The sequence below is a fragment of the Acanthochromis polyacanthus genome, chromosome 17, assembly GCF_021347895.1.
Source record: "Acanthochromis polyacanthus isolate Apoly-LR-REF ecotype Palm Island chromosome 17, KAUST_Apoly_ChrSc, whole genome shotgun sequence".
NCBI lineage: Eukaryota > Metazoa > Chordata > Actinopteri > Pomacentridae > Acanthochromis > Acanthochromis polyacanthus.
This window is the reverse complement of record NC_067129.1, coordinates 28,030,106-28,095,183: the sequence shown is the minus strand read 5'-3', so window position 1 is coordinate 28,095,183 and position 65,078 is coordinate 28,030,106. Positions and strand designations below refer to the sequence as shown.

Here is a 65,078-nt window from a genome sequence, read left to right as displayed (position 1 = left end):
TCTAGGTGTTCATAGAGGTCTAGATGTTCATAGAGGACTAGGTGTTCATAGAGGTCTAGATGTTCATAGAGGTCTAGGTGTTCATAGAGGTCTAGATGTTCATAGAGGTCTAGGTGTTCATAGAGGTCTAGGTGTTCATAGAGGTCTAGGTGTTCATAGAGGTCTAGGTGTCCATAGAGGTCTAGGTGTTCATAGAGGTCTAGACGTTCATAGAGGACTAGGTGTTCATAGAGGTCTAGGTGTTCATAGAGGTCTAGGTGTTCATAGAGGTCTAGGTGTTCTTAGAGGACTAGGTGTTCATAGAGGTCTAGGTGTTCATAGAGGTCTAGGTGTTCATAGAGGTCTAGACGTTCATAGAGGTCTAGGTGTTCATAGAGGTCTAGATGTTCATAGAGGTCTAGGTGTTCACAGAGATCTAGGGTGCTTTCACACATACGCCTTTTGGTCCGCTTAAAGCGGACTGGAGTCTGCAACACCTGCAAGTACGGTTCGTTTGGGCTGGTGTGAAAGCAGACCAGATTTTTTTGGTGCGGACTAAAGAACCGGACCGAGACCACCTTCGAGAGGTGGTCTCGGTCTGCTTCTATGTGAACTCCAGTTCGGTTCGCTCCTGGTGAGAACACAAACCTGTCTCCATTTGGACCGGCTTGCTGGCGCAGCAGACTTTTTAGTCTACGGGAGCTGCCGTAGCAACCTGCACGGGGAATTTTGGGATAACGATAATGTCTTGCAATGCATCTTCTCCGTGCCAAAAACGACTGTCATGTTCTCGTACCGAATGCGAGCTTCATGCTGGAACAACAGCAGTATTTGAGCTTGCTGCATAAAGCAATGATACGAATATATGGCAACAAGAAGGAACAGGAGAACATAGTTCATTGTTTACGAATAAACCAGCCTGTGGTTTTCTTCTGGGATTTTTCCCTCTTCACATGCTGTGCCAATCAGCGTTCACCTACGTCATTATTTTTGTGAACAGCGCCGCCAAACGACTGGGGGGAGATATAACATTCATTGTAGTTGGTTCAACTGCGAAAACACTGGTGTGAATGCGAACCGAACCAGTTGAAATTAGCAACATTGTAACAACTTTTGGGTCCAAACGAACCACTCTAACGGACTAACAGGTGTGAAAGCACCCTAAAGAACCGGACCGAGACCAGCTCCCGAAGCTTTTAAGTGAACTCCAGTTCGGTTCGCTCCTGGTGAGAACACAAACCTGTCTCCATTCGGACCGGCTTGATGTCGCAGCAGACCATTGGTCTACGAGAGCTTCCGTAGCAACCTGCACAGGGAATTTTGGGAGGCGCAAACTCGCGCTTCATGCTGGAACAACAGCAGTATTTGTGCTTGCTGCATAAAGCAATGATACGAATATATGGCAACAAGAAGGAACAGGAGAACATAGTTCATTGTTTACGAATAAACCAGCCTGTGGTTTTCTTCTGGGATTTTTCCCTCTTCACATGCTGTGCCAATCAGCGTTCACCTACGTCATTATTTTTGTGAACAGCGCCGCCAAACGACTGGGGGGAGATATAACATTCATTGTAGTTGGTTCAACTGCGAAAACACTGGTGTGAATGCGAACCGAACCAGTTGAAATTAGCAACATTGTAACAACTTTTGGGTCCAAACGAACCACTCTAACGGACTAACAGGTGTGAAAGCACCCTAAAGAACCGGACCGAGACCAGCTCCCGAAGCTTTTAAGTGAACTCCAGTTCGGTTCGCTCCTGGTGAGAACACAAACCTGTCTCCATTCGGACCGGCTTGATGTCGCAGCAGACCATTGGTCTACGAGAGCTTCCGTAGCAACCTGCACAGGGAATTTTGGGAGGCGCAAACTCGCGCTTCATGCTGGAACAACAGCAGTATTTGTGCTTGCTGCATAAAGCAATGATACGAATATATGGCAACAAGAATGAACAGGAGAGCATAGTTCATTGTTTACGAATAAACATCGATCCATGGAATAAACACAGCCTGTGGTTTTCTTCCGGGATTTTTCCCTGTTCACATGCTGCGCCAATCAGCGTTCACCTACGTCATCTAAAACACCTTATTTTGTGAACAGCGCCGCCAAACGATTGGGGGGAGATATAACATTCATCGTAGTTGGTTCAACTGTGAAAACACTGGTGTGAATGCGAACCGAACCAGTTGAAAATAGCAACATTGTAACAACTTTTGGGTCCAAACGAACCACTCTAACGGACTAACAGGTGTGAAAGCACCCTTAGACGTTCATGGAGGTCTAGACGTTCATAGAGGTCTAGATGTTGGTGTTCATCATCATAAATCTGAATCCATCCATAAATCTACATTCACAGGAACTTTCTTGGACGGTAACACCACTCTAAGAAAATCCTGATGTTTTCTCCATTTTCAAGGTAAAATTATTTTTCATTTTTGCAATTTTGGATGACTTTCAAGTTATTTAGGACATTTTTTTTTTGTTTCGAGCAGACTTCACATCAAAAAAGCGACAAACTGGAACTTTGTCTTTCCTCATATCAGGTTCTACTAATGTTAGAGCCTCAACAGTTGGAGAAATGTGGACCAAAGACTGGATTTTAGCAGAAACATGGATATATCCATCGATAAACACCGACAGAAATTTTATGGAGACACTAAACCAGACACAGTTGAAAATTCTGCACTTTCCTCCATTTTCAAGAGCCAATAATTAAAACTGTGTCGTCTGTTGGATCCATTCAATCATTTAGGTTCGGTCTGAGCTGCCACCATATTTCATGCCTCTGGGAGTTTTATTTCTGGAGACATTGGACCCTTAAATGGATTTACAGATTTTTTTTATGGGGGAAATTTTAAAAATTCCCAGACCTGAAAACCAAATACTTGACAGAACTCAGTTTGGGCTCCAAGATGACAGAATGTGAGGCGTTGCAGCGATGTATTTCCTGGATTCAAACCTGAGGCCTAAAACCAGGAGAGTCAGCTGAGAGGAGGAGGCTCTGATCGGAGAACCGGAGACGACTTTATCGACTTCTTAAAGTCAGTGGTGGTCCGGCTGGTCTGACTGGAGGAGGTTCATTCAGCAGGTAAACCAACACTCTGATCATTCATCTCAGGCAGAAACAGGACAGAAAGGTCAGAAAATGATGGGATGTTTGGCAGCAAAATATACTTTTAAATGCTCTTAAATGAAGAATAGGAGTTTAATCAGGCAGCTCATTTCTGTTTCCTTTTAATCAGACTGAAAACAAACATTTAAAATGAGTTTTTCTAAACCTGCAGCAGGTTCTGAATGCTTCAAACTCATTAATATAAACAGAAGAAGGGAATAGTCTGTTTTTCTTAAATATTCTGATGATTAAAGGATCAGATTTCTTAGCAGCTGAGGATTTCACATTAATCCTCTGAACTCTCGACAGTTTCTGAGTGGTTTTTTTGTTTGTTTTTGTCTGATTTATCTTCACTGTTGGTTCATTTTTCAATCTAAAGTCCTGGAGCTCTATTTAACAGAACAACATGAAGGAGAGAAAACTCAGAAAGACGCAAACCAGAAAACAAATGGAAGAAAGAGACAAGTTTCTGTTATTTTTGGATTATTTCTGAATCTTCCTGGACAAGTTTTAAATCAAAAATATCAAGTTTCTTTGTCATTTTGAACACATTTTGAATAATTGTGGACACATTTCTACTCATTTTGGACTTGTTTAGTCAATTTAAACTAAATTTCAAGTCATTTATGTTTCTTCCAGTCAATGTCTGGTGATTTTGAACAAGTTTGGATCCGTTCAGACACACTCTGATTCCTTTGGGTCCAGTTTTTGTCCTTTTGTTAGTATTTCGGACCATTTGTGAGTCATTCTGGACAGGTTTGAAGCAACTGTGGATAATTTAATGTCATTTTTGGATAAATGTTTCAGATCTTTTAATTATTTTGGACCATTTGTGAGTCATTCTGGTCAAGCTTCAAGACATTTTTTTAGTCATTATGAGCACGTTTTGAGCAATTTCTGACGAATTTCAAGTCATTTTGGACTGGTTTCAAGGCTTTTTGTGATGATTTCTAATCTTTTGTGGTGGTTTTGTTGTCTCTGTGGGAACTTTGCCTCTTTTTGTGGTGATTTCGAGCATATTATTGAAGATTTCAAGGCTTTCTGTGATGAGTTTGCATCTTTAAAGTTCACGTCTTATTTTAATTCTCTCATCAGCTGTAGGAAGAGGTTTCACCATCCACGTGCTCCTCAGTTTTTGGGCCATGCAGCATTTATTTTATTGATCCATTATGTTGGATTTTCCTTTTTCCCCGTCTTGTTGTGATGATTTTGAGCATATTGTTAGTGATTTCAAGGCTGTTTGTGATGATCTGGCTTCTTTTTGTGGTGATTCTCTGTGGTAACTTCGCCTGTTTCTGTGGTGATTTTCAGCAATTTGTTGGTGATTTCAAGGCTGTTTGCAGTGTTTTTTTCTTTTTTTGTGGTAAATTTGTCCCTTTTTATGGTGATTTCGAGCATATTATTGGTGATTTCAAGACCTATTTGGGTGATTTCACTTGTTTTGTGGTGATTTTATCTCTGTGGTAACTTTGCTTCTTTCTGTGGTGATTTGAAGCATATTGTTGGTGATTTCAAAGTTTTTTTTGTGGTGATTTTGCTTCTTTTTGTGGTAAATTTGTCTCTTTTTGTTGTGATTTCCAGCATATTATTGGTGATTTCAAGACTTTTTGTAGCGATTTCACTTCTTTTTGTGGTGATTTTGTTATCTCTGTGATGATTCCGAGCATACTGTTGGTAATGACTGTAATGATTTTGCTTCTTTTTTGGGGGTGATTTTCAGCATATTATTGGTGATTTCAAGCCCTTTTGTGGTGATCAGCCATTGATCCAGTAGCTTTGATTTTGGAAACACTGCCTGCAGTTCAACCTGTTGGTTGCAGTCTGGTCACTCGTGGCAGAGAAGATCTGCAAATGGTGAATTTTCAATGAGACACATGGAATAAAGAAGTGTTAATGAAATGATTTTAAACTCAGATTTATTTATTTCCCTGAAGAAGTCATGAAGCAGAAAGTCTGAACATCCAATCATTACCTGTGTTTTTACGCTTTCTGGCTGATTAGTGGTACCATTTTGTTTTGTTTTTTAAAGATAACATGATGTTTAAATTTACTGGCTGATTTTAATGTTTTGAAAGTAAAAGCTTTCATAATTTCTCCAGAAAAGCAGGACTTCTTTCATGTTGTATCTGGATGTACACTTGAAAAGAGGAAAAATACTGAAGGAGCTGACCATGTTTGTGCAGATTCTCAGTCATCCAGGTCGTGGTGATCGTAGGAGCTTCAGTAGACCGTTTCAGATTTAGTCATGATACTCTGTTTGATGTAAATATTCCATTCAGTCTATTTCTTTCTGCAGTTTTCAGACTGTTTCTGTGATCATCCGCCAGATTATGAAGAACAAAACCGTGGATCTTGATCTTCTGCTGCTGGAGGGGTTAAAGGTCCGCCCCGAGTCCTCCATCATTGCCTTTGTCCTCCTCCTCCTCATCTACGTCTTCATCATGGTGTCCAACGTGGGCCTGGTGGTTCTGATCTCCATGGAGAGGAGCCTCCATGAGCCCATGTACCTGCTCTTCTGCAACATGAGCGTCAACGACGTGTTCGGTTCGTCAGTTGTCATCCCCCGCCTGCTGGCCGATGTTTTCCTTCCCAGCTCTCAGCGCTACATCCGTTACACCAACTGTGCCGTCCAGGCCTTCTGCACCCACTTCCACGGAGCAACGTCGCACACAGTGCTCATGATCATGGCCTTCGACCGCTACAACGCCATCTGCAGGCCGCTGCGGTACGCCGCCATCATGACCAGGAGGACGGTGGTGCTGCTGTCGACGCTGGCGTGGATGGTCTCCTTCGTGATGATTTTGGTCATGGTGAGCCTCAGCATCCGGCTGTCACGCTGCAGACGCGTCGTCAACCACCCGTTCTGCGACAACCCTTCGCTCTTCAAACTGTCCTGTGAGAACATCTTCATCAACCACGTCTACGGACTCATTACCGCCATGGGGATGATGGCGTTGTCGCTGTGCGTCGTGGTGCTTAACTACCTGAGGATCGCTGTGGTCTGTCTGAGCAGGAAGAACCAGGTGTTGAACCGCCGGGCGCTGCAGACCTGCGCCTCCCACCTGGCCGTCTACGTCATCCTGCTGCTGTCGGGCTTCATCATCATCATCCTCCATCGTTTCCCACAGCTGTCAGAAGAAAGAAAGCTGGCGTCCATCTTGTTCCACGTGGTGCCTCCTGCTTTGAACGGCGTGATCTACGGACTGCAGATCAAAGCAGTCAGGGAAAAAATTCTGATCATATTCAACAGGAAGTAATGACAGTTTTACAGATGAAACGACCCTTTCACCAAGAAGGACCACACCACAGATCTGAGGCCTGACGGTTTATTGGCTGAAAAGGATCATCCTGTTGGTGATGACTGAGATGATGTGGTGTGAGGGTCAGAGATCAGCACCTTGGAAAAGGAGGCAGAAGCATCAGGAGGGTGGATGGGACACAAGAAGCAAGAACGAACAAGTGAGAAGGGAAGAGTAGTACGTATAGACGTACGACAGGAAGTGGGGTGATTGAGGTGTGATGCCGCGCCTGAACCTCAGCTAAAAAAATTACCTGTATTTAATGAACCTAAATCATGGTTAAATCTGCTGGACATCGTCTGGGCTGCAAAACAAGAAGAAACGAACAAGAAAAGAAATGCAAAAATGTAATTATGACTCTTAATATCACAATAATTATGATAATAAAATCCTTTGGATTGCTATTTATGTTTGTTTTTTGTTATATTTATTTAATTTCCAAAAAAAGAAATTCACAACATTTATTTATGCCACAAGTATTACACAGTATGGATGATTCACTTTTGAAAAATACATTTTATTTAAAAATGAAGAATCAATGTAATGCTCCCTAGAAATAGTCATGTATATTTATTTATATTTATATGTATTCTTGAAATAAAAATTTACATTAATAAAGGAATTCATAAAATTTAGTTGTTTTCTTTGACTGTGAATTGTCAAGTGGGGCCTAGTTATTTGAGATCCCAGGAGCAACCACCACCTAAATACAAGCTTTAAGCAGACCAATGAAAAGTTAAAATGAGAATCTATATAAGTTAACCACATGATTATGCTTATGCTTGATGCAAGAATGATTTTAATAGGCTGATATATATTCTGGAAATGATGATTGCTATAGAAGAGAATGATTTAAAATAAGTTATTTGATCATGCTAAGAAAAATGATTTAAAGAAGTGATTCAGTGTAACTAAGTGAGTTTTGACTTGAAGTAATCTGTGCTGTTCTGAGCTGTGTGCAGGGCAAAAAGCAGAAGTCACCATGACACTGCAGAAAGGAGGACATTGAGGAAGTTCTGTGGCCAAATATGGTCTTGGCAACATGTCTCAAGCAATGTGTGTGTGTGTTAACAACGGAAGGTGGATGCTGTGTACTTGTTGGAAAAACATGATTTCTGTATTACTGATGTATGTGATAACAAGTTGATTGCATGAGTTAGACGGTGTCAGGGGCGTACCTAGCCAGAGATGTGTGTATTAGAGGATGACACTATAAAAGAGAGAGTCAGAGACACTGAATTCGGAGTTCTCCCCCGGAGGGGAGAGATGCTGCTCGCCGGAGCTGCCGGGGAGCATCGCCAAAGTTCTGAAGAGTCGACACCGGACCCTTTTGCCCAAGAGACGTGAAGACAACGCAGGACTTAGGCTCCAGAGTTCGCTGAGAACATCGTTGGAGGCAAAGTCTTTTTCTGACTTTGTTCAACAAGCGAGGACCACACTCTGCTGAAAGGAGAGTCCTGAGAGGTCTGCAGTTTTCCAAAGAGATGAAGAGAAGACAGCACCCATGGCATCCAGAGAGGCACAGGAGGCAGCAGCAGAGGGCTGCTCCACTCCAGGGGCTGGAGGACCCAGTGACCCACCACAGCCTGATGAGACGGGGGCTTTCCACCACCACCATCCGACTGAGAAGACAGCTGAGACGCCCGCACTTGTGTTCCAGCTGCTACTAAAGATAACTGCCAGACCAACGATTGGCTATCGGGACCTCTCCACTCCCCCTGCCTAGGAAGAACACCCTCTGCCCACAAAGAAGACTTCGTACCGAGTCTGCTGGTCCACGGAGGAGTTCAACTAGACGCAGGTCAAGACCGGGCGTGGCAGCTAAGGCCTGGCTGTCCGCTCTCTCTCCTAAATTTACTAATTAGAGAAGATTCTCAGGTACGCTCAGCTTAGTTTAGTTTAGTTTGAAATAATCAGAAATAATTAAATTGTTTAATCATGAATTAATGCTGTGCCCCTGCTAATAATTGCTTAATAAAACGCTATATTGCATTTAAAGAGAAGTCTAATGAAATGATTATGATTCACCTATTCTGCATAGTGGTAAAAAGTTAAGTTGATTGTGTGCATTAAATCTAATGGTTCTTAAAGGTTACTTTAATCCAACTAGTTATTTAAACATTACCCCTGAGGTTAGTTATCCAAACCTCTAAAACGAACCTAGGAATATCAACAAGTGCCACAATTTTAAGAGGAAAGCTGTCGTTAACAAACGTGTTCAATAAATCAATTCTACTACTTAGGTGGGCTGCTTAGTAAGAGAGTATTTATTGGAGTAAGAGGGGTAAGACGTTTGGAAGAAGACAGTTAGGACCTAGGCGAGTATTCCTCGACACCAGCTTAATTATTCTGCTGAAACCTGTTAGGTGGAATACTAATAGGCAGATAGAATCTAACCCTTTAAACGGAGAGCTGGTCCTGATTTAACCTGAGGCAAGGGTTAAAGAAGGCTATACTGAACGACAGAATGTAGCTGCTGTTGTCTCCTGAAAGTCTTTGGGTTTTTATCATTTTAGCAGCGTTATTGTTGTAATTTTAGCTAACACACGACTCTGTGACGCTAACTGTCATCATGATTTTAGCTAATACACAATGCTGCAATGTTTGCTAACATCTTAATTTGAGGTAATATACAACACTGTGATGTGATCCTCAGGAGTAAGAGCTGGAAAGTGTTGCTGGGAGGAGGAACGTCTGGAACGACCTGCTTCATCTGCTGCCTCCATGACCCAACAAGATAATGGATGGATGAATGAGTTTCTATCCATTATTACCCCCTGAGCAGGTCAGCTCATATACAGTAAGTGTCTTTTAGTTCACTTAGACAGCTCTTTTAGTTGGAACGTCCATGTGGAAAGCCTGTGTTCCCGTTTACAGCAGAGACTGTACTTCCTGTGCAGTCTGAGACCGTAGGGTGTGGACAAAAGCATCATGGTCTTATTTTATCAGGTGGTACTGGAGAGCTTGGTCCGTTATGGGATGTCAGCCCGGTATGGAAACCTCACTGTAAAGATGAAAACCAAACTGGCTCGTTTGGTGAAAGTGATGGGAAAAAGTGACGGCCATTTCCTGCAGTCCATTTATGAACGAACTGTTCTCAGGCCAGCCCAGAGGATAGACTGATCCGTCACATATCCTTTACTCAGAACACCAGCTGCTACCCTCAGGCAGATGATGCAGAGTTCCCAAATGCAAATTCAGCCATTTTAAGAATTCATTTGTTCCAACCTCCGTCAAACTCCTGAACACTGCTGCTTGAAGCCAAAGACTGCAGTAATTTTTATAGTGCTTTTACTGTGGTGATTTTTTCTTTTCATCAGTGTTTGTTTGTGTTATGTGTAATGTCATGGGATATGTGCAAAACTGTTATGTAACTGTTGTTGAGATGGAAATGTTTGTTGTCATTGTGACTGTCGAGGCATTTACGGAACAGTTGCTGAGTCCAACACAAATCTCCCTGAGTGGAACAATAAAGTACACTGTGTTTTACTGCTGACAAAAGCAGTTGTTTTTACAGTTAGCCATGCACTGTTTCTGAGGCAACCAGTTGTTTTTTGGGTTTCTTGTGTATTCTTGCTGGGTCCATCCATTGTTTTTATGGTTACTTCTGCCTCTTTGCAGCGGTTTCCTGTGTTTTCTCAAAGGCAACCACTACTTGTGTGGTTTCATGTCCATTTTTGCAGAGCCAGCCTCTTGGTCTGGGGTTTACTCTGCTGTTTGTCTGGGCCTGAACCGATGCGTCAAATCTCAACTATTTCCAACATTTTATTTTCACACGACTAAAGAAAATGATCTGAGGTATCGGTAACTTCTAGTCTTTAGATTAACTTTCTCATTGCCTGATAAGTGGCTTCAACTGCAGCAATTAGTGGCTGGAGTCATTAATTCAAACTAGATCCCTGCAGCAAAGTGAATGTGTTACTAATCAGAAGCCCCTATTGTTACTGTATCGTGGATAAGAATCTAAATATCGATCGCTTTGCACCGTTATTTATGATCTCCTTAAATACGCATTCGGCAACTTCTCACTTTAGCAACTGAATAATCTTAATTTGTAAAGACTTTAATTGCTCAGGTGTGTTTCAGAAAAAAAACTAAAATTCTTAAAGTGAAAAAGGCACTACATTTATTAGCCTGATGTTTTTGGTAATTTAATTGAATTGTTCTTGAATATTTTATAGACTTTTTTTAAGGTATTCTGGATGAAAACTGTTCTTCTTGTCACTGTGGTAAGCATTTTATTTTGGTGGAGAAAGAACACACATTAAGTTTGTAGTCTGTAAACAAGCTCCAGAATCTTTAGTAAATTTCTATCACATCATATGAGCTGGAAAAGTCCACACAAATGCCATCAGTGAAGCCACAACCATGAAAATGTCCAAAAAGTCTTGTAAGATGTCACATTAAACAACATAGTACATTAAATAAAGGTTAACATTTCCTTAAAACTAGATTTAAACAGCCTTTAACGCAACATGATGCAGTCGGGTAAGAAAAACATCTTTATTGTTTTAAGACATATTTATTAGTTACAAAACCACACAGCTTTTACAAGCACCTAATTTTACATATTAGTATATTGTAACTTGCAGCCTGTGTTATAAATATAAGTACTGTCTTGTTCATAAACCTCAGAATGTAAAAACAGTGAGTTTAAAATGGCTCCACATGAGGCTGGTAAATCAGATGAAGGTGATCAAAACCAACAAACAACAAACAGACTCAAGCAAATCATTAAAATACACATTTAAACTGATCAAACCTATTCTTTAAAAACAGATCGACTGTTTAATTTACAGACTTTGCTGCTTTTTCCATCCAGATCTCATCAGACCATCAGAAACCACCAAACCCAGACTTGTCAACATGAAGCAGGAGAGTTTAAAGTCTGTTAAAAACACTGTTTCTGATTTTTTGTTGTTTTTGTGACCAGGTTTTGGATTTAGATCTGGTTTGTCTGGGTGATAAAATGCAGCACTGAGGCTTTAACAAACATTGTTCCATCTTCAGTGTTTCAGGACTTCACACTCAATTTAAATACAACTTGTGCAGAAATCGGACATCAAAATGAGGCTTTTCAGTGTTTTCCAGGACTGAAGCTGAAGCAGGTCTCAACATTCTAGTTTTATGAATGAACATCACAGTGTACAGGTCAGAATGAAGCCAAAACTTGTTTAGATCTTAATAATTTTGACAAAGACTTGCATATTTCTGCAGACTGAACTCCGTAGATGATGGGGTTCAGGCTGCAGGGGACGATGTGGAACAGAATGGCAGAAAGCTTCCTGTAGTCCGAGTACTGAGGGAACCGGTGCAGAATAATGACAATAAAGCCGCTGATGATCAGAATCAGGTACAGCACCAGGTGAGTGCTGCAGGTCTTCAGGGCTTTGCTGTTCAGAGACTTGTTCCTGCTGGTCAGACAGACCACGGTGATCCTGGTGTAGGTCAGAACCATGGTGCCGATGGAGGCGCTGAACAGAACCACGGTGAACGTCAGCCCGTACACGTTGTTGATGAACACACTCTCACAGGACAGTTTGAACAGCGAGGCGTTGTCGCAGTACGGGTTGGTGATCAGAGACCGGCAGCGGTTCAGCCGGACGGTCAGACCGAGCAGAACCCCGACCAGGACGAAGGCGACCCCCCAGGCCGACGCCGTCAGCTTCAGCACCATCCTGTTGGTCATGACGGCGGCGTAGCGCAGCGGGTTGCAGATGGCCACGTACCTGTCGAACGCCATGATCATGAGCACGGTGTGGGAGGTGGTGCCGAACATGTGGGTGGTGAACGCCTGGACCACACACTCATAGTAGCTGATTAGGCGTTTGGACGGAGGCAGCAGGATGTCAACCATCAGCCGAGGAACCATGATGGAGTGACCGAGGACGTCGTTGAAGGGCAGGTTGCAGAACAGCAGGTACATCGGCTGGTGGAGGTTCTTGTCCAGGAAGACCAGAACCACGATGCCAACGTTGACGACCATGATGAACAGGTAGGAGAAGAAGAAGAAGAAGAAGGTCGGATACACGTAGACTTTAGGTATGTCCAACCCTTCCACCTGCAGCGTGAAGCTGTTGTAGGTGAAGTTTTCCATCAACCTGCAATAACAATGATGAAAAATGAGATTCATTGTCAATGCAACGGGTTTAGCGAACAACGGACACTATGACAGAGACTTAGTTGCTTTTTTTTCAAGCTTTAAGCACTCAGGCAACGGCGTACATTTGGGATCTTTTAAGTCTTTTCAGAAGAGTTTTCCTAAATCTTGCCGTGTGAAAAGAGCCCATCGGCCTTTTGCGGCCCCTAAAATGGAAAATTTGATTCCAGAAATACTAAGTCAGTGTCTTCATGAACTCTGTACTGATATACAGAGAGTGACCTCGACTTGACCTAAAATCAAATAACATGTCAACCTTAATGTTGTTTTGTGTCCATGAACCAATTTCATGTCACACCGTGAGAAAGTGTTGGAAAGTTAAAATGCCTTGGACCAGTGGAGCGCTAATGAAGATGGTCTTCAACAGCAGAGTTTGTTTGTTAATGGTTTTTTTGCAAGAAAGGTCAAACAGTTGAACAGAGCTTCAAAGTCTGCATAAGGCAAGTGACAAAAATAAGACAGTCCACAGAACCTGTAAAGAAGGAAGGGAGGTTGAGGACTAGCAGGTGCTCATTAGTGCATACTTTTGTGAACTGGGGTTGATAGATATCCTCCAGATCTCCTCAAAACTATCACTGCTTTAAACTAAGTAGGATGTAATAACTATGGTTATGTGATCACGTAAGCAGTGTAGACAGAAGATTAAAGCTGTTTCAGTTACATCTGTAAACTCTTCTACTGGATGAACCATACTGCTAGTACAACACAACTAATGTAGTTCGGCATCCAACCAGAAGTAAGCAGTAAAGTGCATTAATTACAGAATGAACCAGGGGAGTCAAACTCAGTTCAGGTTCCACATTCAGCCCAATCTGATCTGAAGTGACCAGTAAAACCACAGCATGATAACTTATAAGTAAGCACAACTCCTAATGGTTCCTGAAAATGTTCACATTTAAGGAATTATCTTTTTACTAAACATCATGAATAACCTGAAATTTCTGAAGAAAAATGAATGCAAATTGAACAACATTCATCCTCAGTTTATCATTTCCACATTACAACTTCCAGATCACAGAGTGTCTACAAAGGAACACAACATTTAGTCACCTGGACCTGAACCATGGAGGATTTACTTTTATGATCAAAACGACAAAAGTCAGACAAAAAAAGACAAAGACAAAATATTACAAAAATGAGACACACGACACTAAACAAAACAAAAAACTACACAAAAAGTCACAAAGTGACAAAAAATGACAAAAAAGGAACAGAACACAAAAAACAGACAATGACAGCATAAGACACGAAATGAAGCAAAAAAGAAAAAAAATTAGACGAAAAATTTACAAAACGGCAAAAAAAATCTACAAACAACACAAAAAAGACACAAATGGACAAAAAAGTCAGGATATTACAAAAATGAGAAACAAAACAACTAAAAATAGGCAAACAACACAAGCGAGACAAAAAGGAAACAAAACAACAAAAGCATGAGACAAACGATGAAAGTCAGACAAAAAAAGATAAAAAACAACAAAAACAAGACAAAATATTACAAAAATGAGACACAAAATGACAAAAGAACAAAGAACAATCTAGTATTTTACTTTATGATCCAAACAACATGTCATGGTCTGGAAATTATTTTAAATTTATAGTTTTACTAATTTACAGTCTGCAGTTAATGTCTTCTCTGTAATTTATACACTGTGAGGGCCAGTTTAGGCCCGCGGGCCGCATGTTGGACACCCCAGGTACAACCTGAATAAACAGGGCACTAATGTATGAACATATAGATATATGGACACAATATAAAATAGAAAACCTAAGTCTGTGATAGGAGCTGTATGAACAGAATAAAATATATGAATAAAATAAACAGTATGAATGATTTAAACAGTATTTTTCCTATGAGATATATGCAGGACATATACAGGATTAACAGTACACTAAAACAGACAGAAATGACTTTCAAACTAAACTAATTCAATAGAAATGTCTTGCAGTTATGAGATAAAGCAGCAGAAATGAGAAGTGACGGTTTGGATTCTTTCATGATACCGACCTGCTGTGAGTCTCGTGGTTCATCAGACTTCAGTCTCGGTGGTGAACATCCAGCGCGGACGACGTCTTCCTCCTTTTATGATCACTCTGCTCTGAAGGAACTCTTTCATGGTTAACGCTGACATTTGTGATGCAACGATGATGAAACAGGTTAATGGTGGTGACTTTAAGTCCAGAGAAGATCTTTAAAAGTTCTTTGGCCACAACGAGGTCAACAATAAGCTAATTTTAGCAACATTAACCTTCGAAGGTCTGCGATAAACATACATGAAGTGATATTTTATATCTTAGGTGTAAGCAGGTTCTTGTCTATTTAATTTTTATTATTCTTATGGTTGTCTTTGTGCTTTAATTCATTGTGTTTTCCATGCACAACTTTGTTGGTTTAAACTCTAATTTATGTTTTAATTAGGGCAAAAATTAGTCATGAATGTAAAATACATAACTTTGTACGATCTCAACTGTAATATTTAAATTAGTCACAGTCATAGTAGGGCTTTGATCTTAATGTTTTAATTCTATGAGGTAGTGTTTCAGCGTATTAAAATTGATATTGACTTTTAAATTAGTCTGGCACATTTGCATAATTTTGGAAGGTTTTAACTATAAATCTATTTATGTGATTTCAACACTTTTCAAATGACAAAAGACTGGAGTTCCATCCTCTATCCACCGCTTTATCCTCACTAGGGTCATGGGGGGTGCTGGAGTCTATCCCAGCTGACTCGGGTGAAGGCAGGGGACACCCTGGACAGGTCACCAGTCTGTCACAGGGCTACATATACAGACACACAATCACACTCACATTCACACCTACAGGCAATTTAGAGTAACCAATTAACCTCAGCATGTTTTTGGACTGTGGGAGGAAGCCGGACGGAGTGCCCGGAGAAAACCCACGCATGCACAGGGAGAACATGGGCAGCTGTGGCTCAGGTGGTAGAGCAGGTCGTCCAATGATCCAGTGAGAGGGCTGCAGTGATAGTCAACTTTGTGGAACTTTCTCCTATCTCCTGACTGCATCTCTGGAGCTCAGCCACAGTGATCTTTGGGTTCTTCTTTACCTCTCTCACCAAGGCTCTTCTCCCACCATTGCTCAGTTTGGCTGGACGGCCAGGTCTAGGAAGAGTTGTGGTCGTCCCAAACGTCTACCATTTGAGGATTATGGAGGCCACTGTGCTCTTAGGAACCTTGAGTGCTGCAGAAATTCTTTTGTAACCTTGTCCAGATCTGTGCCTTGCCACAATTCTGTCTCTGAGCTCCTTGGGCAGTTCCTTCCACCTCATGATTCTCATTTGCTCTGACATGCACTGTGAGCTGTAAGGTCTTATATAGACAGGTGTGTGCCTTTCCTAATCAAGTCCAATCAGTTTAATTAAACACAGCTGGACCCCAATAAAGAAGCAGAACCATCAGGAGGAGGATCAGAAGAAATGGACAGCATGTGAGTTAAATATGAATGTCGCTGCAAAGGGTCTGAATACTTCTGACCATGTGATATTTCAGTTTTTCTTTTTTATTGCATTTGCAAAAATTTCTACATTTCTGTTTTTTTCTGTCAAGATGGGGTGCTGAGTGTACATTAATGAGAAATAACATGAACTTTTTGATTTTAGCAAATGGCTGGAATGACACAGAGAGTGAAAAATTTCAAGGGGTCTGAAGACTTTCCGTACCCACTGTATATCTACAGTAACTGAATTAATTTTTCTATTTTGTGGTATTTAAGTGATGAAGAATAAAGTATTGTTGACTAGTACACGGTAAGTTTTGGATGCTAATATATTTGTGCTAGCTTAACTGGCAATGACTCAGATAATTCCAGCTATCTAACAAACAGCTTGTTCAAATAACCTGTTAGATAAATGAGCAAGTAACCAAATATGTTTGTTTTAAATTTAAAATGTTTTTCTCCATTTAGCTAAAATTTGCCCATACTTTATAGCTAACATTTACATTAACCCATTTAGCAATCAAACTCCTGAAATGACAAATGATATCTCCAGTAACTAACTGAAGAAATGCCTGAGTTTACAAGAACACGGTAAGTTTTGAATGCTAATATTCCTGCTAGCTTAATTGACTTTGCTAATTACAGCGAGCTAAAGAACAGTTTGTTTAATGAACCTGTTACTAGCCTCACCAATATGTTTGTTAAATCGTTTCTTCCCCCATTTTGTTAAAATTTGCTAATTGTTAGCTAACATTAGCATTAGCACATTAGCAAATTAGCTCCTGAGCTAACTGTATAAAGTTTTTCATGGAAAGATAAGAAATAAAAAATAAAGCTAAATGTTTAAAAAATACTTTGTAGCGGCATTTTACTATGGAGGCTTATCAAGTGTGCATATATCGACTGAAACGGCTTTAGTTTTAGTCATATCTGATATTTAACTTGTGAAGAGTGAAAAACTGAGATGAAAAAAGACAACTACGTGAGCTGAACATTTTTCAACTGAAGAAGAACAGAAGTACATGGTACGTTTTAAATGCTAATATCCTTGCTAGCTTATCCAACAATATCCTGGATGATTACAGCTAGCTGTGAAACAGCATGTGAAATTACATGTTAGATAAATTAAACCATACATTTAGCTACCTCCTGCAGTAGAACATGCTAAGACGACAGATTAGTATTTTCACTGAGTATGTGTATCTACTGTGTATCCATTTATTTTTGTAATATCTGGTATTTAACTTGTGAGGAATAAAGAACTGGGGCGACATAAAGAGAGAAGAGTGACTGACAATTTTCAACTGAAGGAATACTGAAGCTAACAACTACATGGTAAGGTATGGATACTTGTGTTCTTGCTAGCTTTACCGGCTCTGCAGATTAAAGCTAGCTGGTTCAGTTAACTTGTTAGCTAAATTAGACTATAAGCCAAGTGTCGGAACCAAATATACACATTTTATAATATCTGCGAGGCGGTTAACAGTTAACTCAAGATACTTAAATAAATCAACTACAAATGATTTTTCCCATTTTGGTAAAAATTTGCTGATAACTTAACATTAGCATTAGTCCAGTTAGCAATCTAACTGATGCAGTGGAAAATTATATTGATAGATTCCAGTATTTTCACTACATGTGTGTGGGATGGTATCATCAGGGGGATAATTAATGAAAAATAAAATAAAAAGTATAAAGAAAGAAAAATATAGCATCAACACAGCAATATAGAATTTGATCAGGTGTATATACTATATATACTGTAACCTTTGTTTTTGTAATATCTGATGTTTAACTTGTGAAGACTCTAAAACTGGGGTGAAATAAAGAGAGTGGACAGACTTCAACACTTAGGAAATAAAGAAATACCAGAACTAACAAGTACAGGTTAAGTTCTTCCTTGATTATTACAAGCTTTTCTGATGATAACTCTTACAGCTAGCTGAGATGTAGCTTGGTTCAGTGGCTTGTTAGCTTTATTAGAGCATGAGCCAAATGAAGGAACCAAATATACACATTTGATGGCAGATGCCTACAAATTGAAAATGTTGTTGTCCTATTTTGTTTATATTTGCCAGTAACTGTTAGCTAACATTAGCATTAGCTAGGTTAGTCATCTAATTGCTGCAGTGGCAAATGATGACTCCAGTATTTTTACTAAATGTGTGTGGAATGCTCTGCTATACCCTGTCACCCTGAAAATATGAAAAATAGTAATTATAACCCAAATGTTCTGCAGGAAGGATGTGTTCATCCACTCTTTGGAAGTATAATGGTTACAACTCAACAAAGAAAACACTGAACAATTTACTAAGTAAGTAACTCCTTGGAGCTCTCAGTTTGTATTTGGTGTATCTGATAAAAACTGGAAAATCGGTATTATCTTCAGGGAAATTTTTCCTCTAATAATAATGCCCTTAATATGTGTCTCGTACTTAACATTAAAGAACATTAAAGAACGGGTAACTCTTGGGACACATATTTTATTTGTATTTATACATTTACAAATGACCTTTGGCAGCTAACTGGATGATGATGGTAACACCTTTTTGGACTCAAAGAGCTTTGAAAAGAACTTTTTGATTTCTGCAGACTGCATGCCGTAGATGATGGGGTTCAGGCTGCCAGGAAGGATGTGGAACAGAACGGTGCAGAGTTTCCTGTGATCTGAGTACTGAAGGAAGCGGTGCAGGGTGATGATGGACATCCCATTGAACACCATGATCAGATACACCACCAGGTGAGTGCTGCAGGTCTTCAGGGCTTTGCTGTTCAAAGACTTGTTCCTGCTGGTCAGACAGACCACGGTGATCCTGGTGTAGGTCAGAACCATGGTGCCGATGGAGGCGCTGAACAGAACCCTGGTGAACGTCAGCCCGTACACGTTGTTGATGAACACACTCTCACAGGACAGTTTGAACAGCGAGGCGTTGTCGCAGTACGGGTTGGTGATCAGAGACCAGCAGCGGTTCAGCTGGACGGTCAGACCGAGCAGAACCCCTACCAGTACAAACGCAACCCCCCAGGCCGACGCCGTCAGCTTCAGCACCATCCTGTTGGTCACGACGGCGGCGTAGCGCAGCGGGTTGCAGATGGCCACGTACCTGTCGAACGCCATGATCATGAGCACGGTGTGGGAGGTGGTGCCGAACATGTGGGTGGTGAACGCCTGGAACACACACTCATAGTAGCTGATGAGGCGTTTGGACGGAGGCAGCAGGATGTCAACCATCAGCCAAGGAACCATGATGGAGTTACCGAGGATGTCGCTGAGAGTCAGGTTGCAGAACAGCAGGTACATCGGCTGGTGGAGGTTTTTCTCCAGGAAGACCAGAACCACGATGCCGACGTTGACGACCATGATGAACAGGTAGGAGAAGAAGAAGAGGAAGAAGACGGGGTAGGTGGAATCCTCAGGGACGTTTAGTCCTTCCAGCTGCAACATGAAGCTGTTGTAACTGTAGTTTTCCATCAGCCTGAAACAAAACATCATACAAAGGTCACAGGCCTGCAAATGACAGATTTACACCATTAAACAGTTTGTCTAGTTATGTCGGCAGTAATATGGAGGTCGATTCCATCATAAAAACATCAACTAAAACAGCTCTTAAGAAAAAAAAAACAGCTCTTAAGGCAAACCATTGTGTGTGATTTAAAAAAAGAACAGCATTAACAGATGAGCAGAACTTCGAGCTTCATGAGGTCTACGATGCTCTGATGTGTTTGCATTAAGACCACTGACTTTCTGCTCAACTGAAAAAGGAAAAATCTCAGATTATCGATTCATAATTCATTTTTCTGTAGGTTGTGGTTAATTTCCTTCCTTGGCTGTAAAAACTTTGTGTTACTTACAATTAATACAAACAGTTCCAGGTTGTCTTCAGTTCTAATCCTCCTTTTTACACTGTTGAAGGAAGATTTATACTGAAGATTTCTACTGTAAGCCACAACAAGAGCAGGTTAGGAAACAAACATGTAGTCGCTGTCCTGTAGTCTTACAGTAATTATGCTCATAGAGTCCAGTTTCAGCCATAAACTTTTGTCAGATTTTGCAGACAAAACAAAGCAAAATTGTCAGTATTCCTCCAAAACCTCTTCAAAACATAGGAAAAGAAGATGTTTTTCAGCCTGGTTGAAGTCAGGAACAGTCTGAACGTTCATTTGGAAAAAATCTGTGCTTTCAGGATTCGGCTCAAGTCCTTGAAATGAAGCTGGATCTTCAGTTTCATGTCACAGAAAAGTTTGTTCTGTTAGTTACAGTCAAGTCAGTTGTGAGTTGTTTCCCATAAAAAAGGTATCAAACTTCACTGTAAATGACTGTTTAGACAAACATTTATCAAAGCGACCATACCTCTGGTGATAAATACTCTAATAAATAAAGCAAAAAGCTTTGGTCTGTTGTTCGAGCTGCAGTCAGGAGTTTTCAGAGCAGGTTTAATAATGTTAGTATCAGAGGCATCTACTCTGTAATTCACTGTTTATGTTCACTGGTAGTTCAACGTCCATGTGGCATCATTCCATAATCTGCTGTCCTTAGCTTATGATGTTTCCCCTATTACCCTGAGGTTTTTCTGTCTGAATGAACCTTTCCAGTAGCCTAGCCGCGCTAGACAACCCACGGCAATGAATTTAATTCTCTGCCAGGGTGGGTCGAGTTACCCTCCATAAGGCTCGAGGCTGGATTCTCCTAAAACTGGCCGGACCAATCACCATGAAGTGTAGAGTCAGAAGGCGGGCATAACTCAGTGACGACAGAGGCGCGACGATTCTGACAGAAACAACCGGCGCACAATAAACAGTTATTTTTCGACTCGGCTTTGGCCACAGCCCTTAAAGATTTGAAGCTAAAATTCAACTTGAAAGATAAACACAGGACGGCACTGAAGTGTTTCATTGAGAAGAAAGACGTATTTGGACTTATGCCGACGGGATATGGCAAATCCTTAATATACCAGTTGGCTCCGCTGGTTGGGAAGCTAATGGGACTTAGCCACAATCCGCCGGCGCTCTAGGAACTCCGTCAGCCTATTCGTTGCGCTGATTGGTTGTATACCTACCCAATTGCTGCAGAGTGATTTGAAAGACAACCTTTTAGCCCGCCTCCCTCCCTGTCAAGCGACCCTAGACCCTTGTGCCTTCAGAATTCAGAACATGGGTCTAGCGCGGCTAGGCTACCTTTCCATAGGAGTTTATAGGAGTGCATGTACAGTATGGTTTTATCTTGTTTGACATACAATAAAATAAGTCTTTATGAATTCCACATTGGGGAAATTTGCAGCCCTAACCCTACAAACATTTAAGGAATTTAGTACAAAGATAAAACAAATTAACCAAAATAATCAGTACATCGATAGTAGTTCTAGAAATAACATATCAGTGGTACTGCACAGATTCTTTCACGAACAGAAGTCCTGAGAGAAGTATTGATATTGCACAGAATTGTACATAAGTAAGAAAATCTGCATTTTCCTGTTATTTCTGCCCATTAAATAAGCAGAAACGTCCTACATTTGAGTAAATGAAAGCTCAGTCAACTAAACTGGGTGAAAATGTGAATTGCCGGAGAATGGAATCTCTTCTAATTCACCATACAGGAAAAAGCATTTATAAACCACACAGTCCAGCTTCAGAAATAACCGACTTCTACCAACTAATCTGTACGATCAAGTGGAGCTGTTAAGAATTCAGCATTTTAAATGTCAGTTCCAAATTGCTTTTGAGCAGCCACCTTCACACCTTTTCTTCATTACAAAAATGCATTTCCTGGCAAACAAATAATCAACAAACTGTAAAAATATCCATCACAAATTCCCAGAGCAAAAACTAACTGCTGTATTTCAGGACAATACCCAAAGATATTCAGGTTAGTCCCACAGAAAATAAAGAAAAGGCAGCAAACCCTGAACTGTAACCATAACCTCAAACAACTACAGCTGCAGAAAAACCCTGATTTCAATAAAGATGTTGGTAAAACGGATTACGAGACCCTGAAGCACGACCCAACCAGCAGCTACAAAAAGAAGGTTGTGGATTGCCTACAGAAGCTACAGAAGGAGGAAACAATAAACCGCTTGCAATACCATCGCCTGTACCCTGGGGATGCCATTCCATGCATATATGGCCTCCCCAAAATTCATAAAGAATGAGCCCCCCTCAGACCTATTGTCAGCAGCATTAACTCTGTCACCTATAACGTCACCAAACATGTAGACACCATCTTGGCCCCGCTGGTAGGGAAGAATCCTCACCATGTACAAAACTCCATGGACTTTGTGAAAAAGGTGAGAGGACTGAGACTGGATACAGATGAGACCATGGTATCCTACGATGTCACCTCCCTATTCACATGTGTTGCCACAATGGAGGTGGTGGAAACAGTGAGGCAACAGCTTCTACAAGACAACACCCTCAGCGACAGAACAATCCTCAACCCAGACCAGATTTGCCAACTTTTGGACCTCTGCCTGAACACCACCTATTTCCAGTACAGAGGGAGTTTCTATGTATAGGCAGAAACATGGATGTGCCACGGGCTCGCCAGTGTCTCCTATTGTGGCCAATCTATACATGGAAGAAGTGGAACACAGGGCCCTGACCTCGTTCAACGGAGAAACACCGAGCCACTGGTTCCGATACGTGGCCGACACATGGGTCAAGATCAGAATTCATGAGGTGCAAACTTTCACTGAACACATCAACTCTGTGGACAGCAACATCAAGTTCACCAGAGAGGATGTACAGGACAACATTTTGCCCTTTTTGAATTGTGAGGTCCGCATAGAAGAGGACAGAAGTCTGAGTGTTGGGGTTGCTCCAGGAAACCAACACACACAGAGCAGTACCTGCTTTTTGACTCTCACCATCCACTGGAGCACATTTTCCCATTTTTAAAAGTGGGGATAAACATAAATTAAACAATTACAGACCAGTGTCACTGCTTTCTCAGTTTTCAAAAATCCTTGAGAAATGGTTCACTCAAAAACTAACATTATTTTTAGAGAAACATAAACTAATTAGTGAAAATCAATATGGCTTTAGAGCACAAAGATCCACAAGTTTAGCTCTCATTGAACTAATTGAAAATATTACGGCTGCAACTGACAGATATGAGTATACACAGAGCCGGCCCACGGCATAGGCGGCCTAGACCGTTGCCTAGGGCGCCATCTGGTGAGGGGGCGCCAAATGGCAGTCTCCCTCTCAGTCTTTCTTTCCTTTTTTTTTAAATTTTTTTTTATTCACTTTCTTAATGCACCATTATGTTTACTCTCAGTCTCTCAACCTATAAATAACTACAAATTTTGTGAAACTTAAAATAAAACTCGTTTTCACTAATCATGACTCACAACTCTCGCGAGTTGTGAGTCACGCATGCATCCTTTTCCATCTGATCTGCGGCGCCGCCGCCGGGGCGGCGCCCCGCGCTACTACAGCATGCTGTTGAGTTTACAAGGTGAGTGAGTGGGGGATGGGCAGCGCATCCCATCAGTTTATTGATGAGATGGTCGTCGTCGTAGCGCTGTCATTTTTGTAAACATAAAACTTTTATCATGAAAAGGCTGTCCAAGCCTTCGGGTGCTGCTTTCAGAAAGCGAAGAAGAGAAGAGGAGGAGAAACGGGCTCAAAGTCGAGGTATATATTCTTTGGATAATGACATAATTCGACCTTTCATCTGGATGTCAATTTACGATTGTGCTAACGCTAGCTAAGTCAAATGCTACTTATTATGTGCTATAACCTACCTCTATTTGTTGAAACATCATACATTCTTGCCTGTGCCAGTTTATTTAATAGAGCAGACGTTTTACCTCGTTGGTTTAGTCACTTTTGTGCATAATCCACAAATTCATGTAATGTGCAAGCATGTTTCTTTTGATCAGATGCTCTGAGAAAATATCTACAGCCACGACAGGGGCCAACTGTAGAAGCTGCTGCAGAAGAGGCAGCAAGCTCGGTCTCACAGTTACCTTCTCCTGTGGCTGTTAGTGACAGTGACAGTGAACATTGTAAGTTGAAAGGATTACTAATGTTTATGTAATAGTTTTGTTGGAGTGGTATGAGATACTCCACTGTCTATGACTTATATATGTTATTATGTTGGCTCACCAAAAAGTCAATAATCTATTATTTGGTGTTTTACACAGCATCTCAAGCATTAAGCAGAAGCACAGCAGTGATTGAGACACAACTTCAAAATGTTGATGCTGGTGAGCATTACAATAGCAAAGTAGTAGCAATGTAATTATACGTCTTATATAAGATTTGAATCAAATCCATCCACTTTATGTTTTGTATTATATAATTTTCACAAAAACAATTGAGGAAAAAAAGTAATTCTTAAAGATCTATATGTTTTTGCTTTGTACAGGAGCAGTCAGTGAAGCACCAAGCAGCAGCACTGTAATTCTTCAGACACCACCTCAAACGGTTGAACCAGGTGAGTATTATACATTTTGTATTATATATAGGAATATACATTCATTCTATTTTATATATATATATATATATATATATATATATATATATAAACTCGTGAGAAAAGCATACACAATTACTTAAACAATCAATACATCATGTTATGGTCATTTGTTGGCAAATAAAAGAAAGAGTAAAAAAAAAAATCTTGGTGTTCTTCAAAAATATGGTACAATTTAGTGTTTTAGTTTGTTGCTCACTGTGTGCATTATCTTTATTTAATGCCAGAATGCAAATTATGCATACTTATCATACTTTGAAAAACAAATATATTTTCTGCATTTTATAGAAATATTTGAATCACAGTAAAAAAATAAATAAATAAAATTTATTTGTCCTGTCATTGACATCTTGTGTATTTTAATCTCTTACAGAAGGACCCAGCACCAGCAGTCTCAATACAATCCGCCAGCCTACAGATTGTGAAGAAGTATCATGTTTTTTTTTTTAAACATTTAAAACTCAACAGTAAGTATATTGTTTTTACCCCTACCTCGATTTTGATTCCTTGAAGACTCATTTTGTCGGAAATATGAGGCTTTTTCGTAACTTCCTAAAACCTCCTTGGTTTAAAAGATTGGTAACTGTACTTACCCTCTGTCGCCACACGATGGCAGCCAAGGACAGGCAATTTCCAGAGATAAGCTCACAAACAAACAGGCGACCTTTCACCCAGTAACGAGGCATAAGCTGCTGCGGCAATTAAGAGAAAAAAAAACACGGAGGAAGGCAATCTTTTAGGAGAACAGTGAACAGGGAGAAGAGGCTCTGCTGTTTGTGACGTAGAAGCAACAGACAGCTCGTTTTTCTCAGGTCTGGGAGGGGCTGCTAGTTGAGCAGCAGAAACAGGAAAAGCACAAACAAACGGGGACAAAAAAAAAACACTTTGGGGGTGTTTTTGAAGAGGAAATAACAGTATGACATGGTTAAAACCTACAAAAAGTGGATTTTGCATGATATAGCTCCTATTGTTATGATTATGTTAACAAATTAAAGCAGGTCTTTAGTGTAGACACCTCTGCTGAATCTCTGCGCAGAGATTTATGGGAAAGTGTATTGGATTCGAAGGGGGGGGGGGGGGGCGCCGTATTACTATTTTGCCTAGGGTGCCTGTGAACCTAGGGCCGGCCCTGAGTATACAATAGGAGTGTTTATAGACTTAGGCAAAGCATTTGATGCAATAAATCATAAATTACTTTTAACCAAACTATTCAACTATGGCATTAGAGGCATTGCATATCATTGGCTTGAGAGTTACATCACAAATCGTCAACAGTATGTACATTTTAAAGGAGAAAATTCAGTTCATAGGAAGGTATTATATGGAGTTCCACAAGGGTCGGTTCTTGGGCCTTTGCTTTTTATTTTGTATATCAATGATATTTGTGAGACCTCCAAAATGTTAAATTTTCTGTTATTTGCAGATGATACTAGTTTGTTTTGCACAGGAAATGATTTGCAGAAGTTAATAGGAAGAATAGAAAAGAAATGTCAACAGTAAGCAAATGGCTTTATGAAAATAAGCTAGCGTTAAACTGGGACAAAACAAATTATATGATTTTTGGAAATTTATGTAAAGATGACTCTGGAAAATTATTGATGATGCTGCTGTAAAAAGAGTTAATGAAACAAAATTTTTAGGTGTTATTTTAGATGAAAAACTCAATTGGAAAGCTCACGTAGACGACATAAAAAAGAAAATTAGCCAGAGTATCGGTATTTTAAACAAAGTCAAAGACATTTTGGATTGTAACTCTCTGCAAATGCTGTACTGCTCAATGATTCTTCCATACTTCAGTTATTGTGCTGAGGTTTTTGGAAATACATGCAATGTCACTATTGAGCCCTTGGTTCGTCGGCAAAAAAGAGCAATTCGGATAATCAATAAAAAGAGCTACAGAGAGCACACTAACAATTTGTTTATTGCCTCGAGACAACTTAAATTTAAAGATTTAGTTGACCTAAAAATTTTACTTGTGATGTGGAAAGCAAAACAAAAAATGTTGCCTGCTTCCATCCAAAATTTATTTAATTTTGTTTCTCAGGATGGATATCACAGAAGAAAATACAATTTTCGGACTGCGTCTTGGAGGACAGTACAGAAAAGAATGTGTGTGTCCATTTATGGAGTTGGAGTTTGGAACTCTTTGAGAAATGAACTTAAAAGCTGTTCAAGTGTCTACAAATTCAAAAAAATGTTTAAAGATAAAATAATGTCGGAACATAAAGAAAATGATAATTTTAGAATGTGAAACTCCCAATAAGTAAGACACATAAATATATTTATTTGGTTTGTGATTATGTTTGCCTAACTTGTGTTGACCTGGTGAGGAGTGGGGTTCGAAAAGTTGCTTATTGTTATTATTGTTATTATTATTATTATTATTATTATTATTATTGTTTGTTGTTGTTATTTTATTTTATTTTTTTTATGAAACACAGGGGACAGCGTTTATAAGATTTATTTTCCTGCTGTTCCTTGTTTGTGTTATTTGTATGTGTATTTTAAGAAGTTAATAATTCAATAAATTAGTTAGTTAGTTAGCAAAAGCTAGGAGTCATCAGGACCCTGCAACACAGATCTGACAAGTTACCCACAAGTACCCAAGGCCAGGAGAAATAACACAAACACCTGAAAGGGGCACTGAAAACTTGTGGATACCCTGACTGGACCTTTGTGAAGGCTCACACAAGATCCAGAAAGGAGAACAACCCAGTGAAGACGGAAGAGAAGGAGAGCAGGTGCAACAATATAGGGTCATTCCAGGTGAAATGACCAGATATTCCTTGGGGGTGTTGCTGCACCATTTTCAAATTAGTCCTAAATTTGTATGCCATTAGACAGTCACAAAAGTACTTTCTATGCAAAATTGTAGGCCTGTAGCTCAAATAGTTTCTGAGTTGTGGGGGTCTGAATTTTTCAGAATTTGGGCTATAAAATGCCTCGCCATGGTTTTTTTCATCTTTAAGTGGTTATTTCTCAGCCTGTAGACATACCAGAGAGCTGTGAGTTGGTAAACAAGGCCTCTGCATGTAGCTAGTGCCCCACAAACATCCCCAGGTGTTTCCCTACACTCTGCAGGCCATGGGGGCTTGCTAAAAATGCTAAAAATTAAGAGATACCTACTCACGAGTGGGGTTTGGGACCTTAAAAGCTAGAAATACTGCACAGAAGTGTTCTAACACCCCTGGGTTCCGTTCTACACAAACTTGTGTGATAACTTAGCAAACTGGAGCTTTCTAGGTACCTCAGTTTGGAAAATATGAGCTCCCAAAGTTGGACGAGATTTTAAATTGGCTATTTTTGGTGGCAAAAATCTCAGTGTGGGACAGGTACCAGAGACCCCAAATTTTCTACAAGACAGTTCCATCTGTCTTCTATCACTGTACAAAAAAGCAGCAGGGTTATATTTGTAGTTACTGAGATATTCTTACTCAAAATGGCATGGGTAATGTCAAAATCGTTTTTTGCTTTTCAGTACTTTAAATTGGGATATAAGTATTAGTAGTCATTCCAATGGTAGTATTGTGTATGTTTTGTTCTTTTTGAAATGTTAGTTGTTAAAGGTGACTACCTTCAAAAAGTGTAATGGTATAACTTAGGTATACCTAAGTTATAACTTAGGTAGAGGTTCTTTTGCTTGTAACATGACATTGCACAATTAAATTTAACATGTTTAATCCCACTGCACTGATACTGTAAAATTCAACATTATTGTTGTATTTTTAAATTAATCAACCATGAACTACTACAGTGCTCCCTGAATTCAAGTTAGCACATGTAATTTGTATGTGTATGTTATAATTACATGTATACATTGTAAATGGGTGTCAACATGTCATGATATCTACAGGTATGGCTCTAAACGAGACCTTGTGACACAAAGAGGGCATTACAATTGTACAACTAGCTTGTGAAATGTTTAAGGATGAGATACTCTCAGTGCCTTATATGGAAATGGCAGTGGTGGGATTCGAACCCACACCTCCATAGAGACTGGAGCCTAAATCCAGCGCCTTCGACCACTCGGCCACACTACCTCTCCTGCAAAGAGCTGGCTTGCTTCAATTGGAGGTACCTGTGGGGGGAGAACGCAAAAAAGAAGATTGGTTAGTATCCATGGAAGGGTCAGCAAGGACCACTGATGGCATTCAGGTTTATCAAGTACCAAGGAACATCAGCACATGTTTGACAGTTTTGTCTGCTTTCCTGATCAGTATTTTTAAGAAGCACTGAGCAGTCTTAAGCCACCTTTGAGACTACTTTAGCACCTACAATACTTCTCTGAAACCTAATAGAGTAAGGCCTTCAGTTTTGTCTGCCGTAGCTTAGCAGAGGATGGTTTTGATCCATCGACCTCTGGGTTATGGGCCCAGCACGCTTCCGCTGCGCCACTCTGCTCTTACAACAAGTACATCTGAGTTTGTGTGACTGATACTATCAAAACCAATCATGGTTTCATTATGGTCAATGCAAATGCAAACTATTTTGAACACAAAACAGAAGAGCAGATTAGCTAAACAGCTGTGAAGAAGAAGAAGCAGATCTGAAAGCCTACTTTGACAAAGAACTTTCAAACTTTACTGCTGAAGTTCCCAAAACCAGACTCAGTTGTGTCTGCTGTTTTAAGGACAAGATACTCTCAGTGCCTTACATGGGAATGGCAGTGGTGGGATTTGAACCCACGCCTCCATAGAGATTGGAGCCTAAATCCAGCGCCTTCGACCACTCGGCCACACTACCTCTCCTGCAAAGAGCTGGCTTGCTTCAATTGGAGGTATTTGTGGGGGGAGAACGCAAAAAAGAAGATTGGTTAGTATCCATGGAAGGATCAGCAAGGACCACTGATGGCATTCAGGTTTATCAAGTACCAAGTAACATCAGCACACGTTTGACAGTTTTGTCTGCTTTCCTGATCAGTATTTTTAAGAAGCATCGAGCAGTCTTAAACCACTTTTAAGACTACATTAGCACCTACAATACTTCTCTGAAACCTAATAGAGTAAGACTTTCAGTTTGTCTGCCGTAGCTTAGCAGAGGATGGTTTCGATCCATCGACCTCTGGGTTATGGGCCCAGCACGCTTCCGCTGCGCCACTCTGCTCTTACAACAAGTGCGTCTGAGTTTGTGTGACTGATACTATCAGAACCAATCATGGTTTCATTATGGTCAATGCAAATTTAATCTATTTTGAACACAAAACAGAAGAGCAGATTAGCTAAACAGCTGTGAAGAAGAAGAAGCAGATCTGAAAGCCTACTTTGACAAAGAACTTTCAAACTTTACCGCTGATCTTTGGTACACCGTGAAGTTCCCAAAACCAAATTCAGTTGTGTCTGCTCAGTTGTTGTTGTTTTTTTAACAAATTTTATTGATTTTCAACATATGCATATAACATATAAATTACAATCTGCCATCATCTGAGTTACAGAAAGTGATCAAAGACAGACAGAAATAAACATGACAGAGCAGGTTATTGCCATCCATTTGACCCTAAAAGGTGAATCTTCAAGCCATCAGTCCCACATACATCCCCCACATCGTACACAGGGCCCCCACCGTATACACTGCTCCATGTACAGTATGCACACAAAATTCAATTACAGTCGCATCAGCTTCCCACACAGTGTGCAAAGATACTTCAGGCAAACAAAACAAAACAAAACAGACAGACATACAAAAAAAACAACAACAACAAGGCTTTGCAGTGTGCAGGTTTCAAATTGAGGGAACTTGTGCATTTCTCTCAGGTGAATTTGACCACTGTAATGAGAACTGACCTCTCATCACTAACTGAGTCAATGCATCAGCTCGGTAGTTAAGCAGAGGAGCCCACATCTCATCAAAGGACCTTTAATTACCCCTCACAACTGCACTGAGTCTTTCATGGGGGAGGACCCGGATTATCTCCCTATACCACTGGGTGGCAGTCGGTGGTTTATCATTGATCCAGTTAATTAAAATGCATTTTCTGACCAGTAATAATAATTTGTTGCATAATTTAAACTTCAAGTGGGTCATGGTCAATTCCCTTGAAGGTAGGCCGAGGATGAAAAAGCCAGGGACCTTCCCCACCTTTACTTGAAAGATGCCACTCAGTTCCTGCGAGATTGTACCCCAGAATCTTCTGATCAATTTGCATTGCCAGAAATAATGATAATACATTCCAGACTCCCTGTGACACTTAATACATAGAGGAGAAATCTGATGGTCCATCTTATTTAATCTGTATGGAGTTAGGTGTAGACGGTGCAGTATCTTGTACTGTGTTTCTCTCAATCTGTTGCATGTAAAGGTGGATTTAAAAACTTTAACGGCCTCCTGCCACTCATCCTCAATATATTCTGTGTCAAGGTCTCTCTCCCACTTCCACGCATCGCTTGTGATATTGCCTGAATTGAGAGTAAAGCAGTGCATAGAAGCAAAAAATAAAACCAGTGACTTCTTTTCGTGAAATAAGGAACCTCTCAACCTCATTGTACATGACGAGACCAGGAGGGGATAGGGTCCTAGATCCAACAAAGTGTTTGATCTGAAGAAAGCCAAAGTGATGTTCTTTAGGGATGCTGAATTTGGACTGCAGTTGTTGGAAAGTCATTAACATCAAATTGTCATATAAGTCTCCAATCACACGTGCCCCATTATCGTGCCACCTGTCAAAAATACTAATATGGAGACCCGGGGGAAAATCCTGATTTCTTGTAAGATGGGTCAGAAATGAGGCATAACCCCCTCTGCCTAGGTGTTTACAGATCTTCTCCCACACTCTAATTGTGTTGTACACAATTGGATTACTCTTGACGTCCCAGTGTAGCTTTTTCTAATCACCCGTGACCAAGCTCCATAGCGAGGAGGGCAGAGAGGACCATGAGTCTAGACAGGGCTTGGAGTCCAGATGAGCACGCAGCCACTCCCACAAGAAGTGAGCGTGGCATGCCCAGTTATAATAAGTTATGTTTGGTAGGCCAAGGTCACCTTCATCTGAGGGTAACTGTAATATTTTAATTTTCTGTCTAGGTCTTTTGCCATGCCATATGAATTTATAGAATGCCCTCTCTATATCAAAAGCAACCCTTTTGGAGATCCATAAGGGTAACATTTGTAGGGGGTATAATAACCTAGGCAATATATTCATGTTAATTAAACTAATGCGTCCCATAAAAGATAACGGGAGTTCATGCCATCTGTCCAAGTCCCTCTTTATTTTAGCAACTATAGGAGAGAAATTAAGCTTCCACAGCTCAGTCAGATCTGGTGAGACTTTTATCCCAAGGTAGGTGAAGCCTGTAGGGGACAATTTAAAGGGGGAGTTGGTGAGTGAAGCCAGATCGGTTGAGCCTAATGGCATAGCCTCAGATTTTCCATAGTTAATCTTGTAGCCTGAGAATGAACTGAAGTCCTGAATAATAGAGAGAATAGCTGGTATAGATAAATCTGGTTTAGTCAAAAATAGCAGAATGTCGTCAGCATATAGGGCCATTTTCTGGGTTTTCCCTCCCATCGTCACCCCATGTACGTCCTTATGTTGTCTTATAGCCTCTGCTAGGGGTTCGACTGCTAGTGTGAAGAGTAGCGGGGACAGGGGGCAGCCCTGTCTCGTCCCTGTACGCAGTGGAAAAGGTGGTGATGGCATGCCACCAGTGACAACACAGGCCTATGGGGAGCTGTAAAGCACCTTAATCCATTTAAGAAAATCGCCCCCCATAGGCGATGGGCCGAGTACGTCTATCTGCTTTCGTTTACGAAACAATTGATCCCCTGCCGGTAATTTTCAGATTTTTTAGTATTGTGTAGATAAATTATCATATAACATATAAGTTAATGTTTCCAACCTCAAAAGTTGCACATTTTCATAAATAACATTGATATATTCGTCACACGAGCTAATGGATATGCTGTTAGCTCCAGCAACCACAAACCAATGAGAGCTCTTGTTACTTCTTCGTGGACTTCAGTTGGCCAATCAGATTCCTCGTACTTCTGGTAAAGCCATAACACGACGTTAACAACTGGTTAAGGGATGAGAGCAAACGAAGGAAAAGGTAAGATATTATATTATTACTCTATTGTCATGTGGAAACTTTTGATTATTATGAGAAATTGATGCAATGGGTGCAAACGAAGCATATTGACAGCACATTGTAATGCCGAAATTAATGTTAATGTTTAATGAAACGTAACGTCGCTGCAGGTAGCATGTCACCAGTCACAACAGCTGCAGTTGTTTAAGCTAACAAGCGGCAGTAACTAGATGCCCAACACGTTTAAACGAGAAAAAGGTCAGATATTATTAATTACTCGATTATCATGTAATATTTTTAATATGAAAAGTTTATGCAATGGGTGCAAACGAAGCTTATGTTTATTGAAACGTAACGTCGCTGCAGGTAGCATGTCAAGATCCACCAGGAACAACAGCTGCAGGTGTTTAAGATAACAAATGGCAGTAATTAGATGTCCAACACGTTAGATTTCCCGATCTGATCAGCTTTGCTATTGATACATATTTAATTAATTTCTATTTTTTTAGATGAAGTTTGTAGTTTTGTTAGAGCTTCAGTTGTTGTGCATCAGTGACTAGGATATACAAGCGTAGGTTATCATACGGACATTAAATGAACTGACACCAGAAAAAAATTAACTTGAACAAGATGAACTTTATACAAAAAAGTGCTATGAAAGCCACAAATTTGGCATAAGTATGCCCATGAAGCTTGCTCTCTTTTTTTCCCTCTTATGTTTCATGTCCTGCAGAATTGGAGCAGTAAATACATGCACATGTCTGTGCATGGTAGCTGGTGCTGTTTGCATGTGCATCTCCCCTGCACACATTTTAGTGCTTTGCACCGGCAACACTGGAGGCAGTGTCCATGTTAAGGTCTTGTGATGTTGGTGGCCAGGGCATTTTTGGAGTCACTTTACACTTGGTCTCTATGATCTCTTTCAGTAGCATGGCTGAATGGTACAGGTGTCTGTCTGTGGAGAGGTCAGAGACTGTCACTACACAACCAGGTAGAATGGTGAAATGCAGGTAAGCAAGGTGTGTAACATCAACTTAACTATAATTACAAGGACAATATAGATTAAAAAATGTCAAACCAACCTATGCTTGTTGATGGCCTAAATGAGTGGGTTCCATGCCATCCTCCTCTCAGTCACTGCTGTCTGATGAAGGCTGTGCAGGTTCATCCTGGATGACCTCTTCAGCAGTTAGCTCCTCTACATAGACAAAGTCATTTCTGGCTGCTTTAAGGAATTTAAGGCATGGATGGGACTTAGGATGCCTTGATTTTAAGCTAAATGCTTTATAAGTCGAAATGTCCAGTCCTTCCTTATCTCTAACAATTTCCTTAAAGAGGTCATTTAGCCGTGAAAGCCTCAACGCTTCACCAGTAGGTGCTCTTCCACCACTGTCAGACAGAAATGTCTGTAGCCTGCCTGATACGGATTGGCCTCTTCAGAAACCTCTCTTTGTTCCTCTCAGGTATCGTGTGTAATTTGCAAAGCAACTGTGGTGATACATGGCCTCTGACGCAACAAGATCTCTTCCATGGATTTGAAGCAACAGGTGTTCATACTTCTTCCCCTCAGCAGCACGAAGGAGTTGATCTGCTGTGGTAAACAAAGTTTATACTCAGGTAAATATATATTTTTTATTTACATTTTTGATTAAAACAACACAACACACATACACAAATAACAAGAAAAAAAAAACAAATTAAAATCAATTCACACAAATAAATCAGCCAAGCAACAGCAAAAACAACAAAAAAAAGAAAAAAAGGGGGGGGTTGAAACAAAAATACACAAACAGATCAGTACAAATACTACGTACAACAAAAAATGACAAAGATAAAACAAAAAAGATGTCAGGGAGCAGTAAATTAGCTGTCAAATCACACATTCATGAGATGGTGTGCATTAAATCATAATTTCTTTCTTCTATCTATGTAAATAGGAGAAAAAAAGATAAAAAAAAGAAATTAAAAACAAAGCAAGAAGGTAAGAGATGCTAATTGTAATGTCTTTCTTAAATATATTTGTGAACATATGACCACAAATTTCCAAGTTTCCCATCCCTGCAGGATGGAGCTGCTTGCTCCATCATTAACAGATCAGCAAAATCATTAAGCCATGAATCTAGACAAAAACATCCTGGCTTTCTTACTTTCCAGTTCATCAACATTTTTCTTTTAACAGCAAGAAATGCCAGTGACAAAAGGTGTTTATACTCAATACTATTAGTAAATATTAGTACTTAGTCTTTTGTCTTTCTGAATACTTTAGTATTTACCCGAGTATATAGTAAAGTATTCAGAAAGACAAAAGACTAATTCATAAAATAAAAAAAAGAAATTGTCATAAATAGGGGATGTAGCTGATATTTTTATCAGGCATATTGCTTGACATAAAAAAGGTCACATAAAGATCTTACAAGGCAACTGTCCACCCCTGTTTACCTGCTGTAAATGTTAGACACTGAGAGAGTTTTTCCCTCTTTCTGTTGTGCCAGATGTTGATATATCTGTTCTCCTTGCATAGCAGGCATGCAACAGGCAGGAGGTGTGGAGCCCTTTTGGGTTGTTCTGGGCCACTTGAAGAGCGCAAAACCCGAACCTTGGATGCAGCACCATCACTGGTATCTGGCAGCAGTTCTTCTGAACATTGTAATGGCACTAAAATGTAAGTTACAAGTGATCAATAAATGGAAATGATCTAAATTCACATTGTTTCTAACAATTGTAAATAAATAAAAAAGCATACTTCTGATGTTGTGGAGAGTTTCATTTTGCTGTGGTGGTGCATTACAATCAAGTTGTCAAAACTGTATTGGCTTGCAATGAGTTAGTATGTCACATCTTTAACATATTTGGTCATCATACTTGCAGTATTGCAATATAGATAATGGATTTGATACAAACCTTCATTTTCTTGGGCTGACTTGGCTTGCTTACAGTTTGCTCTTCGGATGTGGTCTTTGTTTGTGAAGGCACTGTAGCATTCTCTGTGGTAACCCACATTGCTCGGCATGTCAGGGACATCTTGCTGATATTAAATGCTGAAAATGCTGTCCCTGTGTAAGATGCTCTTCTGGGGGTACAGTATGTGTGTAAGTGTGTGTGCGGAACTACAGTGCAGAGGTCAAGTGAGAGGACAGACCAAGGGACGGACCACAGCAGTAGAGACCATGGTAAGAGACTTATCCATCATTGAAAATAGCCAAAACAATCTAGTACATAGTTTTATTCTTGTAATTCAATTATGCCCATAGTTACACCTCAAAGTTGTGGGATATAAATAACACAGAGACAATTTAACAGACAATGTATGTTTTATTTGGACATTCTGGTATTTAAATAAAAACTGCTTTAAATATTGTTCATTTGACACTGTAATAGTGGCAGCTGTGTTGAATTGGAAAGATAATGTAGTATGAAATATGACAAAGAACGTCAAAGAACGTTGGATATTTAACGCCAGGAGAAAACATTAGCGTTGATTTTTGCCGTGCAAGTGTACCATAACACTGTTAGGAATTAATGATTAGGACCATGTAGTCTAGCTTGTAAGCTCATTCGGAGGAAAAACGTATTCTGTTTATTTTAAGTCTTTCCGAAGCCGGCGTTAGCATATTTTGCCGCGGCTTCTTCCTGGTTGTCATGGAGATGACGTAAGTAGCCCCCTTCGTTTGCCTGCTCAAAATTAAAAGTTATTGCTTGCTCTCTTTCATTAATGTGCACGAACTGAAGTTGGAAACAACTACTGATATACTTAGAATAATTTTATCTGTCTGCTGTGAAAAATATTCCTACTGACGCGGCGGGGATCAATGAATAACACGTTTTTTAGCTTCGGCCCATGGCCTACCAGCCCAAATCTCTTGAGAGCATCGAATAAATACTCCCATTCCACCCTATCGAAAGCCTTTTCAGCGTCTAAAGATACGGCGAGTCCTCCATGGTTTGCCTTTTTTGAGTACTGTATGACATTCAACAGTCTTCGCACATTTGTAACAGATAACCTGCCCTGTATGAATCCGGTTTGGTCAGTATTTATTAAAAAAGGCAGGAGCTTTTCTAATCTTGCTGCAAGCAATTTTGATAGTAGCTTATTATCCACGTTGATAAGGCTAATAGGCCTGAATGAGCCACAGACATCAGGTGGCTTATCTTTCTTCAAGATAAGAGTGATGTTTGCTATATTAAGTGTTGGGGGGAGGCGACCTGTCTCAAAGGAGTCCAGGTACATGTCCGTAAGTGGTCTAGCGAGCAGGTGTTTCAATTTCTTATAGAACTTCAGACAGAACCCATCAGACCCCGGTGCCTTTCCACTGCTCAGGGACGCTATAGCCGCGTGGACCTCCCTCTCAGTCACTGGTGCAGTCAGGTTTTCTCTTTGTTCTTCTGACAGGGATGGGAAGGAGACTCTATCAAGGAACTCTTTTCTCCTCCCCTCAGAGAACTCGCATTCAGATGAATAAAGTTTCTGATAAAATTGCATCATTATTTTATTGATGTCACTGGTTTTGTGGTGTCTAGTCTGTTTGTCATCCAGCAGTGAGGATATTGTGTTTGACTCTGTTCTACCTTTCGCCAACCTTGCTAAGAGGCGGCCAGGTTTGTTTCCTGATTCATAAAGCCTATGCTTTGCAAAGAAAATGGCTGACTCACCCTTTTTAGTTAAAAGCTGATTAAGGGCTGATTTAGAGAGTGCATTTTTGAATTGTGCCTCCATCTGTTGTATTGTATTTTCCAAGCTAAGTTGTTCCTTCAAAGCAGCTTTTTTCTGAGCTGTGGTATTTGATATGATACATCCCCTAAGATAGGCTTTAGCTGTTTCCCACAGGAAAGATGGGCTGACATCAGGAGTCTTATTAGCGGCAATAAAAATATTCCTCTGTTCAGTAATATAGTCAATAAATGATGGACTGCTCAGTAGAGAAGGGTTCATCCTCCAGTGGCGAGAGGCTGGATCAGCGTAAGGAGGGTTTATGCTTAAACTCACATGAGAGTGGTCAGACAATGAGCATATGCCAATTGAGCACCCTTCCACCCTATCTAAGACCATCCTGGATGTCAGGAAAAATCAATTCTCGAGAACGTCTGATGGGGACTGGAGAAGAAGGTGTAATCTCTCCCCCTGGGATTGGTCACTCTCCATGTGTCATACAGCTCTAAATCATGGCAGAACTCTTTCAGTCTGAGACTCTTTCAAGGGATTGGGCCAGGTTTTGGTGGGGACTGGTTGAGGCCTGGGTCAGGGACACAGTTAAAGTCGCCCCCCAACACGATGTAAGGTGTGGACAGTGATGTGACTTCAGATAGGAGCTTAGGGAAAAAGGCAGAGTCATATGAATTTGGGCCATATATGCAACCAGTAAGGATCCATCCATCCATTCTCTCACACTCACATTCATACCTACAGGCAATTTAGAGTTATCAACAGCATATTTTTGGACTGTGGGAGGAAGCCGGAGTACCCGGAGAAAACCCACGCATGCACAGGGAGAAAGATCCCAGGCCCACCCCAGGATTTGAACCAGGGATCTTCTTGCTGCAAGGCAAAGTGCTAACCACTTACGCCACTGTGCAGCCCCCCCAATGATGATCTGTTCCCCATAAAGATAACCTGAGATTAGGATGTAGCGACCATTATTATCCTTTATAGTTTTCTCTAAAGTAAATGGGAGACAGCGATGAATTAGTATAGCTACACCTCTGCTGTTAGTGTTATAGGATGAATAAAACACCTGGCCCACCCAGAATCTCCTCAGTTTGAGATGTTCCAAATCATTTAAGTGAGTCTCAGACAGTAGGGCTATTTGTGTTTTTTCCTCTTTCAGGAATGTAAGGATCTTTTGTCTTTTAACAGCGTTTTAAATCCCTTAACATTAAGGGAGACTATTTTAAGATTACTCATAGCAAAACAGACGTAGTGAATAGAATGTGTAATCAGGCAGAGGGCCCTGCAGCAGGGCAGAGGAGCTCAGCGCCCCTGCAGGTGGAGATGTGGGCAACTTCGTGGGAAATTTCCCGGATGGCATCAAATATATGTTGGCGAGAGTAAATAAAGACGGCAGAACATCATGAACAAAATATTCATTCCCAAACGATGAAACCACAGCACACACACAACAACAAAATCCCCAGAACACCCCCATCCCCATCCCTCCCCCCACCCTCTCTCCCAAAACCACTGGATGGGGCCCACAAAGCTGAGCAAAACCATCACTGAGAGAGAGAAAAAAGAAAAACTTCTCCACTCCCCCGCTTCCCATGACCTTACAGTCATAGAACAACCATATAATATATTTCTGTTTTAGCAACCAGCTTAACACCAGCTATTCAACACCATTAGGTATAAAAACTTGTACAGTAAAGGAAAAACACCTGCAACTAATTTAACTTACTATAACAAACTTATTGAAGATACATATCTATAACTAGCAGGATACATGTATTTTTACATCACCTCCAGTTCAGCTCAGATCATCCATGTAGGCAAGTGCGTCCTTCGGTGAGTGGAAAGAGAGATTTTTCCCTCCATGAGTGAAGCACAGGGTAGCGGGGAAGAGCATGGAGAAACGTATGTTCATCTCAATAAGTCGCTGGCACACTCCGTTAAATGCGCGTCTCATCTCCTTAACTCCGCTCGCTAGCTCCTGCCGGATGAAGATGGTCTGTCCATCATGCGTCAGCGGTGCTTTCTCCCTCGCAGCAGCCAGGATCCTCATCTTGTCCCTCAGGTTGTGCAGCTTGATGATCACTGTGCAGGGTCGGTTGGGCTGCGACTGGCCAAGGGATCTGTGTGCACGGTCAATTTTAATGATGCCGCGCTTGGTCTCCAAGCTCAGCAGTGTAGGCAGCCACTTCTCAAAAAATGTAATCGGCTGTCGGCCCTCCGTATTTTCTTTGAGGTTGAAGATTACAATATTTTCCCGGCGACTGCGTCCCTCTATATCAAGGCTCTTCTCCGCCAGAGTGCGGACTTTAGTCTCCAGACTCTTCAACTTGGACTCCATGGTTGCCATGTTATCTTCTCCCTCCGAAACGCGGCTCTCAGCTTCGGTGATGCGTTTAGTATTGGACTCCAAGCGTGTAGTAATATTGTCCAAAGTGGCTGAGAGATCCTCTTCTCCATCAACGCAGATATTTTCTCAGCGACCTGTTGTGAAATCTCCATAGTGAGGGCTTCGTTGTCCGCAGAACGCATAGCATCCTTACTAGATGCTGCGGTCTTCTTCGGATCCGGGTTTGCCGTGGCTTTGGAGGGTTTTGTAATTAGGCATGATGTCTGAGAGCTCATATGCAAGTTTCTGTGCGGTTATTATTTTTTAAGGTAGTGTTAAAAGTCAAATGTAGCTCATTAGCGGCGGGAGCTCAGCAGCAGTCGACTGCTCAAGGTGACAGCATCACGTGACCCTCGTGTCTGCTCAGTTTTAAATAATGATTTCATTTAGGCTCAGTACATTGATGGGCAAAGAAAGTACTGGAGAAAAAATAATTCTATTAGTTAAAATCCACAAAAAACGTATTGTCAGTGAGCCTTTTAGTGATATGTCGAGTATCAATTCAACCTTTTGCACATTTTAACAGCAAACAGTCATAAACCAAAGCCGTCATAGTTAAGTTTGCAAACAGAACACACAAAGCTGGCCTTACACTGTAAGAATGTAAGGATGACAGGAAATATCAGCAAAATAAAGATGCTTTCAGATGATTTCAACACACTAAAATAAACACAGAATTATCTACTTGTCCATATTTGTTAATTATCAAAGAACAATTTTAAATCAAAGCCGTCAATCCTTAAAGTAGCAGGTACAACAACAAACTGTGGAAGACGATCAGTTTACCTACTTCTGGTTTCAGTTTGTCGTCTCTTTCTTACATCTCTGTGCTCGCTGCCGACGTCCAGCAGCTTTTAAAGACGTCGCTTTATCTTCTGGGAAACAGCAGGGGGCGCTAACAGAGCAAATAACTCTACAAGACTGAACTTTTTCTGTCCTTACAACAGATGTTATTTACTCACACTCAAAGCCAATAAAACAATCCACAATAAATCCATAAAATAAGACGTTTATTGTTTTTTATGGTAGTTATATTCCAGTAGTGTTGTAGTTGTTGTCATAACTTTGGATGATCCTTTTAATTCGTCTTAAAACATTCAGTTTTTACACTCAAACATCAGAGTCTTTAATAGCTGGACAACTGGTCTGATTGGTACATTTTCACAAGTAAACCTTTTTATTTTTGAGATGTTAAACAAGTGAAGTTTTGTTTGGTTCTGTAGTTTTTCAGGTTTATGGGTTCAAAGTTTTGTGTTTTCCAGAATGGTCTAGCATTTGAAGGGCCGTTATAATGTTACATTTGTTTAGTGAGTTACACCCCTCTGCCAATAAAATCTAGACCATAAAATATTATAGAAATTATATAAACTAAGTTTGGATATTGGTGGGTTAGACCATTCTGCTTTCAGCCTCCTTAAATGACAGAAATAGATACACTATAAAAAATCTAATTTGTCAGTGGTTTTTAATGTGATTTTAATGAGTGACAGATTTTCCCTGTTTTGTTAAAATACAGATAAAATTGAGTAAAATCATTGAAAAAAAAACTAATTTACATGTTGACTGTAAATAACAAAAAACTCAGGCCAAACTGGAAAATGTCCCCATTAAATTAACTTAATTTTTTAATTTTAATTTATTTTTTTATATTTTAATATGTTTTTATAAATGGTAGTCTGTTCGTTTGCATTGTGCGAATGGTGACTTACAAACTATGTACATAAAAACATAGAATGAAAGATTTTTCGTCATTTTATTGTTTTGTTGGATTACCAGAGTAAAATCACGGAAAAAATATGACTAGTTGTGAATTAACGTTTAACTTAGGGATTCTGGTGACTGGCCTACGGATGATAGTCGATATGTTTGAGATGCTACCTTCAGGATGACAAGTAAGGTTTATAACTAGTTTAGGAATGTTAGTAGCCTAGCCTAGAAATGCTATTGGTTAGTTCAGAGATATGAGGGAATAGCTAAGGACCGCTAGTGACTAGCTTATGGATGCTGTTCACTCACCAAGGCCCAGAGATATTAATGACTAGCCTAGCTGGGAAATATTATTGGCCAGTTTTGTCTGAGGTAGCTTCAGACTATTAGCATTATTCTTAATGTTTTGATAAGCTCATTGGTGTCACCTCCAGCTGAGAACGTCCAGCGATGTCCCTGAATGTCGGGCTCAGCTGTTGGAGGTTCTTATTAGTGAACATCTGAACAAAAACACTCACATTCATAACCACAATCACATAATGGGAAAGAAGCTACAAGAAAAAGACTGGACATGTAGATTTTTGGGGACCTTTAACTCTTCCATCTGCAGTGAGAAACAGTTGTTGGTGTAGTTTTCCATCAACAGAAAACATACGATGATAATATAACAAAACAACAACACAAACCATCAGATAAAAATGAAGCTGCAAAGTTAAACATCTACTGGTTTTTTTGAACAATTAGAAACTATGAGAATGAATTTTTCCAAGCAGCTTTAGGTTTCAGTTTGGTCAGCACAGAACATCTTTTTTTTAGACGTTATTTTACCATCAGGGTTATCAGCTTTACAAATTGTGTGCTGGAACATCAAGGAGTCGATCGGATGGCCTCGAAACTGTCAACAAGCAGCAACATTCAGCAACAATCCTGCTTTTACTGGTGAAAACAGCCAAACTTTCTGTGTTCTACATGCATAGAGTCGTGTTAAACGGTAAAACGTCTTTTCTAGGGATATAATCATGTAAAGACGCTGCCAGCTGCTGTGACGGTTAAATGCTTAATGATGCTGCTGCGTAGCTCCTTACTGACCAATCCGTAGATGATGGGGTTGATGATCGGGGGAACGATGAAAAACATAATGCTGAAGAACTTCTTTAGGTTTGGGGAAACCGACGGGAACCTGTAGCTCAAGATTATGATCACTGAGGCGATTTCATAGAGCAGGTAGATGACGAGGTGAGAGCCACACGTCTGGAAGACTTTACTGCGAACGTTGCTGTCAGTTTGGCCTTGTTTCAAAGAAGCTTGTAGGATTCGGATGTAGGAGAACGCGATGATGAGGAAGATCCCTGTGCTCACAGTCCAGGTCATGGACAGACCTATAAAACCATAAAAACACAACTATCAGTCAACGTACTTCACCTAAAGACACCGATTATCAGAACCAGACAGTGGAAATGTCAGATTTTCAGCTTTTGTGAGGTTCTGTCAGGAAAAATGGCCAAATTTCAGGTCCAAAAAAAAAGATTTTCATCAAAATTACTGATGCAACTTGTCTTGTTCAAGAGTTTGCACCAAATAAGCAAACAGAAAAGACGACCTATCCCTCATCAGCATGGCTCAGAATCAGTGAACAGAAGAGCAGGTTGTTGGAGATCCATCCATCAGGAGAAACATCTTTCTACTGATGATGAACAGAGCAGAGAGGAAAAGTCTGGAAACATGGAGATATTCACACTGAAATGTTTGTGAAGGTTCTCAGTCGTCCAGGTCATCTTTACACATGAAGATGACCTGGACGACAGAGAACCTTCACAGACATGTTACCGTACACTTTGGGAGGAACGTCCTTCAACTGGTACGAGAGCATGAGGAAACTTCAAGGAAGCTAGAAATACCTGGGACTCTCCATACTAGTTTTTAGAACTGAAGAAGCCGCTCGGATGAGTGGCGAAACGTCTTCAAGATCACAAGAATAAGTCCAGTTGCCGAACTAAACCCTTCACCATTCACACTGAGAGTGACCAAAATATCTCCAAAATTATTTAAATTTTGTCCAAAATGACTGAAAAAAATGGCTAAAATTTCTCCAAAATAATTAACTTCTAAAGTGATGTCAACTTGTCTGAATGCCTGAAAAAAATGTCAGAAAGACTAAAACCCAAAAGGACTGTCCAAAATGATTAAAATAGTCTAAAATGGCTTCATAATTTGTCCAAAAGTGACTTAAAATTATAAAAATGAATTTTTTTCCCCAAAATGTATCAAACACGACTGAAACCTGGAAATTTGCACAAAATGTTGGAGACAGTTGGTCAAGAATGGCTCAAATTTCTCCAAAATTACTGAAGAAATGTTCAAAATGACTTAAAATTCTCTGAATGTGAGAAAAATGTACAAAATGACTAAAGTGACTTTGAAAAAGTGAATTTGTTGAAAGAAATGTCCAAACAGACTCAAAATTTGTCAGAGTGACTAAAGCCTGTCCAAAATTATTGAGAATTTTGTCTAAAATGGCTCCAATTTCTCCAAACTAAATGAAAAATTTAACAAATTGTATGATTTCCTGGGAAAAAAAATCTCCAAAATCAGCTCAAAATTTGTCCAAAATGATGATGGAAGTAAAATCTCTCTGCTCGGTGCAAACGCTGCCTGCAGCTCAGCTGAATTTACCAACCGTCCTCCAGTTAAAATACAAACTGAGCAACGTTCCTTCAGTGAATGCTTCCTCACTGCAGCACATCACTGTGTGGACAGTATGTAGGGAAGGAAAACAGTTAAATATGATTTGATGCAAACAAATGGTGAGGGAACAAAAGCACATACATCTTCAGATCTATGATCAGAACACAAACTCGTGGTGTTGTGAACTTCTGCAGCTTTTGTCCTTCTGCTGGTGCAAAGACAAAGCAGAGTAAATGTAAAGGAAAACAAGGATTGCGGCTGAAAGAACGGCGCTCACCGTAGATGTTGCTGGCGGTGGTGGGGGTGCAGGCCAGGCTCAGGATGGAGCGGTTGCTGCAGTAGACGTGGCGGATGGTCCGGCCACACAGCGGGACGTTGACGTGGAAGGCGAAGAGCACGGCGATGAGCAGCAGCGCCACCAGCCAGGCCAGAGCGCAGCAGCAGTGCAGCCGAGCCGAGGTCATGATGGCGTGATACCTGAGCGGCTCGCACACCGCGATGTACCTGCATGACGACAAAAACCTCCGCTCAAAGATAGGCTCACATCTGAGCTTCTCAAAGTGCTGCTCCGGTCGCTCACATTTAGGATTTACTCACAAAAATATAAACCCAAGTCTGAACAGTTTAACCACGGCTATTTGATCTGATAAAACGTGTTTAATTTGTGCACAAAGGTAAAGAATTCTTTACAAATAAAACCCCAAATTATAAAAAATATACAGACAAGAAACAAGAGAGAAGAACACCCAGACTGGAAATGTGGACAACATGCAGTAAAGTTCTTTCAAAGACCAATGAATAAACAGTCTGACAGTAAAACACACGACTTTAGTTCAAAATTAACCAGAATAATGCTCATTAAAACTGTTAATGCTGTTGGATCTTAGCCTTAAACTTAACATAATTATGTTAACATACCATAATTAATAACACCAAATGGTCTTAGCTACAGTAATAAATCAGTTCTTTCCATCTTCATAACAAACTAAATGTACTCATAAAGCAGATTTAAAACGACCAAAGAGCTGCACAGGCAATCAGACCGACAGCAACACAATCACATGCCAACAAAGCAGTGTAAAATACTAAAACAGGCAGAAAAAGACCTGTTTCTAAAATAAGATAAATATAAAATGCTAAATTATTAAGACAATTAAGAGCAACTAAAAACAACTGGAAGATTTTTCCTAAAAATATCAGTGGCAGCAGAACATTTGAAAGAGAAACCTTTGGATGATGAGACTATTAAGAGGCAGGTAACATTTTAGTGATCTAAAAACTGAAAGTGTCATTTTTTTAATGTTTATTGTTATTTCTGATTTTCTCTGTTATGTTAAAAAAAAGCGTTAATTCAGATGTTAACTGAACAAAACATCAAAAATCTGTATCAGTAATTTGTTCTTTTACAGCATTTGACTGTAAAATTACACTTTAACTGTATTTTAATGAGCTAAACTATCATTATTGAATGCCAGAGTGTGTCACATTTTCAGTTTTTCACATTAGCTGCTATATTTTAAGTTGTCAGATTAATGCGTAGTGGCAGCCACAATCTTTTCTTGCTGGTGCAGCAGCTGATTTAAAAGCTCTCATTAAAATCTTTAAAACAAAAACACGACTCTCCAGATGTCACCTGTCGTAGGCCATCACGCCCAGGATCGTCTGCGCCGCGACGCCGTACGTGTGCACGGAGAACGCCTGGGCGATGGCGGGGTAGTAGGCGATCCTCTTCTGCCCCGTCAGGAAGTGCACCATGACCCGGGGCAGCACCGCCGTGGCCCCCAGCAGGTCGCACAGCACCAGGTTGCACACCATCACGAACATGGGTCTGTGCAGGCTCTTGTCCAGGACGATGATGCTCACCACCAGGCCGTTGCCCAGCAGAACCGCCACGTAGCTGAGCAGCGCCAGGACGAAGAGCAGCGAGTCATAACCCGGCGGCACGTAGAAGCCCTCCAGCTCGAACACGACGGGATGCTGGAGAGGAGCCGCCGCCGTCAGGTTCTCCATCCACAGCAGCTCTGCACAAGACAAGAACATCAAACCGTCCACAAGGCGTCAGGAACAGGGATGAGAACCCTAACCCAGAGCTCAGATCATACCTGCAGGACAAATAGTAAACAGGAGGTTCTACTGTGAGCTGCTGTTTCTCCTTCCTTCACCCCAGAGCAATGCTGCTGCTCTGACCTGTCCAAGAAAGAGTGTCGCTCTTTAAATCATTTCACTTTGTTGACTGGAAAGTCTCAGACGCCTTCATCCCTTCCCACAGTCGACTTTACCATCACAACATGAACCCTGTGTGATGCCAGCTACACACTCACTGGGAATACGTCACACAAAACTGAATCAGGCTTCAGATACAAAGCTTTCAATCTGATTTTTAAAAGATTCTTTACTGTAATGACCTGAGTTTATTCATGTCAGCACTAGTGGAGCAACAAAAGCCTTAATTTTACACTTTTGTGGTGGTTTGTATTGTTGTGGTTGATGTGTGTCTCTTTTGTCATTTTGCATCTCTTTGTGGTTGGTTTGTGCCTCTTTGTAGCTAGAATAAGTTGAGTTTCCTCGGACGCCCGCAACAGTTTTCCACCACAATTCAAGGTTGTTCATTGTAACAGTGAGATCCTCCGCAGTAAATCCAGTATCATCAGTTCGTTGGTCTACGTAGGGACGTGAGTTTGACTGATGAGCTATTTGTCTCCAGCAGTGACCTGTGAACCTGTATCTTTGTTGTCTAACAACAACTGAAATTGGAAGAATTTTTGCACAGAGTCATTCTGTAATAGAGTAGAATTAAAAGGAATTATTTTAATTGTGGACTGCACAGTGGATGGCGGTTAGCACTGTCACCTCACAGCTAGAAGATCCTGGGTTTGTGTCCTGGTCTTCCTGGCATCTTTCTGCATGGAGTTTGCATGTTCTCCCTGTACATGTGTGGGTTTTCTCTGGGTTCTTCAGCTTCCTCCCACAGTCCGAAAGCATGTTGAGGTCAACTGGTGATCCTAAATTGTCCGTAGGTGTAAATGTGAATGTGATTGTTTGTCTCTATAGACTCTTGTCCATTAGCACCTACTCGGCTCGACTCGGTTTAGGTCGTTTTCCATTTCAGTTGAGCACCACCTCATCGCGGGTGGAGTCATAGCACGACAGCCCTGCCACAGAGTTAGCATTCATGGCTAACTATCTGGCTTATTGTCTGCATACTGAAAACAAAGACTTTACTTTCAAAATACACTTGTTTATTTAAAGTGAGCTTGCCACCAATGGGATAACTAATGTAAAGCTTTATTGAAGCCACATAACGCTCCCCAAACATCACATTATCAGCTTGACTCAGCTCGCTTGGAACACCGGCCGAGTAGGGACTAAAATAGTACCTGGTACCAGGTACTATTTTAGGACCAGGTACCAGGTATTACACCCTAATGGAAAACCTCACAACCCGAGTAGTGTTGAGTGGAAAAGTGCCGTATATGTAGCCCTGTGATAGACTGTGACCTGTCCAGGGTTCCTTGTCTTTGCACTAAAGCATGGATTATGCTTTCTGCATGAATGTGATGCTTGGAATCAGCATCATCAGAGAATGCGTGTAGCTTTTTTACACGACGTGGCGTCTGCTTCCAAACTGAAGGGGGCAGTGTATTGCAAACACACTTCTACCACAGTACTAATGGCGCTGTCACACTGTAGCGTATAGAGCCAGCGTATGAGGAACGTATCGAATATTTCAAAAAAATGTTTATACACAGAACTTTTCAGCGTATGAGGTCGATTTTTGGTTAATGACCGTTAGAGTAACGTAAGCCTAGCGTACCATCAGCGTATGAGTAGCGTATGAGTAGCGTATGCATAGCGTACGCATAGTGTATGTCAGCGTATGTGAGCGTATGTGATGTGATGTGTATTTGAGTAGGACGTATACCGACGTATGAGTAACGTATATCAGCGTACCTCCGACGTATGAGAAGCGTATGCAGAACGTCAGCCACATGTATGATGAGCGTACACAGCTGGTGATGTTGGGACCAACCCTGTCCAGCAGTTCATCATACATTTCTGGAGGCATGCGTAGGAAGTTCCTGAAGGCTCTCTGATCTTCATTTCTCAATTCAACCATAAGCTGGTCATAAAGGCCAAATTGAAGCCGCCTTCCAATCCAAGGTTTCACCCAGATTGCACGTCTCATTCTAGGCCTTCTTCTTCTGTGTCTAGGATACTCAACTGCCAACTGTAACAAATCTTGGTGATGTTGCAGCACAGCAACCTCCATCTCTGAACTGCTGGTACAAACTGATACAGATTTGGAAATTTGAGACTTTATACAGTGCCTTGAGAAAGTATTCGGCCCCCTTGAACTTTTCAACCTTTCGCCACATTTCAGGCTTCAAACATAAAGATATAAAATTTTAATTTTTTGTCAAGAATCAACAAGTGGGACACAATCGTGAAGTGGAACGAAATTTATTGGATATTTTAACCTTTTTTAACAAATAAAAACCTGAAAAGTGGGGCGTGCAATATTATTCGGCCCCCTTGCATTAATACTTTGTAGCGCCACCTTTTGCTGCAATTACAGCTGCAAGTCGCTTGGGGTATGTCTCTATCAGTTTTGCACATCCAGAGACTGAAATTCTTGCCCATTCTTCCTGCAAAACAGCTGGAGCTCAGTGAGGTTGGATGGAGAGCGTTTGTGAACAGCAGTCTTCAGCTCTGCCCACAGATTCTGGATTGGATTCAGGTCTGGACTTTGACTTGGCCATTCTAACACCTGGATACGTTTATTTGTGAACCATTCCATTGTAGATTTGGCTTTATGTTTTGGATCATTGTCCTGTTGGAAGATAAATCTCCGTCCCAGTCTCAGGTCTTTTGCAGACTCCAACAGGTTTTCTTCCAGAATGCTCCTGTATTTGGCTCCATTCATCTTCCCATCAATTTTAACCATCTTCCCTGTCCCTGCTGAAGAAAAGCAGGCCCAAACCATGAGGCTGCCACCACCATGTTTGACAGTGGGGATGGTGTGTTCAGGGTGATGAGCTGTGTTGCTTTTACGCCAAACATATCGTTTTGCATTGTGGCCAAAAAGTTGGATTTTGGTTTCATCTGACCAGAGCACCTTCTTCCACATGTTTGGTGTGTCTCCCAGGTGGCTTGTGGCAAACTTCAAACGAGACTTTTTATGGATATCTTTGAGAAACGGCTTTCTTCTTGCCACTCTTCCATAAAGGCCAGATTTGTGCAGTGTACGACTGATTGTTGTCCTATGGACAGACTCTCCCACCTCAGCTGTAGATCTCTGCAGTTCATCCAGAGTGATCATGGGCCTCTTGGCTGCATCTCTGATCAGTCTTCTCCTTGTTGGAGGTGAAAGTTTAGAGGGACGGCCGGGTCTTGGTAGATTTGCAGTGGTCTGATACTCCCTCCATTTCAACATGATTGCTTGCACAGTGCTCCTTGAGATGTTTAAAGCTTGGGAAATCTTTTTGTATCCAAATCCGGCTTTAAACTTCTCCACAACAGTATCTGGGACCTGCCTGGTGTGTTCCTTGGTCTTCATGATGCTCTCTGCACTTTAAACAGAACCCTGAGACTATCACAGAGCAGGTGCATTTATACGGAGACTTGATTACACACAGGTGGATTCTATTTATCATCATCAGTCATTTAGGACAACATTGGATCATTCAGAGATCCTCACTGAACTTCTGGAGTGAGTTTGCTGCACTGAAAGTAAAGGGGACGAATAATATTGCACACCCCACTTTTCAGTTTTTTATTTGTTAAAAAAGTTTAAAATATCCAATAAATTTCATTCCACTGCACGATTGTGTCCCACTTGTTGTTGATTCTTGACAAAAAATTTAAATTTTATATCTTTATGTTTGAAGCCTGAAATGTGGCGAAAGGTTGAAAAGTTCAAGGGGGCCGAATACTTTCACAAGGCACTGTATACCCCCCCATACGCTGGAAATACGCATGTAATACGCATGGGATAAGTTGGCTGTATGCTCAGAACACGTTAGGCATAAGTTGAGTACATTAGACTGTCGTTAGAACTTCCATCATAACATTAGCCATTTGTTAGACACACGTCAGACACACGTTCATTATACGCTCCTCTAACGCTAGGTTTCCTGCCCCACTTAATTTCAACGTATGAGAACCGTACTCGCCGTATGAGTAACGTACCTTCAGCGTACCTCTAGTGTGTTCAGCGTATGAGGAACGTATGAGGAGCGTAAAATTCATACGTCGGCATACGCTGAAAATTTTTGTGCATGTTCAAAAAATTTTTGGCCGTCAGCATACATGAGCGTACACCGACGTACCACGGCGTACTTGAAACGTATTCTAGCGTACCCCTAGTGTGTTTCAGCATATGTCAGCGTATGCCCAAAAAGTCCATACGTTCCTCATACGCTGGCTCTATACGCTACAGTGTGACAGCGCCATAAACTAGAAAAGCACTCAGAGAGCACAGTCCTCCACCACGGCTGCTCAGTCGTAGTATCAGCTGATGTAGTGTTCACTTGTTGTCATGGTTACCGTGACGACATGCCGCTATCTTGCAATGATACAGAAAGCTTTAACAAATCCGTGGATCCAGACTATAAGCTGCATCACTGCCAAAATGTAATCACTTGGTCCTTGTGTCATTTCTGACCTTGCCTAAAAATTTCATACAAATCTGTTAGTCTGTTTTTGAGTAATGTTGCTGACAGACAGACTGACAAATGTAAGTGCATTGTCACATAACTCCACCACATTTCTTGGTGGAGTTATAAATACACGATTCATTGGGTAGTAGCTACGTTGCTAGCAGGTGCTCTGGTCCAGACAGTGTGAGTGTTCACAGGGTTCAGTTCTCTCGTGTGTTCTAGGTAGAAGCTGTTTATGAGTCTGTTTGTGATTTAAAGGAAGTGAAGCATCTACCTGAGAGTCGAACAGATGGTGTCCAGGATATGATCTGTCCTGAAGACTGTTTATATGTACGCCAGCAAGCTTTCATTGTAGCAGCAGTGAAAGGACACCAACAGCTTTTCCTTTTCAGGCTGTTTATTCTAAGGATCCTCAGAAAGTGGAGTTGCTGCTGAACCTTCTTTACTGCTGCAGTGGGTTTGGTAGTCCAGGAGAGATCTTCATCAGGAACCTGAAGGCAGGGAGCCTTTCTACACTGTCCCCGTTGACTGTTTAGATCAGAATTTGGAAATTTATCAGGGTTTGCTCATTTTTTTTGAAAGTCTATGATTAGTTCTTCTGGTTTTGTGGTGTTCAGGGTGAGATTCTTCTCTGAACACCACATGGTCAGTCTTTGGACTTTATCTCTGTAGGTGGACTCATCTCCTCCTGAGATAAGGTCAACCACGGCCGTGTCATCAGTGAACTTATCAAGGGTTTTAGAGTTATGGATGGTATAGTCATATGTATACAGTAAATAGAGGATGTGATGGTGAAGGAGAGCTGGTTTCCTTCTCTGACTGTCAGGGGGTTAGGGTTAGAAAGTCCTCAGTCACTCAGTTTAGAGACCATCCATCCATCCATTTTCTATACACCGCTTTATCCTCACTAGGGTCATGGGGGGTGCTGGAGTCTATCCCAGCTGACTCGGGTGAAGGCAGGGGACACCCTGGACAGGTCACCAGTCTGTCACAGGGCTACATATACAGACACACAATCACACTCACATTCACACCTACGGACAATTTAGAGTAACCAATTAACCTCAGCATGTTTTTGGACTGTGGGAGGAAGCCGGAGTACCCGGAGAAAACCCACGCATGCACAGGGAGAACATGCAAACTCCATGCAGAAAGATCCCAGGCCCAGGCCGGGATTCGAACCGGGGATCTTCTTGCTGCAAGGTGGAAGTGCTAACCACTTACGCCACTGTGCAGCCCCAGTTTAGAGATCAGTCTACTGGAAATGAAATTTGGCGGCAGAGCTAAAGTCTATGAAAAGCTTCATCATATAGCTCCCCTGGTATTCAAGGTGGGTCAGTGCAGTGTGAAGAGCAGCGGTGATGGCATCCTCTGCAGACCTGTTGGCTCCATACGCCATCTGGTGTGGGCTGATGGCTGGATTTGAGGTGCTATCAGACTAGAACATCAGAGCATTTCATGATCGGCGTGACAGCAGTAGATCAGTCCACTGATCAGGGATAAAACATGGAGACTTCAGGCAGGGTGGGATGATGGATGAGAACAAAGACAGATTTTAGAGTAGACCATAAAGATTTAACTTCCTGTGTTATCCAGGGCTTCTGATTGGGTAACATCCAGACCTCTTTGTTCACAGTGACATTGTTAACGCAGTTCTGTATCTAGTAGAGTACAATTGATGTGGATTCCACAAAGTTCTGATTCTCAAAGATGTCATTCTGTGTCTCTTTGGGGACATTTTGCATCTTTGCTGTCAATTTGTAACTCTTTGTGGTTGTTCTGTGCATATTTGTGGCCATTTTGTGCCTCTTTCTGGTCACATTGTGTGGTTGTTTTGTGTGTATTTCTGGTTGCTTTGTGCATGTTTATGGTTTTGTGGCTGTTCTGGGTTTCTTTGTGGTAGTTTTGTGCTACTTTATGTCATTTTCTGTCATTTTGCAGTTATTTTCTGCCTCTCTTTGGTTATTTTGTGTGTCTTAGTGGTCTTTTTGTGTCTCTTTGTATTGGTTTTGTGTGTCTTTGTGGTATTTTATGGCAGTTTTGTGTCTTTTGGGGTCATTTTGTGTCTCTGTGGTTGTTTTGTGTCTCTTCCTGTGATAAACTATTGTTTTTTCTCCTGATGGTAGCTGCAGCCCCTCCTCTGGTGACTTTAATGGTTCTCTAAAGGTTCAACCATCCAGCTACTGACTGACACTGAGTCGGATGTTTGTTGTCTGACAGTTCTTTTTCAGTTGCTGCTCTTTCTGTGCTTCCATGTGTTTATTTTAAATGGATAAGGTGTGTTGTGGTTGTTGTACTGTTGTGTTGTGTTACTGTGGGGCTGTAATGAGGCCTCTGAGCTCTCAGGTGAATCACTGACCAGCAGGTTAATAGAATTAAAGTTGCAGCGAGGCGTTCAGGGAGCATCGGACAGGGAGCCGCTCTCTCTGGAGAGACTCCAGCTATTAGACCGACCTTCTCTCTGAGCTTTCAAGACACAGAAGACTAATCCTGGAGTTGATGCAGAATTCTTCTCCTGATGAAAGAATATCAAGATTCTACATCAATAGTCTTATATAGGATGGATCTATTATTTTTGAACAAACTATCTGTGAATACCAACATGTTTTCAGAACTTTGACGTCGTCCAACCTGATAAGGTTGTGGTCAGTCTTATTTAACCGAACATTTACCGCACGATTACTGGGTGTCGACTCCAAACTAACTGACACCACGTGAAACTGATAAAAAAAAAACAGAAAGGCACAGAAAACTACTCAAAATCAATATCGAATGGCACACAGTGCCAGTAAAGAGACAGAAAACAACAATAGAGACACAAAACAACCACAGAGAGACATAAAAGAACTACGAACAGACAGAAAGGCCACAAAAATGCATAAAACAACTACAAAGAGACACAACACTACCGCAAACAGACACTTAACAGCCACAAAGAGATGGAAAACAACAACAGAGACTCAAAACAACCACAAATACACATAAAACTACCACAAAGAGACAAAAAGCAACCACAAAAAGACAGAAAACAACAGTAAAGATACAAAATGGGTACTAAGAGACATAAAATTACCTCAAATAGACACAAGATGATCTCAAAAAGACAAATAATGTGACGGATGCATAAAACAATCACCAAGAGACAGAGAACAACCACAAAAAGTACACAACAACAAAAAAAGAGACAAAATTACCAGAAATAGGCAGAAAATGTCCATTAAGAGACAGAAAACCAGCACACAGAAACAAACGTCTGAAAGTTTGTGGGTTTCTAAAGGGACTGAGATCAAACTGGTGAGCTCAACTTTGGACCAGAATGTGTTGGACAGAAGAACCAACGTGTGTTTTATCACAGCATTTTGGTGCTAGCTGAAGTTTCATGTCAGTCAGTTTTTATTTTTCTGTTGTGGGTGTTTAGTAGAAACACTGTTAAAACAAAGTCAGAGGTTCATCTGCATTATTTAGAACCATGAAAATCTGTAGTTTTCTTGCTGTCGACCAAGTTTGTCATAAAGTTTGTGATCAACAGCCAGAGCTTCGTCTTGTGTTGATCAGAGCAGCGAGTCTCTGCAGGTTTTCATCATCAGCTGCTGTAATCGCTGTTTTCCTCTGATAAACTCCCTCAGGAATAATTACCATCAGAAACTGTTGAAAGTGTTAACGAGTGTTTGTCACAGTGGACCTCATTAATGACTGTTTCACTCATTAATAGCTGTTGTTGTCTGAGTGTTGGTCCAGCAGGGGGCAGTGTGGTCCCCTGAGCTCCAACATGCAACAGTTGATGTTTCTTGCAACAGTTTGGACTTTCTGTTTACGGCAAAGTTTACCAAGTGATCTTCAAGAGTCCACAGTTAGCTTATTTCCTGTTTATGTTTGTTTAGTTTGAATCAGGTTTAGTGGCTGTTTACGGTCATATAAACATAAACTCTTTCAGTGTTTGGTTGCACCACCTACAAGGTTAAAATTACTTTTATCAGAGATGTAGAGTTTAATGATAGTTGTGACACTCAGAAGTTCTGAATGGTGGGAGTTTAGTGTCCAAGTTCTAACCCGTTGTTGTATCATTTAAAGCCCAAAACTGACCACGAATGCAACCAGATTAACCCAAAGTTTATTAGTTTGTGGCCATTTATGTTAGTCACTTGCATCCGACGGAATCGGTGACATGAATAAAGTTCTTCCTCCAGCTCCCTCTGTCCAACATTGCAATCAACAGTTCTTTGCCTTCCAGACCCATGTCTTCTTCTAGAACCTTCCTTAATGCTGTGTTAGGCCTTCCAGCTCTTCAGATAGTATCAGGTTTCCATGACAACGACCAGCTGCTTCATTGTGTCTCACCACATGTCCATCCAGGGCTGGCCTACGTTGTCTAGTGATGGTTGACAAGCGTGGATGTGAGTCATATAGTGGCTTGTTTCTGAGGTGTTATTTCCAGGAGATGTTTTGTACCACCCATAGCATTCTGGTAGAAGTTTGATCAGTTCTTTTTGAGAGTATCTCCATTAGTGACCAGGAGTCAGATCCATGAATCAAGATAGATTCCACTGACGCATTGAATACTCTCATTTTGGTTGCCGTTTTAATTAGAGATACCCATATTATTGACAGAGTGCAATGGTGCCCAATCTTTACCCATTTTTGTTTCTATATAATGTACTAACGTTATCAGTCAGTTCTATATCCAGGTAGAATCAGACCTCCAGGTTTTTATTTGTAACAACTATAAAGAGCTAATGAAGTACTTGGTATATCAAACTAAAATGTCACAGATGTTCTACAATTCTACAACTTCATTTAGCAGATGCTTTTATCCAGAGCAACGCACATCTGAGAGTAGATACAACACAAGCAAGGATGTAGTCAGGAGAAAACAACTTGGATAGGAGCCATAAAACAAGGGTTTATCAATTCAAATATCCATCTATCCATTATCTGCACACTGCCCAATCCTCATTGGGGTCACAGAGGGGCTGCAGCCCATCCCAGTCGACACTGGACAGGTCACCAGTCTGTCACAGGGCTACATATACAGACAATCAATCACACTGTCATTCACACCTACAGGCAAATTTGAATAATTAATTAATCTCAGCATGTTTTTGGACTGTGGGAGGAAGCCGGAGTACCCGGAGAAAACCCACACATGTACAAGGAGAACATGCAAACTCCATGCAGAAAGATCCCAGGAAGACCGGGACACGAACTGGCGATCTTCTCACTGCAAGGCAAAAGTCCTAACCACTACATCACTGTGCAGCCCATTATAAAGACCCATAGTTTATAATTAAAAAGTTCCAGAGAAATCAGAGATGGTTGAGTAGAAGGTCTCTGATGATTTGAGGTGGAATAACCCAAATAACTCTGTTCTAACAATAAAACTATTTGACACAATTGTGGGGTCCGGAAACGAAAAACATGCCAATATTATGTTCTTTTTCTTTCTTTTTGTTCTTAGTTATATTTTAAGAACCATTTTGAAACTCTAGAACTCTGTTTTATTTGGATCAGACTATCAATGTTAAACCTGCTCAGTCTGTCGTGAAAGTTTATTGAAAATAACTTTCTTTCCATCTTTGTTACCAACTATTTCATATTGTAAAGTAATTGTTGTGTTTAGTTTTGTGTTTCTGTGACATGCAGCTTCAGTTTTTTCATATTTCAACTCACCCATAATCAGACACTATTAGAACGACTTGATCAACATTTCGGAATCATTGAAAAGATAAGACAAAGCAGAATAAATTTCAGCTTTCATTACTTCCTCAGATATTTTATTCAAACAGCCTCATATTTTAGTGGAGATCACATCTTTAGCTGAGACTGAGGAGCAGGACTACACCTCAGTCATTCCTCTTCCTGTCATACGTCTATACATACCACTTCATCTTTACTATTTTCCCAGCAACTTCTCTTTCTTTCATACCAGCACTGGCTTTCCAGTTTATCCCCCATATGCGGTTTTCTATAGCTTCAGTAATCCTTTAATAAAACAACCCAGTCCCTGCCCAGCTTTGTCTACAAATCCTGACAGGTAAATATACCAGTCCAGCTGAGCTACTCCTTCCCTCAGTAGGGTAACCTTTTCAAACAGGAAAAACTGACACCACACAGGATGTTTGCTCCGCTCAACAATGGCATGCCGCTGTGATAAAAGTACAATCACAGCGAGCTGGTCAGAGAGACCACAGGCTGACCACACTCAATGTTCAGACTTGTTCAACTTTGACCCTTGTGTGTTATGACGTATGACAACACGGCCAATAGAGTCGAGGTATCTTGGATGACAAGGAGCATAAACTACTGGAAAATCTAGTGCTTCATGTGTCTGAATTCCTCCAAGAATATGACATGACTTTACATTTGTATTGAGACTCGGGGAGGAAAGCTTTCATACTAGCAAGGCTAGTGCTAATGTTTGCTACTTAGCATGGGGCAAATACATCTTCACTGTTGAAGTGTTTGTAACAAACTGACAGCTTCTAGCTTGTGGGGATGCTGACATCTCTGCACTGGAAGCTTTGAAAACTTCCTCAGGAGCTGTACGCTGAAGAATGCAGTGAGCGCATCGCATATCGCTTCCTGTGTGAAAGCATTGGCATTTTCTCATATGAGAGATTTTCTATGAGAAACTCATCTCAGGTCCTTCAGTGTCTTTAAGTGCCACAGTCTTCAGTTTGCAATAGAAGATACAGAGGTGTTGGAGCTGCTGCTGGCCAAAAAATAAAGACCCTGATGTCAGAAATCTCCCGCCCTCATTCTGGCATCATAAGGCCTTCCTTGGTTCTTGTGATGCACAGAATTCTTTTGATTGGTCGACTTTTCCTACTGCATCCTGGATGTGACCTTCTACCATCTGAGAAGACCATCTGGTTTATTCACTCAAACAAAGCGAGATCAATTAAATGAGTGATCCACTGCTCATTATGTACTGAAAACTAGATTTATCCCTGAGCACTTGTAAATGGTTGTATTTATATAGCGCTTTTATCCAAAGCACTTTACATGGTACATCACATCACCCATTGATGGTGGAAGCTGCCATGCAAGGCGCTAACCACAACCCACCAGGAGCAATTAGGGGTTCAGTGTCTTGCTCAGGGACACCTCGACATGAGCACAACGGGCCGAGGATCGAACTGGCAACCTTCCAGTTACAAGATGGGTACTCTACCCACTGAGCCATGCCGCCCTTGTAAGTCTTTCATACACTACGTAAAAACCAGAGAATCTCACAGTACTTCCCTTCTGATCCTCTGTTTGTTACAAAGACTGGTCAAATAGAAACCTTAAACAGATTCCTCAGGATCAGAAATCAAAGTCTTTAATTGAGCAGCTTTTTTCTGCTCAAACCCTCAAAACCTACGTCATGCACACCCTTCATTTCATTCTTATGAGATGTTGCTTTTTGGGGTCGACTAGCCTCAGACCCTCTGATGATCCCTGACTATCCAGCACCACAGAGATTCAACTCATTTATCACCAACATAAAACTCATCTGCATTAAAAACACCATCAGCTCCAAACTGATGGTGAGGTCCTGCTGAAAGTGAGTCAACTGGTAATTAGTGTTCAACAGATCTGTACAACATTGATGCAGCAGACACATTAAAGTCTGAATAAGCTGATCTGTGGAGTCACAGCAGAGAGGCTGGTGTTCAAGTTGTTCATTTTTTTTAGCTCTTTGGCTCCATCTGCTGTTTGATTTTGATTCCTGTATTATTACACTGGCCAACAAATTTGAACTTTTTTTCTGCTGACTGAAAACTAACACCTGTTTTTACCTAATTTTGGGGTCCTGATTTCAGAAATGACATCAGTTTTTACCTATCATGTCACGTTTTTTTTCTGTGGCATTTGGACTTGTAGTATCGGTGGCTGCCACACCCATCATATTTAACTCATTCGCTGCCATTGACGTCTATAGACGTCAACTGAAATCCGAGCATTCGCTGCCAATGACGTCTATAGACGTCAATCATGTTTTTTGACTGGGGGGGCTGCAGGACAGTCTGGTGGAGCTTGTCGGTGAAAATCCTGGAGTTTTGGAACGTGAGAGTGTTGCGGTGGGCCAAAAAAATGACAAAAATGGTGACCATGGTGGGGCGACAGCAAAAAGTGCCGTTGCCAAAAGCCGCTGGCGATCAAAGCCGCGCTAGTTTTCGGTTTCGGTTTCGCCAACACCGCTCTCTTGAGCTCATCTGACGAAGCTGAGTCAGATGAGTTTAGAGCGAGCACACAGACACACACACACACAGACACACACACAGACACACACACCTAAAAATATTTTGTTAAAATTTTGTAAGATATATTGTTCTGAACCAAAATGTTGACTTGTGTTGTTTGTTTATAAAGAAATGATTTAGCTAACAAAAGGTTAAAAAGTTGACCTCAAAATGCTTTTTCCGAGTTGTTTTTGTTGTTTCATATAAGTAAACAACTGTTCAGTTGTGTAGGATGTCACTAAACCAAAAAATATTGGCATCAAAGTGATTGATGTGCCTCTCTGCAGAAAAAGCTCGTTATCTCTGTTTTTTGGTCAAAAACAGGTGTTTTTGCTGAAACTACCCTATGTTCTGCTGCCGATAACTTTAGAACCAAAAAATGCTAGAAGCAAACTTTTCTTTCCTGATGAAAGAAGAGAATCTACACTTTCTTTCGATAGTTTCAATGTTTATGTAGTCTAAAAACTTGATATTCTGTAGGTCTTGAAAAATCTGTCAAAATTCTTAAAAACTCTGGCAGTAGGGGGTTCTTTGCTCTGAAAAGGGCTGGCAGCCAATGAGTTAATTGAGAAAATGCCAACTTAAACCCGAATTAATTAAATTTCCTGTTGTGTTTCAGATTGAAAGTCAAGCATGGCTACTGCTCGTAGAAAGTGTGTGAATACTCCAGATGCATTTTGTTATATCTGTGGAAATTTTACTGTACCATCTCAAAGGGCGAATATTGGTGACTTTGTGAAGCGAGCCTACTTGGCTTACTTTAAGGTCAAACTTGGAGACCAGGACAAGTCTTGGGCACCACATAAAGTGTGCAAGCCTTGCATTGAAAATTTGAGACAATGGACCAAGGGAAAGAGGGAGAAACTAGCATCTGGCATTCCTATGGTGTGGCGAGAGCCGAAGAATCATATAGACGATTGCTACTTTTGCCTCATCAACACTTCTGGTTATAACAAGAAAAATAAGCATAAAATAAGCTACCCAAATCTGAATTCAGCAATTCGCCCTGTGCCCCATTCCGATGATGTACCTGTGCCACATTTTACAGAGTTTCCTTCACTTGATGAAGATCAAGATGTTATGTCGGCTGATAGCGAACATGGTAGTGATGTCGATTTTGAAGAATGCGGTCCAAGCACAAAAGAGCCAGAGTGTTTTAATCAGGCTGAGGTGAATGGTTTAACATGAGATTTAGGTCTTTCAAAAGAAACATCAGAACGATTAGCTTCAAGATTGAATGAAAAGAATTTGCTCCAAGATGGTACCAAAGTAACATGTTATCGCAGCAGGGAAAGAGATTTTGTGCAATATTTCAGAGCTGAGAGTGATTTTGTTTATTGTCACGATGTACCAGGATTGTTGCATGCACTGGGTGTGGAACATTATGACCAAGTGATCATATTTTAATACGTACTTGATAAATATGCAGTTATGCCATAGAGCAAAAAACCTGACGTCCTAGGAAAAAACCATTGTGATTTTTGGATTCAGCACCTTCAAATTAGTCAGAAACAAGTCTCAGTTGTAAGTCAGCAAAAATGTTGTTGGCCAGTGTTAACGTTCTTTTTGAGGCAGCGAGAGCAAACTACACCTGATACTCTTGATATTATTGATGTTCTGTGTGTGTTCATGTAATTTATTCTTTTTAATCTTGTGTGCCGTTGGTTTCAATCACAGTCCTTCATTTCTTTGCACAAAACAAGTTTTATTTTTGTTACAGTTTTTTAAACATACAGTCAGGTCAATTATTTCATATTTAAAACACAAAAAATGGAAAACATTCAGTAAAATATTTTGTTAGACTCCACCACAGATTGTTTGATGGATAATTCTGATTCAAAGTTGATTCCTAAATACATAAAGATCTTATTACTGTTCATTAAAACTGTGATTTTTCAGGTCATTTGACTCTCTTGGAGACACAAACTGCTCTTGTGAACCAGATGAACCAGTATGATGAAGCTGGTGTGTCTCAGCAGAAAAACACGAATCAGAATCTACAGCTGATCAAACATGTAGATTTATTACAGTTACAACTAGAATGGGTCATTCCTGGAGAAATTCAGAGTGTGATTGCTGAAAGCTGCCACGACTTGTTTGCATGGAGTGATAAAGTTCAACACATGTACAAGTGAAAGCTGGTATTCAACCTCCAAGCTGATGATTCCAGAGAAAGCTGCTCCTTCAGCAGAGAATCACTTTATTCTTCTACTCAGTGTGACTGACCGGAGTGATGATCAGAGGAGCAGAGTTTTTACCCTCATTATTCATGTGGGGATTTAAGAATGGGTAGAGTGGTTCAGTGAAAGAGCAGCCTGTAAAGGAATAGATGTGATCTGCATTGTCAGCATCATAGAAGGAGACCAGACCCTCCTCATAATCCACAAACACTCCCACCTTCTTATACGGTGACAGAACAGAGAGACGGACATAAGGATCAGCAGAAGCTCTGTATTCTTGCTTCCACAAACACATCCTCCAGAAACCACACTGAGGACTCATATAGCCTTCTCCCTTCCTGTTGACTGAGTCTCTGGCCACACCTACAGACCATCCAGCCTTCCCTTTAACCTGAACCTCAAAGTAAAATCTGCCTGACGAAAAACTCTGTTTTCCTAAAACATTAAACCACCGAGTAAATCTCTTTGCATAGTTTAGAAGATTCTTCTTCACACCACCATGACTCACTTGTTTCCCATCATCAGACAGGATGAGGTTAGCATTTGCTGTATCAGGATCCAGAGTCACATCCACTGCAAACTTCTTGATCCTCTTCAACTCAGGATCCAAGATCTTCTTCATGACTTCTGTCAGCGTCTCCTCTATCTGAGCTACAGCTCTCACCACAGTCCCCTCATATGATGGAGAATGAACAGTGACCTCCATCAAGTCCTCGGTGGGTGCAGCAGCTTTCAGGGCCCTGAAGCTTTGGAGGAGGTGGAGGTGGTCTTCAGAGTCTGAGAGCTGCTTCATCTCAGAGCTCCTCTTCATCAGCTCAGAGGTTTGCTGCTCCAGATGTTGGATGGAGTCTTCAGCCTGTTCCTCTGCTGCTTTCTGTTGGTCTTCCACCTCCTTTATCAGCTGCTTCAGGCGTCTCTCAACTATCTCCTTCAGAGCCGTGAAGACCTGAACACCTTCTGCTTTCTGTCCGTCTGCAGCATCATTGCTAATCCTCAGAGACTCTCTTATCTCAGAGATCTTCAGGCGTCTCTTCTGGATCATCTGCTGAACTTCAGCATCCGTCTTCAGCAGCTCTGCCTTCTGTTCTTCATATTCTTCCTTCAGTGGAACAACCTGGTGAGTCTTGTGGTCTAAAACAGAGCAGAGCAGGCAGATACATGTGTGGTCGGTCTGACAGAACAGCTCCAGAGGTTTGTCATGTTTCAGACACATCCTGTCTTCCAGGTCCTCCACAGGATCCACCAGCTGATGTCTCTTCAGGACTGACTTGGTCAGATGGAGCTCCAGGTGAGTCTCACAGTAGGAGAGCAGACACACCAGGCAGGACTTCAGGGCCTTCAGCTTGGTTCCAGTGCAGACGTCACAGAGAACTTCTCCTGCTTCAGCAGCTTGTTGCTCTGAGCTACTGGTTTCCTGTTGAGCTTCACGTCTGAACACAGCGACCATCTCAGAGATAAAAGTGTTGATGTACAGTTCAGGTCTGGTCTTAAACTCCTTTTTACAGATGGGACACTGGCAGATGTCACTAATGTTCCAGTGATCAGTGATGCAGTTTTTGCAGAAGTTGTGTCCACATGGTGTGGTGACTGGATCAGTGAACACATCCAGACAGATGGAGCACAGGAAGTGATCCTCAATCAGCACTTTGTGGGCAGCAGACATGTCTGTACTTTGAACAGAAGAGGAAAAAACACATTAGATATTACTGAACTGCAGTAACAAATACAAACACTATTTAAATCTATGATTTAATTCACTCAAGTTGTGCAAATGATCATTCGTCTGAAATTTAGACGTGATATGAGTTAAGCTACATCGGCCTATCAGACTAAGCTGTTGGCTGGTTCTCAAATTATCTCACCAATCGTAAGCTATGTGTGCAGCTCAGTGGTCTCTCCTCCAGCTTTCTTCATGTTACCAAAGGTGTACCACAAGGTTGTGTCTTTGGACCCACTGTCTTTACCATTAATGTCAACAATGTGGGTCAAAACATAAACAAGTCTGTTCATCTTTATTGATTGTGTGTCTGTATATGTAGCCCTGTGACAGACTGGTGACCTGTCCAGGGTGTCCCCTGCCTTCACCCGAGTCAGCTGGGATAGACTCCAGCACCCCCCATGACCCTAGTGAGGATAAAGCGGTGTATAAAGAATGGATGGAGGTCTCCATCTGTTGAGAATGAAAACCATGTGTCTCATTGAGATTATCTGTATAAAAGTTAAACTGTGGCTGCACAGTAGAATAGTGGTTAGCACTTTCACCTTGCAGCAAGAAGATCCCCGGTTCAAATCCCGGCCTGGGTCTGGGATCTTTCTGCATGGAGTTTGCATGTTCTCCCTGTGCATGCGTGGGTTTTCTCCGGGTACTCCAGTTTCCTCCCACAGTCCAAAAACATGCTGAGGTTAATTGGTTACTCTAAATTGTCCGTAGGTGTGAATGTGAGTGTGATTGTGTGTCTGTATATGTAGCCCTGTGACAGACTGGTGACCTGTCCAGGGTGTCCCCTGCCTTCACCTGAGTCAGCTGGGATAGACTCCAGCACCCCCCATGACCCTAGTGAGGATAAAGTGGTGTATAGAGAATGGATGGATGGAAGTTAAACTGTGAACAAAAGCTTCTATTTGTTTATAAAGACCATGTGTATGATGGCAGTCATGAGTCTCCAGCAACAACAAAGTAAAGAAACTCCAGCAACTCTTAGCTCTTGTTTGAAAGTTTCTTGTTAAAACACAGTAAATATTCTCATCTGTACTCACCACTGTTTGAGTTCGTTGTTGAGGAAGAAAAGTTGATTTTGTTGAGACAGAAACACAGATCAGTGTGGCTGCAGCTCAGCCGTTGCTCTGACACACTTTCACTTTCATTTCTGGAATGTGACGCAGAACTTCTGCAGCTCTGTTTTTTTTCTCCTTCAGCTTCACTCATGATCAGTCACAACCTTCTGACATGAGTCAAACACACAAGAAGGCGATTTAGTGGTTTTACCTTGTTTCCCTCTGCAGACAGAGTTTACTGCAGCTTATAGAAATAGTTTTCACAAATGGGTCAAACCTACAAACAAGATTGTGTCTTTTGTCTTCTCAGCCATCGGTGCAAAAACAACAGAGGTATTTATTTATTTATTTGTGTTTTTTACTTGAAGAAGCCTAACCAACCAATATGCATGATTCCTTCAGTGGCAGACAGTAATTGGGAGAGAACAATGAAAAGGACTCAAAACATTGAGAACGTTTTCATTTCAAAGAAAAAAAAGCAGCAGAGAGCAGGGATGTCCAGAGTGAGAAAGAGGAGCAGCTTTCAACAGAGATTTCTTCAAATCAAGGTATCACTGCATCCACAGTCAGTCTGTGACTCTGTGTGTGTCACTGACACACACTGACAAACCACCTCTGTCACAATTGGGCTGAAACTGGATTGAGGATTTTGATTTAACTATTTAATAGTCTATTTCGTTGGTGAGTTGAAGTATGGGTGTTGTTTTCATGAGGTAATGGACAGTTTGATTTTCCATCAGGGCTGTACAAAGTACCTATTTGTCTTTCTGTATTGTGAGGAATAGACTATTAGCCAGAGCCTAAGAAGTTTAATTGAACTGGATAGTCTTTGTCTCCACAACAACAAAAAAGGCAGCAGGATTTCTTTTGAACTGATCACATCTGAATAAGTATTAATAGTTCAGTTAAATGTTTACTTGAATTAACATTTTGAGAGTAACTCTTGTAACTTTTCCTAGGAACATTGCAAAGTGATGAGATGAAGGCCCATCATCTGCAGTTCAACATGCAGCAGGTAAGATCAGTATTAAAAGTCATGATGGATAACCATAAACAATAGAATAAAAAAACTGTGTGTTTAAATAACCCTGTGATGCCATAATTGAATATTTCTTTATGTGACTAGAGACTTCCTCCAGTGACCAATCAGATCATGAAGATGTGGACCAGGAGTCTCAATGTAGCTGTCGAAGCTACAGCGGTGGAGAAGAGCCGCCTCAAACTTCAAATGCTACACCATCCCATCAACTAGGTATTTCTCCTCTTCTTCCTTAAAATTTCTTAAACCCCAAA

At 41.0% G+C, this 65,078-nt stretch overlaps 4 protein-coding genes, 1 long non-coding RNA gene and 3 other non-coding genes across 10 annotated transcripts; 1 reads left to right on the top strand and 7 right to left on the bottom strand.

The window, feature by feature from the left end:
* Positions 1–5,712: 5,712 nt before the first annotated feature.
* LOC127530667 (olfactory receptor 146-like) lies at positions 5,713–12,485 on the bottom strand. The gene is made up of 2 exons (XM_051938023.1): positions 11,590–12,485; positions 5,713–5,917 (listed from the first exon to the last, which is right to left on the bottom strand). The coding sequence occupies exons 1-2, from the start codon at positions 12,483–12,485 to the stop codon at positions 5,788–5,790; spliced, it is 1,026 nt and encodes a 341-aa protein (XP_051793983.1). The 3' UTR covers positions 5,713–5,787.
* Positions 12,486–18,471: 5,986 nt separating this feature from the next.
* On the bottom strand, positions 18,472–19,501 carry LOC110971606 (olfactory receptor 146-like). The gene has a single exon (XM_022221980.2). It carries the CDS (start codon positions 19,499–19,501, stop codon positions 18,530–18,532), a length of 972 nt encoding a protein of 323 aa, XP_022077672.2. The 3' UTR covers positions 18,472–18,529.
* Positions 19,502–28,442: 8,941 nt separating this feature from the next.
* Positions 28,443–28,524, bottom strand: trnal-uag (transfer RNA leucine (anticodon UAG)). Its single transcript has one exon. It is a non-coding gene; the product is annotated as a tRNA-Leu (tRNA).
* Positions 28,525–29,145: 621 nt separating this feature from the next.
* Positions 29,146–29,227, bottom strand: trnal-uag (transfer RNA leucine (anticodon UAG)). The gene has a single exon. It is a non-coding gene; the product is annotated as a tRNA-Leu (tRNA).
* A 288-nt stretch (positions 29,228–29,515) lies between these two features.
* trnam-cau (transfer RNA methionine (anticodon CAU)) lies at positions 29,516–29,587 on the bottom strand. The gene has a single exon. It is a non-coding gene; the product is annotated as a tRNA-Met (tRNA).
* Positions 29,588–32,388: 2,801 nt separating this feature from the next.
* LOC127530682 (uncharacterized) lies at positions 32,389–35,254 on the top strand. Of its 3 annotated transcripts, none has more exons than XR_007937304.1 (4): positions 32,389–32,526; positions 33,432–33,515; positions 33,969–34,122; positions 35,030–35,254. It is a non-coding gene; the product is annotated as an uncharacterized LOC127530682 (long non-coding RNA). The 3 variants fall into 3 exon arrangements; XR_007937305.1 differs by having other exon boundaries at positions 35,027–35,254; XR_007937306.1 differs by having other exon boundaries at positions 33,432–33,524.
* Positions 35,255–42,278: 7,024 nt separating this feature from the next.
* On the bottom strand, positions 42,279–45,986 carry LOC110946737 (olfactory receptor 2K2-like). Its single transcript, XM_022188239.2, has 3 exons — positions 45,580–45,986; positions 44,224–44,450; positions 42,279–42,640 (listed from the first exon to the last, which is right to left on the bottom strand). The coding sequence occupies exons 1-3, from the start codon at positions 45,984–45,986 to the stop codon at positions 42,279–42,281; spliced, it is 996 nt and encodes a 331-aa protein (XP_022043931.2).
* A 14,597-nt stretch (positions 45,987–60,583) lies between these two features.
* LOC127530665 (E3 ubiquitin-protein ligase TRIM21-like) lies at positions 60,584–62,679 on the bottom strand. Its single transcript, XM_051938021.1, has one exon. It carries the CDS (start codon positions 62,671–62,673, stop codon positions 61,039–61,041), a length of 1,635 nt encoding a protein of 544 aa, XP_051793981.1. The 5' UTR covers positions 62,674–62,679; the 3' UTR covers positions 60,584–61,038.
* Between the last annotated feature and the right edge of the window lie 2,399 nt (positions 62,680–65,078).

What these genes read in the sequence shown, in the direction of transcription:
- LOC127530665 (XM_051938021.1), bottom strand. Translation starts at nt 62,673, where the DNA reads ATGTCTGCTGCCCACAAAGTGCTGATTGAGGATCACTTCCTGTGCTCC.
- LOC110971606 (XM_022221980.2), bottom strand. Translation starts at nt 19,501, where the DNA reads ATGATGTTTTGTTTCAGGCTGATGGAAAACTACAGTTACAACAGCTTC.
- LOC110946737 (XM_022188239.2), bottom strand. Translation starts at nt 45,986, where the DNA reads ATGTTCTTGTCTTGTGCAGAGCTGCTGTGGATGGAGAACCTGACGGCG. An exon ending in GGCGTGATGGCCTACGACAG is followed by an intron (nt 44,451 to 45,579) that starts GTGACATCTGGA and finishes GTCGTCATGCAG; the next exon opens with GTACATCGCGGTGTGCGAGC. An exon ending in CACCGCCAGCAACATCTACG is followed by an intron (nt 42,641 to 44,223) that starts GTGAGCGCCGTT and finishes ATGGTTTTATAG; the next exon opens with GTCTGTCCATGACCTGGACT.
- LOC127530667 (XM_051938023.1), bottom strand. Translation starts at nt 12,485, where the DNA reads ATGGAAAACTTCACCTACAACAGCTTCACGCTGCAGGTGGAAGGGTTG. An exon ending in CAGTCTGCAGAAATATGCAA is followed by an intron (nt 5,918 to 11,589) that starts GTCTTTGTCAAA and finishes GCAGCGTGACAG; the next exon opens with CCGGATGCTGAGGCTCACCA.